General features: G+C 37.9%; 3 protein-coding genes across 5 annotated transcripts; 2 read left to right on the forward strand and 1 right to left on the reverse strand.

Annotated features, from left to right (window-relative positions):
• Positions 1-23,291: 23,291 nt before the first annotated feature.
• fam83fb (family with sequence similarity 83 member Fb) lies at positions 23,292-30,386 on the forward strand. 2 transcript variants are annotated; one of them, XM_072384627.1, is made up of 5 exons: positions 23,292-23,913; positions 27,208-27,375; positions 27,759-27,880; positions 28,993-29,672; positions 30,005-30,386. In XM_072384627.1, exons 1-5 carry the CDS (start codon positions 23,428-23,430, stop codon positions 30,049-30,051), a joined length of 1,503 nt encoding a protein of 500 aa, XP_072240728.1. In that variant the 5' UTR covers positions 23,292-23,427; the 3' UTR covers positions 30,052-30,386. The 2 variants fall into 2 exon arrangements, with proteins under 2 accessions (XP_072240728.1, XP_072240729.1); XM_072384628.1 differs by lacking the exon at positions 27,208-27,375.
• A 3,316-nt stretch (positions 30,387-33,702) lies between these two features.
• Positions 33,703-44,862, reverse strand: cyth4b (cytohesin 4b). The gene is made up of 13 exons (XM_072384629.1): positions 44,754-44,862; positions 41,065-41,147; positions 40,840-40,904; positions 39,339-39,405; positions 38,416-38,534; positions 38,042-38,122; positions 36,885-36,997; positions 36,520-36,668; positions 36,086-36,197; positions 35,715-35,791; positions 35,383-35,454; positions 35,111-35,265; positions 33,703-33,993 (listed from the first exon to the last, which is right to left on the reverse strand). Exons 1-13 carry the CDS (start codon positions 44,770-44,772, stop codon positions 33,912-33,914), a joined length of 1,194 nt encoding a protein of 397 aa, XP_072240730.1. The 5' UTR covers positions 44,773-44,862; the 3' UTR covers positions 33,703-33,911.
• Positions 44,863-46,035: 1,173 nt separating this feature from the next.
• On the forward strand, positions 46,036-57,353 carry rac2 (Rac family small GTPase 2). 2 transcript variants are annotated; one of them, XR_011915370.1, is made up of 7 exons: positions 46,036-46,157; positions 51,225-51,296; positions 52,748-52,865; positions 53,778-53,840; positions 54,793-54,956; positions 55,461-55,594; positions 56,328-57,353. XR_011915370.1 is itself a non-coding variant. In XM_072384631.1 (7 exons), the coding sequence occupies exons 1-6, from the start codon at positions 46,123-46,125 to the stop codon at positions 55,589-55,591; spliced, it is 579 nt and encodes a 192-aa protein (XP_072240732.1). In that variant the 5' UTR covers positions 46,037-46,122; the 3' UTR covers positions 55,592-55,594; positions 56,328-57,353. The 2 variants fall into 2 exon arrangements, 1 of the variants encoding a protein (XP_072240732.1); XM_072384631.1 differs by having other exon boundaries at positions 46,037-46,157; positions 54,793-54,952.
• The last annotated feature ends 12,485 nt before the right edge of the window (positions 57,354-69,838 follow it).

Genomic DNA, 69,838 nt, shown 5'->3' on the forward strand with positions numbered 1-69,838 from the left:
TGTTTCTAGGTAATAGCACAACACCAAACAGTAAAATGCAAGATCAAGTAATTAAGGTGTTCTCTGTTGTTTCCTGGCAACATTATATAGAGCTTAACAGTACTTGAGGAAGAACTGTAGGAACATTCACCATTAGTACTGTTTTCTTGATTCCATCCAACAATGAGAAGTTTACATTCTACCCGTCTCCTTCAGCAGTCATAACTTTCAGTGATCCAGAGACAACCTATTTAATGGGATTACAACCAGCATTCAGTCATGCTCAAACTATACAAGCCCTTTGAGTCACTAGATGCAAATGTTATGTATAATTACATCATGTTTATTACTCATACATTTCAACCCCACACTGGACATTGGGGATATCAGTTGCTGGGCAGTGGTGTGTTGTCATATAGTCAGCATCCATTGAGATTAAATACAATATTCACAACTGTGAGAAACCCAGCTGAGGAAGTCAGGAATTAAATGTCCTCTTTGAAGCCACTGCAATAATGATAAGATGAAAGTCCTTCTCCCACCACTCAATAAGGTCTCTGGGGGATTGCGCCAACAGTCAAGCACAGTCTCATAAAACACTTTATGACTAACATCTCAAGTCAAATCTCATGGTATTACAACATTTTTTTTTCTTTTGTGTCTAATTTTAAACCATGAGCTGATACTCTGCCCTGAATTGTAACCCTAACCATTTAGCTTGACAATCAACCCATAAAGTTAAGTATTAAATGTTTAGAAATTAGATGCAAAATGTGGTGGTGTGCCATTTGCAAGCAATGCCATGGAATGATGTTAGACAGTCATGTCGTCAAAAGCCTATAAACAATAAAACCACCCAAACAAAGGCAAAGTAAGATCACGAGTGCTCAGCCAGACTCAGTTTGGTATGCAAATGTTAAGAAATGAAGTACAATAATAGCATAATGTAGTCTTTTTTTTGACAGAAATATCATGATGCTATCATCCTTTTTTGATAATCAACGCATGCACAAGGGAATGATTGATGAGCCATGTACACCCCTCCTTCTGATCATTATTGGACATGAGATGAAATGTCATCCTCTGGAATTTTAAATGCAACCTTCTCTTGCATTTTCACTTTTCAATCGGCATTCTTCAGTAGCATTATCAATCTATCTTTTTATGAACATATCAAGCCTATCGTTTATTACTGTACAAGGTAATGAATGAGATCAACTTCATTTCATACCGTAAAGATAATACATTCATATATATATATACATAAATATATGACAATCACCATTCGCATAGCTACATTGCCACTTAGTTATACAGCAAGTAATTTTAAGTGAAACATGCTGCAACAAAACGGAATTTTGAAGGTAGGGTGATGATTAAAGCCAGTTGAAAGAGCGCCCCCTGTTGCTTTTTGTTCACCCTCCTTCTCCAAAGTCAGTCTAGAAAGGGGTGCTAACATTTTCCTAAAGAACCATTTCACAACTGCAGCACTTAAAAGCACGCACCTAAGTATATCCCTCTGGATTTGTGCATGTTTTTTTTTCTTCAGAGGAGTCCACATGTGCAGAAAGAAAACGGAGACATGTCCTCGGACCTGTTGACCCTAAGTGATATGTGGAAAATAGAACTCTATTATCCGCTGCGCGTCTCCGAGCATCCAATATAATTGAAAACCACCTATAATTTATTCAAACCAGTTGGTCCTTCTCTTCAATATCACACACCTGTTTAAAACACCACACAACAAATCATAAGTAGGTAGGTATTATTAGGTTTTACCATGTAGACAAAATTTTTTGCTTATTTATTTATTATTGTTTTTTTGAGGGGTTCTCGTGCACGAGCTTTCCCGATTTTTTTTTCGAAGCAAATCGAATATATTATTTGGTGACGTCTACTCATTAAGCGTTTTGAAGGCTAAACGGAACAAATGTATCACGCTGATGTTAAAAAGTGATATAATGCTCATATACAACAAAATAAAGCCTCTATGAGACACATAACTGATTCGTCTTTAGATTGATCTCAATATGATTGATCCAATATTCCTTATCAGCGGCATTTCAACATAGTTCACCAGTGCTCTCCCCATTAAATGCCAAATTCTGATAACACTAAATAAAAACAACAGGGACAATTAAGTGGCAATATGCTGCTCTCTCTTACCTTTTCAGACATCAAAGAAGAGCACGTCCACAGTTGTTAAGCAGAAGAAAAAGCCTTATAATCCGCAAATATAAGCTCTTCTTTTCAAATCCTTTTCTCCTGCTCCTGATAACTCCGGAGCCTGCTGCGTATCCGTTGGAGAGGTTTGATATCCCAAAGACTTCACTTCAAACCCAAGACAGATATCCATGCAGAAGCAATCCTGTGTTCAAAGCACTCCCGCTTATCACCCTCCTCGTCATTTTCATATAATTGTGCACAGATAATTGTACGACTACAGTTCATACGCAGAGAGAAAAGAGGCTGATGAACTGGACATCCGCGCGCATCAAAACCCTGGGAAGGTAAACCCGAGGCAGCGGAGCGCCTTGAGAAACCACGTGTCTTTCCTCTCTTTCCTCCTTTCCTCAATAATCTCAGGAATTGTAATCACCGAAACTTCAAGAGTAAAAAGTGACAGAGGGACCAGAAACCGAATACAAGCTGACAGCTGGAGCGTATGTCTCCATCAACTCAATTTGACGCGCTGCGTCCCGGTGACTGGAGAGGTTAGCTGGTCAGGGTGGCAGGTCAGCGTCACCAAATCGAAAAAAAGCCCTCAGAAAGGGTTTAAAATTCTGACGACATGAAGGGTTTGTGTATGGTATGCCTGTGTGCGCTCTCTCTTTCTCCACATCGAATAATACGATCCAAAGTGTTCTTCAGTCAGTGGGTGTCATCTAACGCAGCCAAAGTAGTTACTCCTGCAGACAGTTGGTTTGAACCTGCCGTTTCTATACCGGACTCTTCACTGCAAACTCCGGAAATTCGTCAGTTTAGGCGCACATGCGATTAAATAGATAAAAAAAAAAAAACGTGAATCCAATTGACTCTATTGAACTACGTGGAGGACAGCAGATTTCAACTGCCTGTTGGGATTATTTTGTTCGTTCCCGGGGAACATTTTAAAGCTGAGGGCTTTACCAGCAGTCGTTCAGTCCTCTCGCACAGCACATCGACGGGCTCCGTGGATGATTTCATCCCTGCGCACCACGGAATCTGAGTCCCCGACTGCTCTTCGGTGTTTCTTGAACGATCTCGCTCCAGGTCCAAATGATAGAGTTAAAACAAAGTCTATGTTTCAGAAGTCACGACTTATCATAGATTTAACCTACATTTAAGAAACTATAGTTTTAACATGGTTTGTTTTTGCGTCCATAGTCCATGGGCTCTAATGTATCTGCTGGAGGATACAGGTGGGAGGCAAAAGGGCCTTTGAGGTGTTGCAAATGAATATTTTACTGGGAGGGTGGCATGTGCGCGGGTGCGTGCCTGGGAGAGAGATGCAGATAGAGAGTGAGAGAGATGTGGAAGCCCAGAACTATTTCCTTGTGGGTGTGCCTGAAAAAATACATAAATAGCCTCTGGGTAAAAGGATTTTTTTTTTAGAAAGGAGTCTAAGGCTGTGGAATAAGAAAACAAGAGACTAATTTCACTCTGCACACTGGATGGTGAGGGGGTATGCAAATGATGATCGACATTTAGTCTCTTAGTTGGGTTTTAGGCCCCAAGGTGCTGCCACATCTGATTAAATATGCATTGATATATATTGTACACGTTTTTGGAACTCTATTGAAGAAAATAATTTTTTTTTTCCTCAGTTCGTGCTTGTTATGGTGATGGGAAGAATGTTATTAAGCATATCGGTCCAAAGTCTCCCGGGTTGATATCAGATTAATTTGAAAGCCCCATGATTCTCATAATTTTCAAATGCTTTACACTAATCAGTTTCACTTGGTACTCTATGAAAGGGACATTGTAATCCCATTAGGATAGAAAGGTCATCAATGGTGATCACGCAGAACAACTTTGTTTAAATGTGGAGCATCAATCCCTCTAAGTACATAAGTGTACGCAAACCATGCCAGAACGTTGCCACCTATGGCTTGTACAGACTGTGTCTGCCATGGTGGTTAGAAGGTTCATAGTTTTCCTTTAATTTGTCGATCCATTTTGTAGACCACACACGAGTGCTGAAATTTATGCAGTGCTGGCAAGCAGGGTTTCAAATTTATCCATTTACCGTATGGCAGTAGATAAATTTTACTCTGTTACAGCCTCATTCAATTAGCCCGCATGACAATATTTATCCTTGACAGATATTAGAGTCTTTGGGGCTTTGGCAGATTAAAATGGAAATCCACACAACATTGCTCACTTTATCCCATAGTTTGCATCACAGGCCTACTTCGGGATACTGGGACATAAAAAATAATTGTGTAAGTATGTCTTTAAAAGAGGTTTTGTATTATCGACTTATTAGTGGACAACATATGATCTAAAAATGCACACTATGATTATACTGCACTAAGTGTAAAAAAGATCATTTGAAAAGAGCCCTTTTAGATTTAGAGACCAAAATCACAATATACTGATACAAACTGTCCTGCTTAATGAAGCACCCTCATTTTAATGCTGAACATACATGAAGGCAATTGATCACTGAAAAGCACACAGAGTGGTTATCTTCTGACTAAAGAAGAATTTTTGCTTTTGGTTTGGATATTTGTCATCATTCACATAATGTTGACTAAAATTGACTTTTTTCTTGCTTTGTTAGCCGCCACATCTTCGCCAGGTCAGTTTTGCTCTCACGGACCCATCTTTTGTAATGTAGGAATGGCTGCAATTTAAATTTTTTGTCGGCTTCTTCTTTAGTAAGTAATCTCTTCTGCAAGTGGTTTCTCAAAAAACCTTTAAAAAAATAATAATTGGCTTGAACAATTAAGTATCAAACAAAATATAAATAGACATGAAATTTGTGTGGAAAAAAAGTAATTACACAGGCAGATTACAGAGGTTTTTCTCCTGAAAAGCAGATTTTGTTTAAAGCAACACATGTGCTATTACTGTGGCCGAGCAAGTCTTTCAATTGTCTGTCCTGGGCCCCTTTTTCTCCTATCAGGTTCACTCTTTGTCTTGCAGTCACAGGTAAATTGTATATTTGCTCAGATGTTCCAAGGTAAGTCCAATTTGTTCAACCTATTTATGAACAGCTGGAAGAGTTGCCTTCAGGTCCTCTACAGAAGTATCGGTGTTCCTGGAGACAGTCTTCTGTTGGGATGACTTTGTATGAGGAAAGAAAGAAAGAAACAATAAGATCCTTTCTTGACGTTGCAATAAACACAGAACCTTTCCAACAGCCTAACTTGCATACTTTGATTTTAAACATCAAAGGATGATGAATGATGAGCAAACACAAAGGGAGTCTGAAGCAAATCACTTAACTGGGACTAACTGAGATCTGTCTGTTGTTGGATTTACTGTTTGTGTTTTATAGAACGGATGGTGCAGTAGACAACTCATTTACAAATTTGTATGAATGTAATATTACTCAGATTTTGTTTATGTTAAAGAGAGAATGAGAAAAAAAACAAGTTCAAAAGGATCGTGTACCAAGTCCTTTACTTATAAACTAATAAGATTCTTGTGAGATTTGTACAATCATGATTCCAGGATAATCCACCTCAGGCTTTATACTATCTGTTTGTGACCACAGCATGAAAGTTAGAGCCAATCATCGTCATATACTGGTGCCCAAAATATTTGCCCTCAAAGATCATGTGATAAAGTGTGATAAAATTGTAACCTATAACACATATTTATACAACAATAAACATTTTTTCTCCCTCCTTTTTTTCAAGATTCCAGTGAATTATTTAAGCTTGCAATGCATCAACATTCAAATTCAGACAATAACAGGCTCAACAGGTTATATTTGTAGCTGCAATAAATCTTTAAATCTTTCATTTTACATCCAAGCGATGAACCCATAGACTAAACGTTAAAGCTGAATGTCACCCATTGATTTTGAAGCCTGCAGTTCACTGTTCAGCAGCTACTGCACTCAACCATCAATCAGAGTGTTCACACCCTGACATACTGTCATTTTAACCTTTAATCAGAATTAAATTGAGTTTGATAAACTTCACCCCAAAGTTGTTCTAACTGAGGAAATTCATTGCAGAGACCAAATGTTTCTTGTAGAACATTTTTAGGACATTTTGAGGCTTGTTTTAAGAGGAAGCTGCAGTTTCTTGCTTCACTTTTCCACTCCAGATGGTTGCAGTTTGGATGAGCATGCTGCATAGTATCAGTGCACTTAGTCACAGCTAGTATCTCACCCTTTCTTTATCGTACAAACTGCTGATCACCGAACCACACATGGAAGGTGACAGCGTGGTTTATCAAAACTGTATTCCACTCTTTCCCCTCTCCTCTGCAAACAAAACAAGGCAGGTCAAGTGGCCTCCAAAACAATCTCACCCAAGAGGAAAAAGCAGCTGTCGTGTACTTTAGTCACGTCCGTGCTGTCTGCTCAATGCCCAATTGCCTATTTTCACATCAGGTCCTTATACAAGTGATAGGCCCCATGGAATAGGACACTGTGGACCATTGATAATTAGGAAGCAGCACGACACAAGACAACATGATTGATCTTTATTAGAAGCATCCTGAACAAATGCTTGCCCGTGGCAAACCTACAGAGAAAAGGATGAAGGCATCATGAGGCAATATTTATTAATGTTTAAGTGACAGATCCATATAAACAGAGGAAACAAAAATCTTGGAAGGTTTGGAGAAATGAAATATAGAATCCCTGTGTCTTTGGGAAAAGCTTTTATAGGGATTTATGGCTAGTATGTGACCAAAAAAAGCTTGGTCTGAATCATTAGATGTTTTACAAAACTAACACACATGCATGTGGGTAAAAAGTAACATAACACCCGATGAGCTCAGCTGACCAGTTGCAGGACACATTTGGCAGCCACTGCACATTAAGTGATACCGAAGATAAACAGTGACAAAGTAAATAACTGTTTCATGTAAAAGTGACACCTTAAAGGATACAGTGCTGTACAGCTGCTCTGAAATGGTTGACGTTTGAGCTGTATCAAATGGAGAAAATTTGTTTTTCCATTCAGAGTAGCTGTTAACTCAGCTGCCCTGTCAGAAGAAAGAAATATCTCTTGATATCACCATTCAGTTGTTATTCAATTCACTCTTTTCGTTTTGGAGAGATTGTCGATTCTCCCTTACCAATCAGCTAAAGTCGGTGTATCTATTTCCAATTTTCAGTCAAAACCAAAGTTCCATAGAAAGAGGAGCAAACCTAATGTTTTTCACTGCACTGTAAAAAATCAGCTGTTTAAGAGTTGGTACCTCTATCCAACAACCTGTGTAGCTGCTCCGCTCTCTTCAGCACACAGCAAGACTTACATTATTTAAAGCTCTGAGAAAAACATCCATAGCCGTTTTTTTAGCCTGAACAAAATATCACCACAGTAAGATATACTAGTTTGTGTAGTTGTTGTTTAAAAGATGATGTTTAAAAGAAAGGTCATTCAAAATAAGATCTCATCTAATGCAGTTTGGGGTTTGAAAAGGTTTGCAATTTGCTATTAGTGTCAATAATATTTAAAAAATTAGATTAAAAAACATGTGCTGATTTATTTTTTGATACAGTGATCGAATTCTCATAATTTCTGAAAATTATAACTATTAAATTTTACTGAACTTTGCCTTGCACACTCAAAAATCATGCCAGTCATGAAGTGCTGATCACACACAAAGAAAAGCCTCCTGAGGAGATGTCCTCATCAAAATAAAGACGAACTGCAGTTTGTCCTCTTCGCCCTGAGACTACCCTGTCAGTCTGAGTCCTCAGCTTGAAAGCTGAGGCAGTATCTTCTGTTTTTTCAAACTGTGTTAAAATCACTGTTGAATGTCTATGGCGAAAGTTTTTTCTTTCCTTTTTCTTTTCAAATCTAGAATGGTGCTGAATTACGCTGAATGAAAGCTGGACCTTGTCAGTCTAATGGACCATTAAAAAGCCTCAGCAGGGGTATCTTTGCTAATTAGTCTGCTTTTGCCCCATTTCATCCCACTTGTGGTTCTGGTCATTTGCAGTAACCTTGAAAGGGAAATGTCCCCATAAAATGGGACTATTTATGTCACGTTGAATCAATTCACATCCAAACATGGCTGCATGTGTATGAATTTATTAAAAAAAAAAGAAAAATATAATGAAGTAAGCCACCAAAAGTTATTTCCAAACCTTTTGATCTTTCTAGCAATGAACACTTTGCCTCAGAGTCGTTACTGCAAACCGCAGAGATTCATTTTCCCTTTTTTTCACATTTGCTTGACAAGTTTTTAAATGGGATTTGCTTGATGTGTTGTTGTCAGTCAAAAAAAAAACATCTTTAGCAGGAGGTTTTGGCTAAAATCAGTGGCCACCAAAAGGATGATTAACTCGACACACCCCAACCCCCATTCTTTTTTTTAAAAAAGATAAATACATAAAGACCACCTTATCTATACTCTAAAGGTCAGTCATCACTCTCGAAAACTGCAGTCAAAACAGTGTAAAACAAGATACTTGGAGCAAAATGGGTTTTTGTAATGGGTAAGGTATGAAAGGTTTTTAATGGCTGGATTCTACTTGCAGCTGCCTGGTATTCTTATGCAAGGAAGTTTGAGTAGTTCAGTTTTATATCAACTGCGGAGGGCATTTTGCAAGTCTTCCACAGCCCTCAAATATGAAACAGGTCATTGCAATGCTCAGAATAGATCAAGTTCAGATTCTCTTTCATCTGTACTATGCGTATTGATTATCCAAGACTTTGAAATGCTTAGGGTAGGTACACCCTCCGCTATTTGTAATATATCTCTTTCTCATCATTCCCTCCTTTTTCAGAGATCACAGACCCACATTCCTTTAATCTCTCTTTCCCTCATAAATATGCAAAGTGAGAAAGAAATTATAGCTCTTGAACAAAATTAAGTGAGAAAGGCATCTTTAAAGACAGAAAAATGAGGATTTGGATTTTTTAAACGCCTCAGTGTTAGGCACTGTATGAAAGCATGATAATATCAATTTGTCCAAGTGAGAGAAGAAAGAAACAGGTTTCTACCAGACACCAGCATAGAGCAGCATATTGATAATATCAAACTCAAATAAGAGAAGAGATAATTGTATTGCCATTATGTCTACGTGATACATATACAACCAGCCAGCACAGATTCCTTGTAAGTGTCTGAGCCACTTGCAATAGAGAAAGACACCACACTAGTTCTGAAAGTATGAATATGATCAGCCGTTGCAGAATAATTGTCACCGCTGGCAAGTAGGCTACTGTAAATATTCCACAAACAAAAACACAGCAACATTTAAGAGACTGTACAAGTGGACATTCTCTAAGTAAATTTTTATTCACAACTGGTCTATAAAAGCCCATGGGATGTATTTGGGTTGGGTGGGGTATGATTGAAGTTAGTGGGATAGTGTGATGAATTAGTGCTTTACTGCTTCTTAGCTCAGTTATTGATGAATATATATGAATATATATATATATATATATATATATATGAAGGATGTGACATATTTTTTTTTTCTGTCAAGAATCTGTAGTGCTCTGTATATATATCGCTACATTTTATTACAGAGTGGGATTACCCTTAGCATATTACCTTGTTCTGTATCTATGGAGATGATTTGATCAACAAGATTCTCTGTGATGCTTAAATGGGCACTTCATAAAATATTGCCCACACATATTCATCTGCAAAAAGTGCAGCCAACTACAAACTCATCAACACCTCCGGAGTTGGCTTACCTGTAATCGCGCATAGTCAATGTTCATGTGCACCAACAGACACACAAACACACTCTCACTTTGAGTCCCACACGGTTAAATGGTGCTTTGCAGTAAGGCTGGCGGGCCAAGTGGTGAGGTCGCTCTGCACTCAGCAGCACTGCATTTTTCACGGACTGCCAGCCAATAGCTCAGCACTTCTGTCCTTATGTGAGGTTCTGTGTGGGTGCTTACATTTATCGTGAAACATCTGTCAACAGTCACATTATAGCCATGACAGCTAGACACCTGTTTGTTGGCACATGTATTATTCATCATGCCACATGCACAGTATATCATAAAAGAAAACACACACACAGATATGCAAGTAGCTGCTTTAGAATGCACGCATAATGCTCTTCTTTGTCTTTGAAAGAGCTGGATCCACTCCAGTGCCAGCTCCCTTGCTGTGAAGCCCCGATTAGTGGCCCCTGACTAGGCTGCAGTGGCAAAGAGAGCTGCCTCATCATCCAGCAGCTCCAGGGAGGATGGAGGCCTCTGAACTCTCCTAGAAAACTTTAATTCTGTGGCAAAGTGTCTATCTCTCTATCAGCAAGCAGAAAGATGCGTTTGTGAGGATACTTTAATGGCCAATTATAATGGGTGCACGGGGCTTTAGCCTGATTTGATGAGGCATCTTGACAGCTGGATTGGCACAAACAAGGCCATGGAGAGTTGGATTCACTTAGCTTGTCTTCTTGTGTTTTTGGTCCGCTGTAAAGCAAGAATTTGGACTTGTATCTGATCTGCACGAGCACAGATGGTATATCGGCAGGAAGATTTGGTTGTAAATAAACCACCTACAGTGTCAAAGTTCAACATTTAGCAAGTCCTTACTTTGCATAAAGAAAAACAGCTTTCTTTGTTAAGAGCACGGATGCTGGCCAACTGAAAATAAGACAATGAAGAAATCGAACAATGTCATTTCCATTCTGTGTCCTCACTGAATTTACTGTCTATAATCATCTTTATAGGTCTGTTATTCTTATTTTGAAGATAGCACCAGTTGCTTTTATGCATCCCTCTCCCTGCAGATAGTTACTTATTGCTGTAAGTAATCCATGAGCAGATGAGCTTTCTGTGGAGAGTTTCCTGATTACAGATGAGAGGATTCTGGGCAATGAAGTCAGCTGAATTCAACAGAAGTTGTTTTATCAGTGCTGCCATAAAACTAAAGTTACTATTTTCGTACAGAAAGCCCAGTTCTAAGTTTGAACATGTAGCCTTATTAAACAATATCCTTGTTACTGTTGTTACTATGAGCGGGGTTAATAATTTAATACATTTTTTTGATTGTTTTTTTTCCAAGTGTGCTTATTTTTATAAAGGAGCTGACAGAGAGCCTGAGATGATCTGGTCTCAGCTCAAATGATGACCACTCTTAACACTTACACAGAAACACATTGACATTAACTTTCCCCACTCACCCACTGAGTTGACATGGGTGATATGTTACTGTTGGCGGGTTCAACTTTTCTGCACACACATCCGCACAGTTTTCCTCTTTTACTGCCTTACCTCTCACCCCACTGTCTCTCTTGACATTTAAGAGTCTGTAGTCGTCTGCTCCTGTAATTTCTTGTCATCACCGCCAATCCAGCTATCAAAAGGAAGGTTAAAGATGTGAGCTGAAATAGGCAGCACAGGGTTGAGACGAGTGATGGTGACATTTTCTGCCATGTTCACAGCTGCAGTTGCAGTTTTAAACAAAGCTGATTATTTGACAGAGGAAGGCAATCATAATGGGACTGCACTTTGGAGCCATGACAACAGGGAGCATGTTGCCCTTGTGTGATGATGACTCAGTGAACCTGTCAACCCTTAATAATCTTTGTTTAACTAAGTTTAAGACTTCTGTCTTAGTGTTAAGTCATGATCATTTTCTGTATCTGTTTTATTATAATTATGCCAAATGCACAAATATTAAAGGTTCCCAGAGATGAACTTTGGTCAAATGTAAATCTGACATGGCATTTGTTTCCCGCTTAGGTAAATAGTAGATATAAGCTTGCTATTATAGCTATTATTATCAACATTTATTCATTTTCCATGCCCGCTTCATTCTATAAAGGGTTGCTGGAGCCAATCTCAGAGTCCTTTAAGGCTTTTAAAGTATACGTGTTCCATACCCATACTGAATATGTTGGGAAATATATAACAACCACCTTGAAGGAATGCCTGATTACAGTTAAAGTATCTTGTTGCATGGCTTTACTTTAATGATATCTGCAGCAACAAGATGGTTCAAGTTTGATACACATTGTAATTGTCAGTTCATTATTGTCTCATAATGAGCCTTGTCTCAAGTGCAATGGCGTGGTGGAGCAGGGCGAACAGTGGTGCTGTATGATAGCGAGATGGAGGCCCTGTGGGCTGGCCAATTCCTGTTGACGTACCATCTGGTGTCCCTGGCAAGTAAGGGCAGCAGGATGACCTGGACTGTAAAGACCAACATACTAAGCAAAGAGGACAATGTGTATAGGTGACTCTTCAGTGGGATGATAATAGCAGTTGTTTGCATCTGATTATGAAGATAGAATAAAAGAATGAGAGAAAAATAATGCCTAATACCACTGATTATCCAGTTATATGTAACTGGATAATCAGTGGTATTAAGCACTATGCATTAGTTTTTTTTAAATTATTTTTTCTTTTATCTATGTTTTTTTCAGACAGACTCCAATATTTCCATATCTAATAACTTTGACTCACACTCAGCTGAGCTAACAATATGAAACACAGTTGAGTAGACAGCGTAATACCCCATGATCCTTTCACTGCTGGTTCACTTACGGCTTCCATCAAGTATTAAGCCAAGGGTGTGAAATATTATTAAATGTGTGTGTATTTTTGTGTGAGAGTCAGAAAGAACAGGAGACAAAGACTAAGTGTGTTAGAAATTATCAAGGACCTGACATTATGTGTGTGTGAAATGGCCATGAGATACAGAGCAGTATGCCCGTGATGTGACATCATTAGCCTGCCAAACATGTCTTTCATGGACTGGCTTGCATCTGAGTTTATGTGTAAGTGTCTCTTTTCTATCTCAGTGCTGACTGAAAGTCCTTATGCCACCATATACCCCCCTAATCCCCCTTCCCTCCTTCAGCTCCAGCAGGTAACATACTTAATCAAACTGCAGGACTTCACTGACCCCTGCTGATCAGCGTCTGTAGTGTCATAAAGCTCTGCTGGCCCTCAGCTTTCACCATGTGTCCAAAATATTTGACACGAATTCTCCTGATATTGAACTTTAAATTATATCAAATATTTAATGATCTTTATGTAGCATCAGCTTCTCCTTACCAAGATGTTCTCCTCAATGATCAGCAGAGAGGTAATGAAGAAAATCAATGAGATATTTGAAGCTTTTTTTGTGTGTATTGATGTCTTGGATGTATTTAAGGTATGAACTTTTACAGCTCATTTTTAGCCTGTATTTTATATGCTGAGGTTACTCTGCTACACCCAAGCAAAAGAATAAAGCATTCTTTAAAATCCACTCTTACATACATAAAAGAGTGGATCGTTTAACATTTTACAAAGACCTTTCAACCTCATCTAGGTTCTACAGAGTCCTTTTCTATGTGTGTCTTAATTACTCATTCACACAAACACTCATATTTACCCATATTTGCACTCTATACGTGTTATACTTTTCTCTACAATCACGAGAGGCTTATAAGAAAGTATTCCAAGGTTTTGCCTGAAAAGTTAAGCTCAAACTGAAGAATCCAAACCTAGATAATGGAAGCCCAGTCTCATTTAAAAAAAAAAATCATTCATGTAACAGCCCATCTGTCCAAAATATTCCAAATTGGGTTGTGTCGCTTGACCTTTTCTTTTTTTTTTCGTAAGTGAAACATGGAAATGGAAGATTTTGGGGGCCTTGAAAATGTAGAAATGTTACAATTCCTCATCATTTGTCTTACATCATGTACAGTATATCACATAGTTATGTTAGTTATCTTTGAATTTTATTTGCCTTTTCACTTTGCAGCAGCCACAAGCCTCTTTTCCTTTGTAGTTTTCCTGTTCTGTTCACTCTTTGAAGATTTCTAAGCAATAATTGATGTTGCTGAACCATATCTGATTCGTTTTGCTTGTCCTGTCCCTCAGAAGAGTCTTAACACTTAGATAAATGCCATCATGGAAATGCCTCCAAGCTGTTGCAAGAGTTTTGTCAATTCTAACAGATACAAGGAATTAATTATCTCCCTATGACTCCAGAGCAAACAAATAAAAAGATCCAAATCAGTTTACAACGGTCTCCTGATTCAGAGTGGATATTGTTCCTTTCTACTGGTTAGTAAAACATATATATTCCAACCAATATGTGATACACAAATAAGCAAACCCATGACTCATGATTTTTTTCAAATTGTGTAAAAGCCCCATCTCTGTCTTTGTACTGATGATTTTACAGCTGTTGCATCTTAGGTATGAATAAAGTTGCTCTCCTCCATTTTCTTTTCCTCCATCTTTCTCTCCTCAGCTGCTTTGCTCCAGCCTTTTCTTTACATTTTGTTATCTATCTCCTTGTTTGTAAAAGCTGTTGTTTCCAATTTCCTTTGATCACACCTCCAAACCAATTTCCTGTGTCACTGTCTATGTGGAAAAACATGTGTAACTGTGTTTAACAGTGAGGACCCGTTTGTTAGTTAGCTCCTTTCGCTCCTGCTTTGGCAGTAAATGTTTCATGATTTGCTAACTGGCCGCAAGTAAGTCCTGATCTGTGCATTTCTTAATCGGTTGACAGCCAAGTTCTATAAACTAATCTGACTTTTCCCATTCTCTCTTTTGTCTTTTTAATTTTCTTGCTTTTTCTGTTCTGATCTCTCCATCTTCATTGGACTGTATAAATCAGCAGCTACGCTGACAAATATATAAACAACCCAAACAAATCCTCTGAGGTGAGAATCAGGTTGAGTGGTTGTCAGGTGTGAAGATCTTGCCAACACAGTTTGAGTTTTTCTTAACCCAAAATGAAGGAGGGAACATTACTTAATTTTTTTATATGTCTACAGATCAATGTAAAAGCCGTAAATATGACATGAATTATCCTGCTAATATGCATTATTGTTAAAGTTTGTTATACCCTATTTCCCTTTATGAAAAACAAATAATCCATTGCAGTAGATGGCATAGTTATTTATTTAATTTAAATTATACTATAATTATTTAAGTTAAAAATAGTCCCAAATGGCTGCAACACTAAATACTTTTTATTAAAACCAGTTACCAGTAGTGTGATGCACAGTGTTTTCAGTCATTCATGCATTTAAAGACCCACGTTTTGTCACTGTTTTTTTCACTTCTGAGTTCCGTTCAATTGCTAAAAAACACTTTACTTAAACATGTTTTCCACATCCTGGTGGGTTTAGGTAGTAAAATTAGTTGGTTAGGTGATAAAATACATTATTTTTGACATGCCACAGTCACCCTCATGGAAACTATTTTGCTCTTTGCCTTGCTCACATGTACCACAACACGTTACAGCAAAACTACACTTGTGACATCCTCGTTGGTCCCAAAACTACTTGATTGGAGTTGGAAAGCAATAATCGTAGTTAGGATTAAAACACATTCTTTTTACGATATGATTTTGACTCTGATCTTCATAGGCGCAATTTCAACAATCCACATGCAGTTTCTCTCATGACCACTAGAGGTAACATTTTCTACAAATGTAATTATAGGCTGTTTTAGAATAGAATAGAATATTGAGTATTGAGAAATCAGAAATATGAGAAATATATTCCCCTTTGGTAGCATGCATTTCTCAGCTGCAACCAGAAACTCTTCCCTTTAAGATGCCAAAGTACTGTATTTAAGTGAATATACTCAGTTACATGTCCTCATGATGTCATGTCAGTGGTTTGGCTTATTCCCCAAATACTTGTTTGCACCCACATTCTTAGTACAATGTGATGCAGATGAGCAGGAAATGAACACAGGATGCAGACTGCAGTAGCAACCGCTGATGTTTTTAATAAGCATTAACAAGTCAAGTATTCATTTTGTTGTTTTTGCTGTTGTTTTTTTCGGTTTTATTTATCATGTGAAAATCTGGATCATGTCTGGGCATAAGTGACATGTTTACAAGCTGATATAACTATAGAAAACATGTGATCACACAATAAAAGACAAACAGACAGACAAAGCAATTTAATGGTATGGTGTGAGATTCACAGATCACACTCTGCAAACAGCTGCCCTCAGTAACGCCTCTGTTCTGCTGAATTATTCAACTCTGAGGCCTGGCAGGCGGCCTGTGTGTTTGTGAGCGCGTGGACGTTTGTTCCTATGCAAGTCTGCGTCTGTGCAGTATCTATATTCCTTCGTCCCTCATATTCTCATTTATCTCCGCCCATTCTGATTCAGCCTCTGTCTGTGTGTCAACCAGATGAGATGAATATGCATCATATTAAAATCAGGGTCTTTCCAGCACTGTTTGCAATGACAAAACAGAAATGGGAACTGTTGCCATGGTGACGAGCATTTGATTTTAAGTTAACTGACATGCACATATTTGACTTCGAAAAAGTGGCACACTTTAATGCAAACTGAGATAAGGGTTTGAATTGTACAAACAAAAACTGCCTAAGATTTGAGTTATGGGAGGCAAATGTAGAACAGCAATGTAGCCAGGCACGGATCATCAGATCATCATGACAGCTTATTATTTCTGTGCAGCGAAAGATTAAATATCAGATTCATCAATGTTAGTTATGCCATTTTCAAATGCAAGTGAAAGCAGAGTTAAGAGAGGTTAACAGAAAGAAATGAGATTTTTACAGACATAATGTTTGTCTCTCTAATGAGAAACGACTTCATCTCTTCTATGAGCACTCACTTTAAGTTTCCAAGTATTTGAATGCTGCAATAATACCACTGCCAGAGTTATAGAGAATGCAGACATGAAAATGGTCACACACAGCCAACAGAGTTAATGGGTCCATTAATGCTGAATGGTGACTATGCAATTAGCCGTACCAGAGTTCTTTCAACCTGATTAATCATGGATGGGGTCTTCAGTAGACCCAAGTTATCCAATACAGTCAACAGTGTGCCATGTATTTAAACACACATGACAATACATTTCTTTTGAACAGTTACACTTGTACCTGACCCAGCATTATAGGGTACATAACAGAGGAATTATATGCATGTACAGCTGTAGGTCACCTTGACAACAGTTACTAAGAGGCAAGTGGTTCTCTTGGCATTATAGAAAAAATAATCTACAAGGGTACATGGAGTCTATTCACCAGTCCCCTCATTGTGGGGATACTGATTGTTTGGAACCTGCTTCTTTTTTTTTTTCAATCAAATTTGCTTTTCAGCTAAGCTGCAGGATGAAGCCCCCACTGAACACCACATGGGGATCTGAGCATTCATGGCAGGCCAACCATTGAGACTGACTGAGAATATCAGACGAAGAGACAGAAACAGAAGGACAGAGTGTTGATGGGGGCAGTATTTACTTGCTTTGCCCCCTGGATGCATTTCTAAATCCTCACTTCCAGCACTTTCTGACTCACTTTCTTTCTGTCTGGTCCATCATTTCTTATTTCTTTCACCATATTACTAATCTCCCTCTCCCAAAACCCACCAAAACCACTCTTATATTTCTCATTTCTTTTTTTTTGTTGTTGTCCAAAAAGGCATATTCAATATTTCACTTCATAATAATTTATTTGTTATTACATGTTCGATGAAACTAGGCTTCACATTTTTGGGCACAGGGTGAAAACAAGGAAGCAGTAATACTGAAATCTGAAAAAGATTTCCCCTGCCTGGAAATAGCAATCGAGTATTTTCATGCCCGTGAAGGACGCAAATAAATAAATCATAATGTGATTCAAGGCAACTGAAACATACATAATTATCATTATACATAGATTTTTTTGGAGCATCATTTACAGTTAAAAACCAGTTAATGCACTGTTAATAGATGTGAAAACAGACAGTAATATCTAATAACGTAAACTTTAAACAATTCCACACCTTATGAATAAAGGTATTTCATCACACTGATGCTATAACCACTTACACTAAATGCCTAGAATACATTTTCATTCTGGAATGGAGATTTATTTTGGACTTCCCACTGTAATAGCATGTTAACACCAGATATCAAGAACACATTTCATAAATTCAATTTTATCCATAATGTCCAGCACATTTCTGAAGTCAGAATATAGCCGGCTGTATTCCTCTGCTCACATGTGACTTGACATGTCGGCTGCGTGGCCATATGAATGACAATAGTGCCATCATGAGGTTGATATTTGAGGTTTTGTTAAACACTTCCAAGCATTCCAGGGTTTGAGTCAGGGTTTTACCACCATACGGTAAAAACCATAATCACATTCACACCAGCCTCAGATGTGCTAATGCTTTGTGAAAGTAGATTATTAACACTCAAAACAGTGAATATAGTAAAACTATGTCTAATCTAATCTAATCTAATCTATGCTGATTGTTACTGTCAGCAAAGGTAACATTTTTCATCTGCTCTTCACTTACTATTGAATCACACTGAATTTCACAGACCAGCTTCCGTCATTTTTTTCTCCTGCCAGTACAAATATGTGATTTGTATAATTATCCTCTGCTTCTCTGAATGTGTGTCACATTCTGCCATTATTATTCCTCTCAGACAGCTCTGTGGTGACCTTTCAAAAAGTGCAGTGATTTCAAACCACTTGAATTCAAATTTCATTTAACTTAATAATACTTAATTTGTCCCAAAGGGACATCATGTGGTTGGAGTGTGAATTAAAAATCATTTAATCATTCAAGTAAAATAGAAAAAAATGATTAAATGAAAAGGCAGGTAGGTTTTTATTTTTCCAATCTTATCCCGTCTCTGTAAATCTAATCCTTGTGTTGAATACATATCAATGAGTTAGTCTGATTGAAATACAAAATTGAGCTTCCCAAAACTGGGTCACCACACCTATGGTGGCTATATCGTGATTTACACCTATATGTGTATGTTCAGTCAGACTCAAATGGGCCAAAGGCGCTCCGCACATGCTTCAAAGTTCCATAATTTTACATCTTTTTGTAAACCCAGTAAAGCATACGTTGTATGAATACAGCCAAATTCTCAACAAAGTTGCCCATAATCACATATTTTTCTGTTTCTTTTGTCAGACGCATCAGGAATTGCATTGAAAACAAACCCATTAAGACATATGTTTCAGCCTGCAATGGCTTAAAGCATTTTCAGACTATTTCCAGATTGTCAAAGGTTATTGCTGTGAGCAGGGATAATGTCCTGGACCAGTCCTTAATGCAAAGGAAATAAAGAACCCTCCTACTGAAGGCTCACAGGTTTATGAAATCCCATCCATGCAAACAAGTTCAGCAAAAGTCCTCTACTGAAGACATTTTTATGAGGAATGTTTACCACATCATCATCTTTATCACGTTAATTCTGTTGACATGAGGTAACTTCCTGTTTTAGACTTCACCGGAGCTGGACTGACGTAAAAGATGATGTTTCAACAATCGGGGATTTTTTCCCCCTCATATAATGAAAAAATGAACACAGACTGAGTACTGATCTCACATTGACCTTGTTTTGCTAAGATAATCCCACAATTGATCAATTTCAGTCAAACTGTTGCATTATCAGATTTTCTCAACTTTTATTTAATTTTCTTTCTATCATATAGTCACGTTAACATACTCTTTTTAGTAAACAGTTCCATATTAACACATCTGTCTTGCACTCACAGTCCCTACAAAACAAGATTTTTCTATGCCAGCAGTATGTATATCCTGCTCTTGTGATATCTAATCATTTTGGTGCGTATGTGCATGTTTCTGTTTGGGTGTGTGTCTGTCTGTGTGCCGGACAGAAGTGACAGAAAGTGGGTTTCAGGAGCAGTTGGCTTTCTTGTGAGCTCACAGCTGGAGTTTCTTACCTCTCTTTTTACACTATTTGAAGTGAGCTCTACAAGGATACCAACACATATGTGGCGAATGACACTCTGCTTCTGTTTCTTCTATGAGGCAGATGACAGACTGTCATTTTAGATTATGGCTTTCTGCCTGCTTTTTTCGGAGCTGCCAAAACACTACAAGGTACTACAGGGTATAGAAAAAAAAAGTAAAATAAACTATACAGGGAAAAACCTGTCATAGCTCTTAGGTTTAATCTGTCAAGTACCTTTCTTCCAGAGACCATTCATATGTTAACTATTCCCTAGCACATATCATTTGTTTCTCAGTTTCCACATAGGTGACTGCTTAAAGGTGAGGAACACCGACAAATAATGTCATGAAATTATGCACACCATACAATTCCTTTGTCTCAGCATATCTCTTACTTTGTAGTTTCAACAACCAAATTCATTCATCAAGAAAAGAAAACAGAACAAAAAAGAAAAACTAAAATGTGGAGCGTTTGGGTCGCACAGTAGATTCACACTGTTTGAATATTGTCTCCTTCTGAAGGAGACTCACAAGTACATTCTTTATGTTCCAAAAGCAGAGAGGAGACTCAGATAATGGGCCATATCTACCTGTTCTTCTTTCCTTTTGGCTACTTGTCCCAGCACCACAGCAGGTACTCATCAGTTTTTTTTGTGTGTGTGTGTGTGGATGTTTTACAGTGATTACCGTGTACTTGCTGTGTCCTTTGTCCATATATAGACTACTATGGGCAGAGCCTATCCCAGCTGTCACTGGGCGAGAAGCAGGGTACACCCTGGAGGTCGCCGGTCCATCATAGAGCCACATAGAGAAAAATAACCTTCCACACTCACACACACACTCCTAGGGTCAATTTAGAGTGACCTGCATGTTTTTGAGTGGTGGGAGGAAGCTGGAATACCCGAGAGGAATCACGCATACACGGAGAGAACATGCAAACTCCACACAGAAAGGCCACAGCCTGGATTCGAACCAGGGACCCTTTTGCTGTGAGGCGATGGTGACAGCACCCTCAACTCTGTGTAAGATTTTTCACAAAGATCAAGTCTGTTTGAAATATCCTTATGCATCACCTTATCATTATTATATGATCTAAAGAGTATCTACAGTGTTGTGAGATTATTAGAAACGTGGGATAATTGTTGTAGGATGACTCAGGAAACAAGGGAACTACCTGCATGAGTTTTAAAAGTATTTCTAAAGTACTGACACACAGCAGTGGAATTCAAATGATACAAATTAAATAACACTGAAATAACTGTGGGTTCTCTGACACTTTAGTAACCGCTGAACAAAAGAGAAACTGAAACTTCTGCTGAGCCGTGTGAATTTGGGTTATCTTTCAAAGGTCAGTTATATGTAGTTCATGCACTGAGTACTCTATGTCTCTCTCATCCTGAATGTCAAGCACAACGGCTTATCCACATTGCAGTCTTGGGGCTCTGTACAATTTCCAGATGGAGGAGGCAGATGAGCTTGACTTAACTAGTGATATCATCATCAAGGTCCTAGAGTCTGACATTTAGCTCTTTGTGTCTTGCAATTGCTTTGAGCATTATATGCTTTGGGGTGAACTTGGAAGGTTGTCAGTATCTGGGAACTTGAAAATAATACTTCTCACTGGACTCTAAATTGTTTGGAAATGGCCTTATTATCCTTCCCAGGTTGAAAGGCAGCAACAATGGCTTAGATAATTTATGATGCAATTTCTCTAAAAAGCCCTAAAGGTTGCAGACCAACATACTACCAAACCTTCTGCTTTTATAGAGCTGCTCACACTTAATGACGATCAGTCAGTGACGTGTATTTCATTATAGAAGCAATAGGGTGTTGTTTTTCCACACTGCTTCAGCATTTTGTCTTAGTTTGTGTTTGATAAATGGTGACACAATTAATTGTTTTTAGTAATTGTTTTTAGCTAAGGATGTATTTACCTGATTTTTGAGACCTAGCTGTATTATATCACCAGATTTTTTTTTTTTATAATGTCCTAATACTTAAAACCTTAGAATTGAAAGAGGGTGGGTTTTTAAATGTCATGTGACCGTGCTTATAAATTTACTGTTAAAATTAAACCAGTGTCAGTCCATTGCTAATTCTAGCAATTACAATGCTCAAGTCGCACATCATGGTTCAACCTTAGAAAAAAAAAAGGATCAGCAGTTTGGAATAAAAATGAAGAAAAACTCGTTAGTTCAGATGCTGACATATAGACAGGAATTCCCATCTTCGAGCTCGTTATTGATGTCCTATAAATAGAGCAACTGGTGAACTGAAAGAAAGAAAGAGGATTCCAGGCAGTGACTGTAGTTCAACAGTTTACCTGATATTAACAGTAACATTTAACATCCAAATTGTTCGTCTTTAATTTTAAAAAATAAAATAAAATAAACAGAAAACATTGAAAAAATAATTTACAGAATTATCACTGAGAGTTGATAAAACTTTATTATACAGGATATTGATTCATACGCCGTAATAATTTGTCCTGTCCCGGGGCAGCTCATCAAATAACCCTAAGTACTCGTAAAAGCAAGTGGTCGGAGTATGTCCATCTTTGAACACACCTACTGTTGATGTCACACTAATTCAAGAAATACATGTAGTTTTACCTTGTTGTTGTTTCAGCAGCCACCTTTGACAACCTTACTGCTTATGTGTGAAGAATAATATTCCATAAATATTCTACAGCATACTATTCCCAACATGAGTAACAGAAGTAGAATATGCAAACAATTGTGCTAATGCCTGTTGTGGAATGTGTTTTTTTTTATAGTTAAGTGGCATCTGACATGTGACATAAAGACCCATTTAATTAGTCATCTTTTTAATAATCATTCAATAGTCAATGCCAATCCACCAAATGAATAATGGAGATTCACTCTTCAGTGTTGAGTCTTCTTTACAGTCTAGAGAATATATTCAAAATAGGTTAGAGGTTTTTTTAGTCTATGTCTAATTAAATCCAGAGTTTGTTCGTTGAGGCATATGCTGTGGTCTGACCTACATATAGAACACGTGTATGCTCAGTTTTTACCTGCGCTGGTCTGTTGTTTAAACATAAATATGAAGTAGCTTTTAAGAAAAAATAAAAAAATCTCACAACAGCTTTAAGCAATTCCACAGCACCAACCCTCTCCAGGATCCCTTTCTCCATTCAAGTTCCATCTGTAATTTGTCTATTCTTACTGGACTTCTTAACCTTTTTTATTACATGTTTGAAATAATAATTGTATCACACGTATCCTTTGAACTTGTGATAAAAATGACAAATATATTTTAAAAGAGCACTGTTGCCAACACAGATAAGGCTATTTCAATATCTGAAGTTTTCTGGATCTGCAGAGAACAGTGTGACAAGTGTGATCTAAATCCTATATATCTATTGTATTTCAAATCTGATGAAAAGTAAAACGTTTGCCCCCTTTCACACCGTGGTGTGAAATATATGAATGTTCGAGTACCATTTATTCCACCACCACGTGAAGGCATCGTGATTCCCCAGAGAAGCCACACCTTCAGTCGCACCCGGTCAGGTAAGAGAACCTTCCTAGATTTAGTTTACCTGTGACATCACGCAGAGAATGATTCATTAGGAACTGGTAGTCTTCGGGAAGCTTTTAAGCTCCAGAAAGGAGTAACGTCCTCTACAACCATGGCTGAGTCCCAGCTCATGTGCATGGAGGACGGGCAAATCGGTGCCAAAGTTCCAGAGTCCAAACCGGAGTTTTACTACAGTGAGGAGCAGCGCGCGGCCATAGAGCAACTTCTAAAGAATGGTGACGGTGCTTTCAAAACGCGGCTCAAAGAAGACGAAATGAAAGACTTTCTGTCTGCAAGAGAAGTAAAACAGCTGTTGAACACTTTCAGGCAGTATGACTCGGACAGTGACAGAAGCGGTAGCCAAACGTCTCCGTCCGGGTCGAAGGAGGGTGCAGGCAGAACCGATGCGGATTCGGGGGTCCATTCCACGTACTGGCCCCAGATGTCCGACACAGAGGTGCCGCCGCTGGATATCGGATGGCCCAGCGGGGGGTTATTCAAAGGGGTGACCCGGGTGGCCGTGCACACACACCCACCCAAAGACAACGGACCCCACATCAAGGAGGTTGTTCGGCGGCTCATCCAGGAGGCATCCAAGGTGAGGGGACCGAGGAATTCTGGGAGTTCTTTTCATTATCTAATCATCGCGGTATCCTATGGTTTATGCCATTATTTAGTTATCTGTGACCAAACTTAGTCAGAAGTTGTCATAGCAGCACGTTTATTTGAACATGGTTCTAACTTGGGTCAGTGTGTTAAAAATAGCCACATGTTTACACCAAACAACATCAAAGCTACACGTTTTATTTAGTATGTAATGACTGCACAGATGTCTGAGCAAAGTATTTATGATGAGAGTCAAATAATGCAGAGGAAAAAAGAACTAGAGATGAAGTGTGTGTGTGTGTGTGTGTGTGTGTGTGTGTGAGGGTTTGAAATCTGTGGACCTTATCACAGCTCATGTGTCATCCTACAGGAAGTTACAATGCATTTAACAAGTCATTTAAAACACTTTGACTGCATTTACATCAATGACACACATGGGCACACAATGTTAAACACAATGTTAAACTCATTCCTACGCCCTTGATGACACACTTTACTCTGGACAATCCAATAGCTGAGCTTGTCAGGGAAGTGAGTCCAGTTTTCCTCAGGCAGTCCAAGTCATTTTAACAGTTGAAGGATTTTTCCTCTCAAAACTGATACTTCAATGGAAAATGAGTCCTGATGATCAGATGAGTTGTGACTGTATAACTTTATTCGCCAGCTTAATTCCCCTTAGACTTTGGCGCTTGCCAAGTGGGTGTTTTCCAGAGTGTTACGGGCTTTCTTTGTAAGTGTTGGAAGATAAGGCCTGTCGTCAACATTCCTTTGCTAAGATGTTTGAAAGAAAATTGAAAGCACACTGCTGTTTGTAATGTGACTGTCCTAATGTGCTTTCACTGGAATCTGACGAACGGTTCTGGCTCCAGATATGGACACCAGTGTCAATATACTTCTTTGTGTAATTTATTGTGCCTCTGCTGTATTGTGTCCAGCTGCTTAGTTGTCCGGGTGAGTAATACTTTTCGACTAGTAAGTGAGGATCTGAAATGATGTCTGCTGGAGCAGGGCTGAGTCATCTGTTCCGCTTGGTCACTGCAGCCCAGTGAAATGCTCCTCTTGGCTCAGCTTATCTCAGTTTGCCTCTTTAAAACTGGGTCAGGGAGGACAACAGGAACATGTGTCAAACCCTCACTCAGTGTTTTTGAATTGGCTTCGTTGCACAATTTCTCTGAGCATTTAATTTTCTTATGAAACCCATTCTCTTTTGTCCTTTCTTTCCCCTCCCATGCGTTTTCTCTTTACTACTTCTTGCACTTTCTTTTTCCTCCTGTTTACAAGTCATTTTAGATTCTTAGTTCCTTGAAGTGGCTAAACAAGTTCATGACTGATTGCTGTGTCTCCTACGGCGATTTCCAGTGAGCACGGTCGGTTGTATACTTATTTGCCTGCAGGGCGCTCTGCTGCAGGTTCACTTCCTCCTCCGAAAATATTTAGGATAATCCAGGAATCAGAGCAGTCATTTTACATATCCATATACATCTTGATAACATCTAATATCTTCATAATATAAGTATATATATACATATATGTGTGTGTGTGTAAGTAAAGTTTTTATCTCTCTGGGTGTTAACCCAAACTGTCAGATGAGGGACACAAAGAAGTATATCATAAGTGGTTCAACCAAATGTTCATTAGCAGAGTGTGACTAAACTAACCTGCTTTGCTGTTACCTATTAAGAGGCCTTGCAGCTCTAAATATTAATTAAAAAAACATATTACGTTAGTAAGCTACATAACAGCCTTTACATAACCATGTAAAACTCCCTGTCTTCGACTCTTTGACATTATTTCTACTTTATTCTACCTGATGATGATGATGCTGATGATGCTGATGATGACCCTGCACTCATTGAGCTCTCCAAGTCTCCTATCTCTGCTGTTACCCTCTGAATCCAGCTCAGCACTTTTCCTCTGAGCTGAAACAGCAGGCCTTCTCTGGCTAACAGAGGACCACTTGTTGCACATTCAAAGAGACATTTTTTTCCACGACTTGGCTCTCGAAGAAACAGTGGAACAGTCGGAACAATACACATTTCCCAAACCTCCCCCTGAAGCTCGCACTGAACATGTCTCTGCATGTTTGAAGGAATGTGTTGTGGGCAGCCCACAGCAACATTTTTAACAAAAACAAAAACAAAAACATTTTTACAGAGGTGTTATTCAAACGTACGATTTGCCCAAAACTGAGCTCATCTGAAAAGGAGCTTTGTAGAAAATGTGCCGATCGCAAAGCAATACACCTTTTTTTGTGGCATTTTCTTATCTACTCTGGTGTCTTGAAGGTCATTTTTACTGAAAAAAAGCAATTTCTACATAAGATTAGGTCGATTCATGAACTTTAATGCAAATGCTGGCTCTGCGTGTCCACAGAGAAATGAGCAAAGACACAAAACTCGCACTCGAAAGGTCAATTTATTCATCTAACATAATCAACAGTGGAACTGTAGGGCGCCTTTGATGCCTGCTTGCCACACAGAAGCTCTCTCAGCACTTTCTGCCCAGTTTGCTTTTGTCTCGCCAGTAGCCGTGATCCTAATGGTAGGTTGGCGTCTATCGCCTCTCCAAGTCTTCCTGTTCACCCGGGATCGCTACCCGGTCGGTTTTTGATCACTCTCTTGTTGTACTGAGCCAAAGAACCCAGATCTACCATCTTCACATTGTAAAAGTTACGAGCCGTCCAGGCCTTTATGTCACGGAGACGCTGAAGCAGTGGTTTGACAGAGAAAAGGTTGTTCTTTTTCTGAGGTGTATATATTCAAAACAAGCCCATTAAATCCTTTCCTGAAAACACGGCTGGCTGTGTTTAGTGGTTTTCTACAGTGCCTTTAGCGAGTCTGTATCCATTTTAATGCATTGTGGGTAGAATTTGTGGGTTTCATTTTCAGAGATCGGTTTCACCTTTTAGTTTCTTTCATAACTGTCGAGGAGGTATTCTAAAGAACTTAGTTAATCTTCTTTTTTCTTTGGAAAGAGAGGGTGGTGGATGTGAACCGGAGCAGTGAGCTGCACTGACGTATCTTCTGTTGGAGTTCATTGTTTACTTGCTAATGTGTTGATAGTTTCTGTTTCTGTGAATTTCACCGTGATGACGTGCACATTCTGATTTTATTCCAAATTCCATGTCGAATTGGTTAATACATGAGGACCTGTCAGATGAGCACTATTTAAACTGACTTTTTCTGTCACCGCACTGACCTATTCCCCTGGATATGTTTGAAAAACATCCATTGTTGCCTTGAAAACACTTTAACACTTGAAAACAACTGTCCGTTGCCCCTTGCAGGTGATCGCGGTTGTGATGGACATGCTCACAGATATCCAGATCCTGCAGGACCTGATGGAAGCGGCGTGGCGTCGTTCTGTGCCCGTTTACATCTTGTTGGATGACCACGCTGTGCCACACTTCCTGGACATGTGCTCCAGGCTTCAGATTGGCTCACAGCATCTTCGGGTGAGAGTGGAGCTTCACACGGGGAGTCAAACAAGAGCAGTCTTGTTGACACGGTGCTTGTAGAAAAGACAGATGAGATCAGTGCTTTGGGGACATCATAAAGAGACATTTGTGTGAAGAGTAAGGGGACCAGAAAAGTAATTCTTATGAAAAATGAATGAAAAACGCCAAATGTGTAAAACATGGAAAAAAAATCGATCAATTAAAAAAAAAAAGCTTAAGAAATAAGATGAAAGAGGCCTATTTTATTTGAGGTTAACTGGTATCGACAGCATAGTTTTCTTTAGTTTTTCTGCTGTTTTCATGTTTAACTTTGGTACAAATGCACGTACGTGTCATTGTTTACTGTGCTGTTTCCTGACTGTGACCTTTTGTTGCTGCAGAACCTCAGAGCCAGAACACTTCAGGGAGTTGGCTTCGGTCTGTCTTTTGGCAGACTCCCTGGTTCACTCTGTAACAAATACATGCTGGTAGATGGAGACAAAGTCATGTTTGGCTCCTACAGGTGAGGCCTGGATCTGTGCACTTGTGTGCGGATATTCTCTGCACAACACCAAATATTGCTCTGAACATAACTGAACTTAAAAATAACAAATTATTGTTTGTCACATTTTGCACTAAATTGATTTATTTTTTTATGTGAACACAGTAATTTTGGAATTTAAGTATATTAATCAGCTTTAATGTAAATTTGAACGACTCATTCAGTCTCATAAACGATGTAACACAACGCAGACTTTATTGTACCGGCTTCCTGGTACAAACTCCAGATAATGCCCAAACACATGCTGAAACTGCTACAATAATGTTACTACTTCTTCTACATATTTTGTTTGGTGCTATTTTACGTAAAATATAGCAAAAAGCTGTGAAAGAGTAAATGCACACGTTCTCATGTCTCTAATCGTAGTGGCGGTCACACAGCGCACTGAAGCAGATCACAGTGCACTGCAGAACAAGAAGGCAAATCTGAACACGGCTAGCTTCAATGCTAATGTGGTTGGAAGAGACGGCTAGCTTCAATGCTAATGTGGTCGGAAGAGACGGCTAGCTTCAATGCTAATGTGGTTGGAAGAGAATTGCAGCAAACCCGACATTCTAGTTTTACGAATGCTAATGTTTTTATAATCGACAGCTTTGGTTGCCGTTTGGCTTCAAGCGCACTTGTTTTAATGGAGTGCATTTGGCAGCTGTTGAGATTTTTTTTTCATATGTTTACTAGCAATAATACAAAAAAAAAACAATCATCAAATCTATAATATAGCCTTAAATCCATAAGAAGGATTTACGTAGCCACCGTGTTATATTAAAGACATGCTCTAAAGCATACTCTTTGTTTTTATCTTTTACTCTCAGAAGTAACTGTATTGTACAAAACTAGTATCTTGCTGTCTTAAAGACGACATAAAACCGGAGTTTAACGCCATAAACTGAGATGTTCACCAAAGTAACACCCGGTGGAAAATACATGTCTGTAGATTTGCTTTCATCCAGGTCATGGTAATCCTAATGGTTTTTTTTAATTGTTTATATTGTTTTTGTAAAGGTAACGAACAGGCAAGGTTTTCCACAACATAATGAAGTTCATAACTGCTTTTAATCTGGTCTCTGTCTCAGTTTCTCCTGGTGTACATCTCGTATGGACCGAAACATGATCACTGTGATGACAGGACAGGTGGTCGACTTCTTTGACCGAGATTTCCGTGAGCTGTATGCCATCTCTGAGAAACTGGACTTGTACAAGGAGTTTCATGTTAGTCCGCCTGCTGGTAACACGACCGCCAAAGTTCATTCCAAAGTAGAGCCTAAACGGCCGCCATTACCAGCGACCACTTCCCGCTTCCAAGTCAGCTTAGGCGACTCGCGGAATCCCGACATCCAGGTGCCTGCTCACAAATACTACAACCCCAAATACTTACTGGCCTATGGAAATGTTCCACCTCCAACAGGATCTCTGAAGGAGCCTGGACATAAGACGGGTTCAGTTCTGGCTGAGGTTCCTGAAGAGATGGACCAGGGCAGGCCTCAATCGGCCAGCAGTGAGAAGAGTCTACAGCCGTCAGAAGCCCTGAGTGAAAGCTTGAAGAAGACAAAAAGAGGCGGGCACAAAGAAAGGGGGCATTCTACATGGAAGAAATTTCTAATGCGGAAATCTTCCAGTAAGCATCCTTTACCCACAGAAACTTCTCAAACGGATGAGATGGAGAACACTTCGGTGGTGAATGTATTATCTTCATCCAAAGAGGACCAGAGGACATCGTCTCAGCAAACTGTCAACACTTCACATGACAATGAGAGTAAGTCGTGAAAAGGGTGCATTTACAGTCTTTTTAATCCAGAATCCAAAATGTACAATATTTCGTGGTTTCTGTAACATGACAGTTACCAGGATTTTTTTCCTCTTATCTGGTAAAACAATATCACTGACTTTGTCTAGGACTTGGATATAATAATACTGCTACTACTGATAATAATATTATTATTATAGCATAGATAAAGCTCCATTTAATCCAATAAGGCTCTTGCTTTATAGAAATTAAATCTAAATAAATCAGTCACCAGTAGTGTCGGTTTATTTGTCAGTATTTCATGACACTCGTGTAACAACCTGTTGTCTTTTAATTCACAGATGTTAAGGGTCGACGTGGTCGAAAAAAAGGATGCGCAGCGTCATGAGCGGAACCAGCTCGTCTCTCGCCACAGAATCTGCTTCTGTCCTTAAAATGGTGCTCAAATGACTTCCTTAACACTGACGTGACATTATATCCAGCACCTTAAAGAAAGACCAGATGAATTTACGGTTTCTCGGGGTAACATGGTAAAAACATGGGTAAAAGATCAAATCAAAGTATTGTGAGATAAATGTTGACCTCGTAGGAACCTGAGAGGTGTACTATGAAGCCATTAGTGGCTTAGCGAGCTTTTCAGTCATGAAGGTGGCCTTTCAAGCTTGCTAAATCACCATGGCGACTTAGGCTAAACTCATAACTCGCCTACATAGTTTCAAGATTTAAGGCGCGTTATAAAAGGAGAGAAAAAACGACTCAGCCATACCTTAAAAGTCGGTCAGTGTACCGCATTCAGATGTTGATTAAGTCTTGTTATTTAATTGAATATTTTATTAATTGCCAAATTTCTGACCTCTTGACCCACCAAAGAAGCTTTGCAGTTACAATAATGCAACACAGGAGGCTTTGCGTCATGTTACCTGGAAACCAGGCATTCAGCAGGTGAATCAGAATGGGTATAATATGCTTTTTTTTTTTTATCTTGCCCTTGTGCTGCAAAAATCTGATTAAAGCACTGTGAAATGAATTAGCCCTGACCATCACATTAGAGAATATGTTATCAACAGGTTTTTTTTTTTTTTTTTCTATTAAGGGAGTAATTTCAACATCATTGTGAGACAGTGTCCGAGTGAAATGCCCTTCTCTTTCTTCTTAAGTTAAAAGTTTAGAACTTCATGTGCGCTTGTCATGATACAGATGTTAGGTATATCTTAACGTAGTAATTTTCTAATTAATTATTTTCTTAATTACAGCAGCGGTGCTTTTTCCTGGAATACGTTTACATTTCTGCACCTCTCCTGTCATACAGCATTGTCGTCTTATGACTGTAGTGTGAGGTGGTTCGTGCATTTTGTGTGGAAGGAAGGAAAAAAAGAAGAAAGCCCGGCTGCGCTGAACTTGCTTCAAAGTACACCTCTCCGAACATCACACATGTCTTGTTTTATCTGAACTTTGTCGGGGCTTGTTTTTGTTTTTTTTCCATGATGAACAACATGGATTCTCCGCTGAGGGAATGTGGGATACATGCAGGCGCATCAGCCATAACTGCGTGTTTAGCGTTGCCTCAGGAATCTACCTGCATTTGTGAGGAGATGCAGAAAATATGTGTGTATGTTTTTAATCCTTGGACACAACTTGAAGCCACATGCAGCTGACGTTGGAGCTAACAGAACAAAAATGCATTTCTTGGTATTTATAATGGAGAGTATTCAATGAGTTGAACTAATTTCACTGATACTTAAGTGATTCCCACATTTTCTCATTGTGGTGGTGTTAAAGCTTGCTGAAATTTTTGAATATAAAGTTTAAATGTGTCAGGTTTTCCTTGTACAGTACACACACCTCAAATAAAAAGATTAGAATTTTTAATTGACACTTTTACACACATTTCTCTCTTGCCTTTTTTGCAGCAGTGGTGTCTCCACTAAAACAACCTATTTGCTGAAGTAGGCTGGATTTGATCCCTACGCTTAATAAGTCTAAGGGTACGTCCAGCACCCCATTTTATTTCATTGTTTGGAGTTGATAATCGCTGTGAATACGTATAACAGGGTGTAAGGGTTTAGTTGAGCCAGTGGACTCTATGACTATGTTGGACATCCTGGATGTCTTTTACTCTTTGCTTTCTCTCTCGAATAAAACAAAGAATCTTCTAGTTACAGTTTGATTGCAGCTCCTCCTAATGGTAACATGTAGCGCTCAAGCATTTGATCTCGACATCTGATGAGTGCACTGCACAAACTGACCACTACACGCTGCTAGTCATTTGATAATGGTTTTATTTCTCAGAGAGGAACCACTGCTCTGATGGGAACTGAGTGGTGAGTTGGGGAAGGGCTGTGGTGGGGGTGGGGACAGTGTGTGGCGCAACACTGAAACAGGAAGTCAGATCGGCAGCAAGTAGGTGTTCTCACAGTAACACGGAGGCTATTTTTTTACTGCGGCACAGCAGGCTTAAAAATATTTTACTTCCTTTAACACTCGTTTATCCCGCAACACTACAAATAGGCGCTTTTCAGGGGAATTTACTGTGAATTGATATGTTGATGTGTATGCAGTGAACACGCAGGTGTAGTAACACCAACACATTAAAGTTGCTGGGTTTCTTTTTCCATTATAGAATGCTGTGAAGATTTATTGTGGTGCCTAAGGTCATTTCATTGGGAGATAAATTATACCAGCACTCTATTGCAGATACAGTCCTGTAACTTAAACACAGAAGAAAGGGAAGAGAAAAAGACTGCAAGTTGGCTTAAACAAGCTAGTTTTTAAAGCACTGGAAAAAAAAGGATTTGTCAGTATCTTTGATTGTTGGTAGGAAAATGTATAGAGCCTTCCCTAACTCTTAAATTTGTGCACGGTGTTCATGAGCACTGATTGTCTCTATGAAATCACAAGCTACTAGATGCCCTCTAACAGAATGCTCTCGTGTTCATAACAGACAAATGACACTGTTTGGATTTAGTAAATTAAAATGATTGTCTGAATTTACATGTGTGTCAACATTAGATTATATCGGCAAGATGTGTGACACACAGGAAAACCAGTTACAGAGCCAACATGTCCCTAAAGTATTAATCTAACAAGGTTTTAAACCAACATAAAACCATTAATGTGGTTTAGGTGCTTCACCGAAGAAGCATCTGCAGGTGAAAGGAACATATGAACATAAACAGACAGTAAATATGAGGAAGTGAGGTGTGGCCGGATGAACCCAGAGTGCATTCGACTGAAAACACAGCTGTCAACTGATCCTTTAAAGACTCAAACCCACTTTGATTTTGTCAAAACACATCTGAATACATGTTTTATTAAATAGTTATCAGAACAGAACAAAAAAAAAACAACTCTTTTCTGTACAATGAAACAGTCCAGTAGATATGATCAACAGTAATTAAAATTATATCACTAAAAGGTTGAAATATTACAGTATACACAGTTACTATGTAACAAAGCAGATAAAATATATTACACATATTGCACTTTCTAGTTAAGCAATATAAAAAATGCAGGATCATGCTTGTTATGATAGAATCCATAACACTATAAAGTACTAACAAAAAAAAATAAATCACAGAAAAACTATTTGCTTTATTCAAATTCTTTCTGTATAAATCAAAGCACTTAAGAGTCAAATATATTCACTTGATACTCAGTTTAACAAAGATTTTATGATAAAACCTAACAAGACAGGAGTAAGACAGCTACTTTACTTTTGTCTGAGCAGTATCAGAACTGATGGAAAGCTGAAATAGGCCCTGTTTACAGCATTTGTGGAACCGCTGAGACATCACAAGCTGGACTAGTCTTTCAGAGCTGAGACACTGAATCATACAGGCAATGAGCCAAATTAGAAAGGAAAAAAAAAGCGACTTCTCTTTGCAGAAGACATGAGAGGGGCAGTAAATACACAGCAACTTCTACTCGTACAACAGTTCTATGAACAGAAATGACAAACCACAAAATGTTGCTGTCAAGGTGTGTGAAAGCCCTGAGTGATCATCAGTGGGGTGTCATGCAAATACTGAGTCAACTTGTCTTTTGTTTTTCTATTTTTGACGTTTTCTCAAAGTCAGTAAAAAGAGAAGTGGAAAGAGATCTCCCTCTTTTAGCCTTAAGATCCGCTGTCAGTGCGTTTCTGTTCCGACTCGTGCCCTCATCCCGTTGTGTTGCAACAGTTTAAAGAGTGACAAACGGAATCTCACAGTGCAGTAAGGTAGATGTCCATTGGTTGGCGCGGTGCTCCTCTCAGTCCTGAGGAGTTTGGTTGATCACCTTCTTCTTCCGGACTGACACCAAGTCATAGAATGGATCCTTGGTGATACTTGCTCTGTTTTTTTAAGTAAAGACAGTTATCATTAGGCAGATAAGGCAGTATTCAAATGAGTGTGTGTATATATACATGAACATGTACTTATATTTCTCACTGGGCAGAAAATAGAGATCCATGATGGTATCAGCATGTCATCAGCATGAGCCAATAATAGCTTAAAATTAAATGTTAGCACTGGCCAAAAATCAACAAAGACATCCAGATATGGTGACATAAATGACTGATTTCAGGATTGTTGAGGATCAACCAAGCTCGTTAAAATGAAATAAAGTTTATGGTTTTGCTTGAAGTCCCTAAATAGAGATGAATATGCCATGTTTTGAATGTAAAAGTTTTACTTTTCTTTTTTCCCCAGCTCCCATGTACATTCGGGCCATCTCTATAATGACGGAAATAACAATATGCCGATACCTTTATAGAAGAGGCTTGATAAATGTGTATCTGTTTCAGCAGCTGCAATAATTTAAAATGTCTTTTAATGTTGTGTTGTGGGGACCTGCTTCTCTTTTAGGAATGTAAAGCATCAAATTCTAGCTTGACTAGATGGTTTACGGTTGAACTAAATTCAGTTTTCAGTAAAAGTTTGGAGTTTGACAAGTAGTTGTTGGGATTAGGGTAAAAGTCCAACATAGTGTCATCTGAAGGAATGAAAACAGGACAGTATTTTCAGTAAAACGAACATCTTCTTTGCTAGCTCCACTTCTGCCTTGTTGCTAAACACTGTCAGAAGGAAAGAAGAAGTTGCAGCTGCACATCTCGACCCCAAACGCGGTTTGAACAGCCCTACTTACCTACGACTGACCAGATAAAGCGATAGCAATGAAAGTAGTTAAATTTGGATCAAATCTAATGATGGGGTGTTTGTATGTGGTGACCTGAGCAATGAGTGGAACTACAACACAGGTGGTGCAGCAGAGCTCTTCCAACATACAAGTGGTGAGATGTGAAAATGTTTGCATGTTTGAGTCATCTCAACAGGGCTCCCAAACAATGATGTCTGATGGAAAGTCGAAGAGCCACACAAAGTATTCTGAAGTGTCTGTTTATGTGTGAACGCGTCAGCAATGGCACACATACAGCAAACTTTTGTGTGATAAAGTGTGTGTCATCTGACCTTATGGCCTCGATCCAGGAGTCTCTCTCTTCAGCACTGGAGGCACAGATGGTGTAGGATTGGTGTTTCCCCTCCACTACTCTGCCGTCTGTTTCTGTTTTACATGCTTTGATCTTCTGTCCTCGACTATTTGGGTTGTACAGCTCCAGACAGTACTATATGAGAGAAGACAATGAGCATGAGATAATCATTAAATTCTAGGAACTTCACGTTCAGTCGAATCTAATTTGCATTAGGAGAATGCTTGTGTTGAACAGCAAACACGATCTTACTGGTTTGCGAGGGTATGGCACTTCTCTCACACAAAGATTTTCTAAAGGGATGATGCCTCTGGGCTCTTTATCCTGCAAAGAGGATAAAAAGAGGTGGACTGTTTCATACCATGTCTACTGCTTACAGTAAGAACTCAGAACAAAAACGTCACTGGCTTCAAACATACATTTTCAAGAAAAACAAGGAGAAGAGAGATTGAAAAAAAAGAAACCACTGTCATGGGGCTTTAGGTTCCCAATGTGGAAGCATGACCATCCACCATGACCCGTCATATAAATAGGAGTTAGGACTATAGAGAGCATCTATGTCAGGAGCACTGTGGACAACTTACAGTGGTGAACTCAAAGTAGTAGAGGCAGTTGTCAGTCAGGATGAACCATCTCCTCTTCCACGTCTTAACCCGACCTCCTGAAATATAGACAGTGAAAATATCGATGGTAAGCTGTGCTGTCACTTGTCATTAAATACATTCAGGGCTGCTGCAGTGATCATTTTGAGCAAAGCTTAACCTACGACAGGCATATCGACTGCATGCACAAGAGTCCACTCCAGCATTGAGTTATTTTTCTAAAACCTCCTCTTTACTTTCCTGTGGTTAATTTTATCCAGAATTAAAGTTGCAAAGAAAACTAGACATCTGGTTTAACATGAAATGCTTGGTGTTTTATTCTATATTCTCAGAGACGTGGAAAGACATTTTACCAAGTTTGAGGAGCCAGCCTTCTCTGTCAGGGTTGAAAAAGGTGTGAGTCAGATCGTTCCCATCATCCTCTGGGATTTTGAAAGGCTCGTTGCGTATGCTTTCATACAATTTCTGAAAGGAAAGGAGATTGTTTTAAACAAAATGATTCTGTCATAACCTGGTTTCTGAGTCGAGGACGATGCAGAGTTTTATTGGGCTCGAAAACAGTTAAGTGATAAGTTAAAGTTTTAGTGATGGAATGCAAAACTAAGCATAGTGCACTCCCAATAAAAGTGATGAACCCCCCTGCACACATCAAGTACAAGATTCCAAGTCCTTTATACAACATAAAAATCAGTTTATATCAAGAAGCTACAGGGCAGTGGGATTTTAATTTCCAGTTACTGCTTCTGGGTGTCTAATTTGGATACTTTGATTCGCCAGTAGTTCTCACCGAGAGCAGATCATTGGGTAGGTCCTCTCCATTGTTGATGCCTCTGTTCATGGAGATAAAACGCTCCAGGGTGGTTTTGTCCTTTACGTTGGGGTTGTGGAGGCTGGTGTTCAACATGATGATGGCAAAAGACAGGATGTAGCATGTGTCTAGGGTTATGAGGGAGATGCATCCCAAAAAAAGAGAGAGAGAAAAAAGAAAGAAAGAATTAGATTATAGATCATTGTAATTTCATATGAATACTGACTGGGTGAAGAAGAGAAAGAACAAGGAGAAACAAAAGTCAAATAGGTGGCAAAAAAAGCACACTGGTGATGACACAATTGTAACCCATACAGGAAAAAGATCGATTTAGTCAAGCTAACCAGTGGACTGGAAGACATGAGTGTTGCAATCACAGTAACGTGTGGCGAAGGCCTCCATCATTCGGTCGATCTTCTGAGCTTCACCTGGCAGACGGAAACTCCACAGAAACTGTCTGCCACATACACACACACACACACACACACCACAACAACTTTAGAAACTGCTGTATGTAATATTTTACGTGTACAATAAACTTGTGGTCAGCGTTTAAACCATAGAGAAACCATGCGTCTCCCTACACCTAAAACTCAACCCTGTTGTTCCTGCTATTCTCTAAATTAGAAAAAAAAAGTCATTGCAGCCAATGTTTTATGTCACACTTGACAGCTTGTTCTTTGTTTTAGGACGCATGTGATGAAGTGATAAAGTACTCTATATTGATAGTGTTTTCTATATTGCAAAATGCAGAATAGCAGCAGCTCTATGTATCTGTACTTGTGAATTCCAGTTGTTAAGATACCAACATAACACATAAAGCTAATTAGATATCAGTCTGCTAAGAGGATAATTAAAAATATTTATAATACTAATAAATAAGTTAAGCGTGTTAGTTTATCTCAAGATTGAAAAATTCATAATCCTACATCTCCCTTAATGTGTCCTTTTCACTCTTTCCGCCTACAACGTATTTCAGTGTATATATCTACAACTTCCAGTTTATGTTACATACTGTCTGACGGAAATGTAAAATAACTCAGATTTCACTTTCACATATCTGGGTCATATAGACTTGTCAAAGTCGCAGTCAACATAACAAAAAAAACAACACATGAGGGACGGAGTAGTATTCCCTCGATGACAAGAAAAGTCATTTTCATACTTTAACTTAACAGTGGACCTTTTATCCAGCACCACTGATATTTAGTATGCTTAGTTTTTCATTGTTAAGCTTTTCTTATTATTGGTATTTATGCTATCATGAAAATATGATCAAAAGTGGTTTTCACACTTGATTACAAAGGTCCACACTTTGTCTGCAGTTTTCCTTTCACACAAGCTTTAGTAAGCTCACGTTTGCTTGTTTTTAACCGTACAGGCACTATTTACAGTCACCATCTTTTTATTTATCACTACACTTTGCACAGTGTTGATTTAGTTGTTGTTCAGACAAGTAAATATAGTCAATAAGGCATGGGTGATGATAAAGGAGGCTGACCTGAGAGCCTGCACCAGGTTGAGGTCAGAGAACTCATGCAGCTCCACGAAGGCTCTCAGGGTCTGCAGATGGAGCTCCTCCCTATGTGACAGAAAAAGGTATTATGGTATTATTCACCTTTTCCAGATGAAACCAGCCTTCACAGCCTTCCTCTTCTAATTCCTGATCGTCAGTTTCTGTCACTCAACCTTAAAAGTCACACACATATTGACTCATCTTTCTCTTTTTTATCAATCTTTCCTCTCCTCCTTTTCTTATCATTCTCCTCCTCATCATCGCCCTTACCCTTGCTTATTCTTTGTCTTTTTCATTTCCCCGACTGGTATCCTCATGATCTTCTCCCTCCCCAGTGTCCACTCCCTCCTTTTTCTCACCTTTCTCCGAGGAATTCTCCAATGGCTGTCTTGTTGAGTCCTTCCTCCTTGTAGAGAAACTCAGCAATAGGCTGAGCACTTCCATCCAGCAGCCTGTTCTCCACCAAAAAATTGATACCCTGTGTGCAAATAGATTGATTACAGGATTTTTCTTTCAAAATTTCTCTTACAGCTGTAAGGAAATTTGGATGTGAGTTATTTAGGTTATGCCCTCTGTTATGGCCTCTGTGTTCATTTTCACAATGACCTCATTTGTATTTGGTAAAACACAGCTTCTGTAATCCCAATTCCTTAAAACTGATTTCTCTTCCTGTTTATGCTTTATCCGAGGCTTTTGAGAGGAAAGTCTAGGATTTAAATATATGCTTGCCTGTATATAAAAAATGATGTCTGCTCCAGTATTTCTTCATCATCCCTTCTAACATGATCTCATGTGCTTACTTTTCCACAATCAGGATATAAACACACTTGTATTGGTTTAAATAGAGTTGAAGTCAAAGAGTTTAAATGTACTCAACTGCCGCTTTCATCTGACGCTTAAACAAAACAGAGACAAAACATCTAAATAAAACTAACGCTATGGTGATGCTGTCCCGTGTATTTGTTGGTGCAGACATTTGTATCTTTCTGCAGTAACAAGGCTGACCTGTCAGCAAAACCACAGAAACTTTGCTGTGGGCCTGCGTCAGTGACATTGACGCTTCACACACTCAAAGCACCACCAGTTTAAGAGGAAGTGACAAACACAGTGATAAACAAGCTGAGCCGCTGCCTGTTGGTGTTCGGTTAAAAAAAAAAAAAAAAACTGAGCCACTGACACGTAAGAGGTCTTACATTCAGAACACAAAGAACACGTTCACTTTATATAGAATGTAATTGTGTCTCAGCACATTAGTAAGACACACACACACTTCTGAGCTCACCTTTTTGGGGTCCATGTTAAATTTCTTCTTCCCATTTGAGAATTGTTTGCTCTTCTCAACAGTCTTGCTGCAAATCAAGAGAGAAAAAAATAGTTTTTCAGAGGATTTGAGAAGTATTTTTGTTTATACTGTCAGGGTGATGTTCAGATGCTCTTGTAAATAATCTTGAAATCATAATTTAAAAAATGCAAGCTACTGAAAAGGTCTTTACTTAGAAAAAAACATTAAGCCTGAGCCAAAAAAAGTGAAAACTCTGGTTACCACACATTTCTGATAGAAGAAAGTGGGGTGCTAGGAGTTTGATTGTATTTATCATGTTGTATCTGTCTGCAGAGTGTAAGACTGAAGGAATCAAACAGTAAATGGCTCATTTATGCTCAAAGTTAGACACGCAGACGCATTCAGAAGGAGCCTCCTGTCCAGCCTCTGTGTTCATTTAGTTTTGCTTACAGATCGCTTACAGATCTGAGATATATATATATGTGTGTGTGTGTTGTATTTATCATATGACAGCACACAAAGAAGTCACCCCTGCCTTAAACTCCTAGTTTTTTACACCAACTTTTTCTGGCATCTTTTGTTTACATCATCATGAAAAAATCTGCACAACACTTGCCCACTGGTCAGTGGTCAGTTGACATGGCCACAACCATTAAGAGGGTGCACAGCCAATCTAATCATCTGACCAATCAGAAGAGATTGGGTCTTTCCTGAAGGAGCTTTAAAGAGACACTGGTGAAAATTAAGCTTTTTGGACAGGAGGTGATGAGAGGAAATGTTATCAAGAACCTGTTATGAGCAACATAAAACTGTTTTTAAGGATTTGTGTCAGCACATTTATATGCAGAGCTGGGCAGAACTAGGGTTACAGTTTGACTTGGCCTTTCAGTTGGACCACAGTTCTTGTCCAAGTGTGCATACGCAGGGAGGGCAATTGACTTATTGATCGAAGAATGTCCAACGTTTGACTGTGTGAGGAAATGATCAAGACATTCTGCTGCATCTAACTTTCTCTATGGGTGATTACTGTATATTTAATTATATTTAATTGATTTTCCAAAGAGATGCAAAAACTTAGAACTTTAGAGTATGGGCAGAGCACCTAGGCCCATCCGAGTCTAGTTGAGGTGTATACATGTAGGAGTGATTTGACCCTTCTAAACATTTTATTGGGTTGTTTGCCCAGTTTCCGGAAGCCTAATTTTGTACAATTGCAGTCACACTAACTTGTTTACTCTTCAAACTTTCAAGTGCATAATTCTTTCTGGGAGGCAAATAAAAGGTAACCGTCAATGACGGTGACTATTGATTTCACAATGCAAAGATGCAATCATTAATCAGAGACGTGAAAAAAACTGTTGGAAAGCCACCATGACACATTCATGATATTTTACATTAAAGCAGCTGCCTCTGACGGGTGAACTGAGGACATTATCTGTATGAAAAAGACACACTGGTTTCTAAAAACAGGTACAGGGTTTTCCCCAGAAAAAAAACTCACTTTTCCTCTGCAGACTCAAAGCTGAGTATTTCTGCCATGACATTATCTATCTCCATCTTCAACTTCTAGACAGGGTAGACAGAAAGAGAAGTTTAATGTTTTATGCCTTCATATTAAGGACACAACAAGTAATTTATACAGGGAATCTCGGGACATTTATGTGAACAGAAGCCTAACATCTGATGTATGTTGCGCTGCTTGACTACATATGTGTAAAAATATTACCTGGATGTCATCCAGAAGGTCTTTCTTATACATTTTGACACTCTCAATCTCCATCTTCTCATCTGCAGTAAAATCTGAAGAAACTGTACAAAAATTGGAGTAAAAATGTCAGAATCCAGTTCCATCCACAGCTTTTATCACATCAACACATCCACCTGTGATAATAATGATAATGTTAGTATATATAGGATGTCCCGATCACTTATACACCTATTTTGATTGATGTAGAGAATAATGACTTATGTGAACGTTTACATGTCTTTCTTTTTAGACAGACTTTAGATGACCACAGCACAGGGAACAGAAATTTCCCAGTAAAATAATGCAAAGGCAAGTGTTGGGGTTTTCTTGTGAATAATGTCTCCTTATCTAAGAATATATGAACACATATTCAAACACAGACATCCACACCTTTTGTTAATTCTGTCATACCCCCGCATCTTCCTACACCCACATCAGCTTGTGGTTATGGCATCCAAGTTGTGTCTGTGTACTGGAGTTCCCTTAAAATCTAAACTATTGTAATGAAGACTAGTTTTATTATCAGTGTTCATAATCAGGGAGTTAAACGATAATTAGGATTTTTATAGCCACTAAAAAAAATGAGCTCTTAATCTCAAATCAATTAATCAAACATGACTCAAAGATTATTAATGCATTTTGAGGCTGTATTCAGATGGTCAGCATTCTTGTAAATTAAAATATAATCCAGTAAAATAAAAAAGAACACTTGTGTTGACAGCCTGAACAAGCTTGGATAGACTGGCACGAGAGCTGCTTCAGTGTCCTCACAGCATGTAGAAAGTGATCCTTCCAGTTGGGTCGTCTCAGTTGTGAAATTTGCATCTACCTCTCTCATAACCCTATGCGCCTGCTCTTTTAGTCCTTTTACCACAGCAGTATCGACCTGGAGTGGATGGGTGGATATTCACTCATCACTCACATTATTTTTATGAAGACATATCAGCCAAATTCCTACTTTGCAATGAACATTTATAATATGAGTCGTCTGACTGAAACTCCGTCTCCGACAAGTCTTTATGATTTACATTTACATGAGACGATACTGATCAGAGTCAGTGTTTCCCTTCATGGTCAAAGTATCAAGCTTGAAAAAGTCATGTTTATCATAATTAATATAATTAAGAAAGTAATGGAAACGGCATAACATGTACTCACTTTTAGTATTATATACCTAAACTAAGAGGTAGAGATGGTTCAGCCAGGTTTATTTCCACGAAGGTTTGATAGAGATATATTAGAGGAACTTTTAGTTACTGAAAAATGTGCTTTAAGATTATGAAGCACATGCTGCTGAATTATATAGCTTCTTAAAACACTGGATCTGTCGAACTTTTTTTCCCAAAAATGTCTAGTCAAGACTCCTCATATATAATTATGGAGCACAATAATGAGTTGGACCACTGATCGACTTCTCTCCCAACTATAGTTTAGATTTGAAGTTTCAACACTTAAAATGATCACTACTTGTCATACATTTTCGTCACTGTTATTTCCTATTATTACTGTGTCTTGAGAAATAGCTACGTTGGTCAACATATGTTGCAAAATGTTGCATTTTCACAATAAAGGCAAGGAAATTGTACAATTACAATCTTTCGCTTCCTTTCTTTTAACACAAATACATCTTAAGTTTCAATTAATTTGAAGCATGTTGACGTCTTCCATATCTTTGTGATGACAAAAACTTGTCACATCTTGTTGGCGTTAAACTTCACCAAAAACCCCCATAAGAAGAAATATCAGAGAGGATGCAGGAAGAGAGCACAAAATATAGGTGGTTCAAAACTCATCTTGTGCAATATCTATAACAGTCATTGTACTTTCTGACTTTTCCAAGTCATAATTCATCACTTTTCTGCTGTGCTTTCACATGTGAATGGTTCGGGTTGAACCTTAAGTGTACATGTTTATGGTTATAACCAATCTGCACGGTTAGACAACAAAAATGTGCATGATTACGGCTTCCATCATGTCACGTGAACCCATGAACTGGACAAACATATGTATTACACATTTTGTCTTGAGGCTGGGATGCCTGAGATCATCCTAGTGATCCAGAACACAGGGAGGGAATCAGCTCACCAGGCAATACTTTCCAGAAGCTTGTCAAATTATTATTTTGATAAATTACTTTTGTCATCATTCTTAAAGTAAATAATATTATCATTTAAAAGTGCAAAAGTTTTGGTTTCATGCGTTCAAAAGCAGTTTTTAAATTTTATAAAATACGTTACCCAGAGTATATTTTTCTCAAAATGTATGTAATGTCCATATGCAAGTGTGGTCAATGTTTGTCATCCAGGCTTAACTTTATTGCAACAATACTTGTTAATACGACGATACTCTGCAGTTAACTTTCAACTCCCTGATGCTGCAGCATCTCACCAGCACACAGACCTTTTGCTTTTAAAATCAGCCACAAAACACAATAACACTCCTTTGGTTGGTTCCCTCAATGTTCTTGGTAAACAGTTCAATTTCTCGCAACTTTCTTCATACTTTCATCTTACTGGGTTAATTAAAATATGTTATATGACAGATGCAAAGGCTGGTTCTCAGAATAAGAAGAAGAAGAAAAAAATATGTGAGCTGTCAATGATCTGACCACAGGACTTCCACTTCCCCACCCTTCCTTCGCTCATCTTGTGCAACAAAGCTGACAGGCATAAGTCGTGACACACCTTATTTAAAAAGTCGTGTTAAGGCTTTAATTTGGGAAAAAAATGGACTGTTCAGACTTCTAACCAAAAATAACAACTTCTGTTTTTACATGATCACCAGTGAGGCAGTCCTGTGAGAGAGGATGAGTGTTTCTTCTCCATTTGAGCTAAGAAACACACTGTGTGCACCATGCAGTGCATCACTACAGGGTGCTGATAGTTATAAGTGGTAAGCACCAAGAACTGTGCACTCCTGACCTAATTACTTACACTAGGTGTTTTCATAGTGCGCTTACAGATCATATCAGAGTAGAGGGAATTCATCACAGAAATGTAAAAGTCAACATTGAGAGAAACTGGATGCTGTTGTATCAGACACCTGGGACACTGGATAAAAATCGAACTGCTTATCACAGAGTAGAGGTCCTGAATATATATCAAAGACCATATGGATAGTCAAATATATACATCGTATTTAGGAATAAATGAAAATATCTTTTAAATTTTGGACGTGAAATATATATAAGTATAAAATGAATGAATACCCCAGTGGTGTAGTGTAGGTAATACACAGTTAAAGAGTACACCTACTCATCTCATCATGTAGTATATTCATTTCTAAATCAACTCCGCTTCACGTCAAATTCATTAGTGTGCTGTCAGTCCATTTATTTTCATGGATTTGGTTGGTCAGGTTTAGGAATGTGGATTAGCCCTTTCACGCTGATGCTTACTCAGATGTCAAGCAGCAACATACAGATAACAATTAATCACACACATATGTATATATACATATATATGAAGAGAGAGAGACCGACCGCTGCTCTTCCCTCATCTCCAAATATGTAATAACATTTTAAGAATACTCATATAGTTATACATGCACACAAGAGGAATTTTAAGTTCTTTGTGAATGATTAAAATGAACAATCAAAGATAAGAAACTTCTATATATATACATCAAGAAAATGCAAGAGAGAGAGAGAGAGTAAAAGCAGGTCTTACCCATTTGGCAATCAGTCATTTATTTCCCAAAAAGAGTCAAAAGAAAGGTAATGGCAGCACTACTGCACTTAAACACAGTCAGGTGTTAGGCTGCTTCAGCACTCAGAAAAGTAACAGCTGAATGAAGTTTGCTCTCTAAACTCCACCTCTTCCTCATCCATCACAAGCTTGCATGAGCGCAAAACCAGAGAGAGAGACTGCCCTTCAAAACAAGATGTGAGGGAGGTGTGCAATATGTAGAATGGTGATCCTAAATGTTGTCTTTGGATGCTTGAGGTCAAGCCGTCTCTGTTTATGAATAAATAACTTAAAAATTATAAAGGTTGAGTGGCTTTACAGCAAAGGTTAAACTTGTGGCTGTTTGGAAATGTAGTCGTTCAGTGAAACTTTACTTTGCAGAATTTGTCATAAAGTCAGTTTTGAAAGTCTGGAATCTCCTCTTCAGAACCTTTTGTAGTTTTGTGCTATGCAAGATTTGAAATTTGAAAACATTTTCAGTGGGTGGTTAACTGTGTTTAGCATCCAGCATCCTGTTACTGAGTACTACTACGAGGCTACTCATACATTTATTTGAATTCACTTTTATATAGCCCCAGCTAATGGAATATTTTTGTGTTTCATCTTAATATGCATCATTATCTTTATAAAATCAGAAACATTTTCCTACTTAAAAAATAGTTAAACAAACAGCTCCTCTGGTGTTTAAGCTCAGAGGTTTAAACCTGTCTGGAAAAAGTGATGCTAAAAGTCCATCTTGTGGTTAAAAATGAACATCACAAGTGCTATTGGTGCGTGATTATGTATAAGGAAGTCTTTCTGTATTGCTGTGACTGGCTCGTGTAGTCCACATTTATCATTGTACAGATTAAAATAAACATGAACAAAATTTAAGGTCTGCAAAGATAAGTGCATGTTGACTGGCACTATCCATATTGTAGGGAAAGATAAACTAGTCATTTTTACATCCTTTAGAGCAATAAATGCAAATGAGTATATAGGTGTTGTATATTACTGTGGCTTTTAAATCTTAGTTAAATTTCAACTTGAGCTAGATTTCAAACACAGGAGTGCAAGCAAACAAAGGTGGAAGTTTTCAATCAAACTGTTCATTACTGCACAACCTTCCTCTTTGACACCATTTAACAGTTCTAATCCATTTCAACAGAAACAACAAAAACAAAAAAGGAAAGAGTGAACAAATGAAGGAGGGAAGACTAAGAAAGAAAAAGAAGTACCAAAGGGAGGGGAGGGAGGGAGGGAGGTGTGCAACAGTTTCCTGTAGCTGCACACTCATCGGAGTCTCTCGACCTTCCTCTCTGAGTCTGTTTCTGTCAGAGAGAAGAGCAAAGACGAGGCTGAGCGGAACAGGATGCAGGCTATCAAATGTGTGGTCGTAGGAGATGGGTAGGCTATTATTTTTTCTTTACCTGTCATAACTTAAGCCATCTTGAGGTACTGAATCAGGCACAGTTGATGCATGATTAGGATGTTTGGCTCTGAGTCTTTCATTTAGAACAGTTGGACGGTAAAGTCAGACTGAATAAGAGTTTGATCGACTTCCGCTACCATGTGGGTGTGTGGCAAGGTGTTCTTTCAGAAAAGTGTCAGAAAACAGTGTTACATGTGAATCTTTAGGCGTGCGTTTGACTGTGCTGATTTGCAGCGAGGGTGCTGAATGAGCTGTGCAGGTCACAACATGTCAGGAAATGCTGTAAGGAAGATAACTGAGAGTGCAGCCCCCATTTTTGAGTATGATCCAAGAAATGCCAAAAACAGCTGTTTGTGAAGCACAGAAAAAGAGAAATACATCATAAAAAGAGAAAAACAAAAGCTCTATTTTGTCAAATGTTGGTGCTCCACAGTGGGGCTTTAAACTGATAAATGTTTTGACTTTATTTGGTCTAAATGTCGACACTGTTAGAGGTTTAGATCATATTTCATCTACAAGATTAAAAAAAACTCTTATATGTATCTTACTCTTGAAGGAGGAGATAAATGACTGATTGATTGATTGAAGTTATAAACTGGAAGAGCGTTAGTTGACAGTGATCAGTAAACAGTAATACCATGAAAGGTAACACACGGGTGGTGCAGCTGCATTCTCTTGTGTTGAGCTTCCTGTTAAGGCCTCCGTTGCATGTCGATGATTTAGAAATGTAAAATGAAGAAGTAGGGTAAATGAGGTCTGCTAACACACACACCTGTGAAAAATTGTGAAACTAAGTGTAGACACTTCACATGGCATCATGCAGCAACATACATAAAACAGTTGCTCATATAAGAGAGTTTGTGACATCAACAGTTCCATGGAGGCTGAACTATGTTTTGGAGTCGTTTTAAAAGAAACTGAGCAGCTACACTGTGTTGGATAATCACGTGTTCATTGGTCTACAGTGTGACTCAGAGAGATGCGCCGAAAAAAAAAGAACTATAAAGCTACTCTTTGCAGACAAAGAGGAGGAAGTTGGTCTTAGGTTGTAGGGAAGTTTGCTGTGTGAGTCTCTATGTAGCATTTATACTACACAAGATCTCTCTTAATTTACAGTTTAACAGCACTAGGCAGTCAAATGAAACATTAAACTCAGAACGTTAATTTAAAACAGAAATTTACCAGGTACCATATATTCATCTTGCTTTTGAGGAAGTGTCAAAAGAACACACATCATGTAGTGAAAATCTCCAAATCTCACAAAATTTGTTACAAAAGACTGAACTTTAGAATGACCTGCACTTGTATTGTCATTCATTTTCAAGGGAAAAGGAAATCTTAAAAACTCAATGGTGGTGCTGTGTCTAATAACTATATTTGTGCAATAATTTTACTTCTGTAGTATGTATAATAAATTCGAAAGTCCAATAGTGTATTGATCATTTGTTAAAAACATATAGCTATAATTACTCTTGGCTACGTTTCTATTTACGTTCAATAATGTAGTGCAACATAAGTCAACATGATTACCTGGGACTAGCATGCTAGCAAACTAGTGTTTTAGCACTTAGCTTCTTGTTAACTAAACAGGTAGATGTGATTTACTGTAACATACGCAAACATAAAACATGATCAGGAACAAACTACTAGTCCAATTTCTTATCTGAGACATAAATGTCTCAGCTGCACAATTATATGTCTCTCATATCCTCAGTCATGGCCACTGTTGATGGCAACTTTTTACATCATTGTAGTTTTCGCCATTTTGAAATTTGTGGTTTGTGCTTTCTGGACTAAACCAAATGAAAGTTTTAAGGGTTTCTCAGATAAGGGGGAAGTAATGACCACAGTATGAGAAAGGGTAGAAAAATAAAAAAAGTAGACGAAGAAGAAAAAAGAAATTTGAAAGGCATTAAATGAGAATGAGAGAATAAACCTTAGGAATAAAAAGATAGAAACAAAGACAAAGAAAGAATGAAATTCCTTGAAGAGTTTATCAAACTAGAAGCAGATAATGTAGTATGTGACTGCATGAGACAGAAAAGTTGATGGAAAAACAGAGTAAGAAAAGAGAGAAGAGAGAGATCTTTATTTCTTGATGGCTCAATCTGACTGGTTCCTGTTTTCGGCTTTAACTTATGCTTCTGAAACAGATCAGTTCCTTTCTGACTCACACAACCACAAAACTTACACACACGCATGCAACCCAATACTTATGAGAGAATTCACTGGCATAAGACAGCAGTTATGCCAAGTTTTATGTTTTAACTCAATCACACTGTCACGGTAAAATCAAATCTTCATTTTCTAGCTGCACTTTACAGAAGTGATGACCTGCCAAATTAGAAAAAGTTTTATTTCTAAAACTGAAACTGGTCCTCGCAAAGATAGAAATGGGCATACTCACATTTTTTTCTCACAAGTTTTTATCTGGGTCACTAATGCCACTATTGAGTCATCTTGTTCCTGCATTGGCCTTAAGAATGCTAATTCATGTGATGATAACCATTATTTTATGGCGCCATGTGCTTCTTTTTTATTTTAAATTTTATGATTAATTTTCCAGTACAATCACAAATTTTCTGGTCAATCTTAAAATGGCCCCTTTTGTCAAAAGTTTACACTTTACAGCGTCAGTCCAGCTAAAATGAGAAAAATATTTTCAGTTATCTGGTCTCCAACTATGTGTTGAGAAAACATTATGCCTTTTCACATGTTTTAAATTGTACATTCATTCATCCATATTCCTTTAAACATTAAAATGTTTACAAAAGTAATTTACAGTATACATAATTGTTCAATTTACTGTGTTACACCCACAAAATAAGTATCCGTAGACATCCAACTGCCTGTAGCAGATATTTTGAATCTTGGCAAATCACTTGACTGCATGGTTAAAAACCAGAGAGGTTTAGTGGGATTTATTTCTTTATAACTGTATCAGTATCCCAGCCTATTTCTGTGAGAGACGCAAAAGCACCAGCTGTCTGGTGCAAAACAAAAATAACTCAAAACTGACATTCATGCTATTAACATACGAGTGTTAACTCTCATGGCATATCGTGTAAATTAACCACAAACTTGAACCAGTATAAGGTCATGTCATTTTAACACAGGAAATGTGTGTTCACAACATTTTCCGTGCAGAATGGATCCACCCTCTTTGCACTGAATTTTGAAGTGTCATGCAACATTTTCAGACCATACTTTTTTTTTTCTTCTGTGTACAGGCTACATATTGTCTGCACTACAACACCATGCAGCCAAAATGAGACCTGGGTTTACTGTCAACCTCTCAAAAAGATCACTAAAGCACCAAAGTGTCCATCTTCTAAAGCCTTTTATTTAATTTGAGGAGAGGCTCAGCATAACAGAGTGACATAAAAAGGCTGACTGGCCTTTCAATGCCCATGGTAAAGCATTAATTACAGCTGTGATTTTAATGGACAGTAAGTTTTGTTATTCACATTTGAGCAGGCCGACATGGTTTTACATCTCCACAGAAACAATTATTATAGAAACAAAAATTATCTCTAAGTTCGCTATTGGTTTTAAACATTCCATGAATCTCTACTGTGCCTCACAGATTTAGCTTGTTTTTCGTAGGGACAGCAATTGAGAACTATTAGAGACAGCAAATAGACAAGAACAAGGACTGCAATCTCCCTTCCATCATCCACATGCTATCATAGAAAGATTTAAATATCCTTATGATATTCATACAAGCTCAATCCACTTTGATGCTCAATTTAGGTTTTATTTGTCCTTACAACCAAACATTTATGACATTTAAGCAAATATGCTTCAGAAGAACTACGTAATTTGATCCGATGTAATTGACAGATTCAGATTGGAGGATGGGAACATGTCACATGTATAGAGAATAAATAACACAACGCATTTAAGTATTTTCTCTTATATGCCCCCGGATGCTGTATATTCTTGGATGGCACGACGGCTTAGTAAAAAGCCTGTTACAAAAAGAGGCTCACAGATCCTTAAAGGCTGGCAGCGGGAAAATGGTGATTATGAGTGATAACATGAGGGGTTTCTTGCACCCTGAGCATGATATTTCTTGGCTGTTTACAGCCATTATGTGAGCAAAAAGTTGAGTTTATGACAGATGTAGGGGCTGATTACAGTATTGCTACTTTTCACAAGAGGAGCCTGGGCCTAAATAGCATCCTTGCAGGAAAAAACCTCAGATTATTTGGAGCTTTATGAACTGAAGTTGCAGATAAATAACTTGTTTGACGAAAGCTACAAAGATGAAAAACACCTCACAGCTTGTAGCCATTCAGATTCATCCATAAGTAGCCTGCTCATTATATCAGGGCTTCTGAGGCCCGGGCACCAGTTCTGACAATGTGTTGTTGTTGAAACGCTGACAGAAAATTTCTGGAGAAAAGAAGGACTGGGCTAGTTGATACTTGTCAGTGCATGCAGCCATGCAGTTCCATTGCTTTGGATGTTGAGACAAGCTGTTCGCTTTACTTCTGTAATGAGTCCAATATTTCTGTCTTTATTCATAGCCTAAAGCTATACCAATACTGTTCACAATAAAATGTTCCATTCTACAGACTAAAGGTGAGGGAACTTTGAGTGTGTGTGTCTTTCCATAGACATACAAACATAATTCACAGATTGGACAGTGTTCATACAAGTGATTTATTTTGTTTGTGTATTGTTGAATGTACTTGGTATTTTTCCACAAAGAAACTGGCTAAGATGCCTAAATTTGAAACACATTGTGGGTGACTGTTTAACAGCTCCAAGAGTGCATCTCAGAAAAGAATCAAGCTGCATGACTGATATCTGTCAGTCTAAATGTTGCATCATTTCCTGTTAGGACAAGATAGGACGGTATGCTGATTTTCACTAAAGCTGTCAGTTAGTGTTCACACTGCTGCTATACTGTACACTGTATAAATTATACTGTGTTTTGGCATTTAGGTAAACTGTTATATGAAATGGGATGGCTACGACATTGTCATTGTCTTTTTCCCTGATGTGTCTCAATGTGTGCTTTCACTGTGTTTCAGAGCTGTGGGTAAAACATGTCTTCTCATCAGCTACACAACCAATGCTTTCCCCGGGGAGTACATTCCTACTGTGTGAGTACAACACACGCACACACACACACACACACACACACACTCTCTTTACCTCTCGCTACATAAAATAACTAATAAAAACATACAATTGAAATCACTCTTGTCTATCACGACTCACCCTTTGTAATAGACACAAATGGAGAAATACAAATGATTCGATTTTCAGAATATCTGTCACAATAGCACACACACTGCAGTAGCTGTCAGATAGAAAGAACGGGGACAGGTTCAGACTGGTGGCAACATACTAGTGACGAAAACACATTTCTTATTAAAAGCAGGCCTCTTCAAAGTTCACCTGCTGGAGGAGGAGATGAAAGACAATCACACGTTTCTTTCTATGCTCAATGTTACTGAGTTGTTTCATAGATATGGAATGTAAGTGAGTACATTTTCTATATTTAGCTACTACTATTGCAAATTCTTTTACAGATTTTACAACTCTTAATAGAAAAAAAATACTGCGTTCACTTATAAGTTAAAACACCTATCAGTATATACAGTAGAGGCAAAGCTGACATTATCATACAACTGGCAGAAAATGAATCAGGAACTATGTTGATAATTAGATGATCTATAAAGTATAAGTATTTCATGGCTTCCTCAATGTCAAAATCTCTGCCTTTGCTCACAGTCATGTAAATAATCTTCATTGGTAACAGTGTTGAGGTTTCTTTCTTCAGTGGTACAAATAAAATTACCGGTAATCAAGAAAATAATCATCAAATTGATCCATTACAGGAATCATACTTATATGCTGCTCTGCGTTCAAAAAATGGAAAATGTCTCCATCTCAAGCAGCTGCAACAGTAAAATGTTGCTTACACACGACACATGTTGTGCATTAGATTTTGTGACCATTTTTATAAAAAAAATTTAAACTGTCATTTGTGAATAACCTAAATTAAATTGTTTTTCATCTCCTCTCCCTTTTTGGCAGCAGCAACTGTACATATTGTAGGTCAAAACAAAGAATGTGACTTTCATGCTAAAAAGATTAAACTGTAGTGTTTTAGCGTGACCACAAAGAGGCAGTGCTGTTTTACAACTATGATTTAAGATATACATGATGTGGCCTGTGTTGTAGGTATAAGAAAAACAACAGTGCCTGAGAGGCTGACCAGGTCTCTTTGAAGGTCAATTTTAATGTGTTGCTTATTAAAATTTCTTTTTTTAGATTCTGCTTTTTTTTTCTTTGAAATGTGTTATGATGAAAACAAAGGTTATCCCAAACTCATTTGTGTATGCCTGACTGCAGTTTTATGTCTATGTTTTCTTTATAAAGCCTCTTCTTTCAGATTTTAGATGACTAATGGGGCCTTGGTGGTGTCCCATGATCACGTCTGCAGCACTTATAAATCAAATGAGCTCATGGTTTAATTGGTCAGTTAGATTAAAGAGTAGCTTACTGGTTCCATTGACTCATCGCTGATCTCCTCTGTTCCCAACAGATTTGACAACTACTCGGCTAATGTAATGGTGGACAGCAAGCCAGTAAATCTGGGCCTCTGGGATACAGCAGGACAAGAAGATTATGACAGGCTCCGCCCACTGTCCTACCCACAGACGGTATATAATGATTCCAATGTGGACACATGCACATGCATACATTTCATTTGAAAATCAAATTAATTTGGCCCCCAGCTGTGAAACTGATGGAGTTTAAATTACAACTGCCAACAAAACTACAGACTGACTGAGCCACATTTTCATTAATTTTAAAGACAGAGACAGAAGATGTTCCAAAGGAAGATGTAGACAGGGAAAGACTTGATAGAAATCCCTCAAAAGCTCTTAACCTTCAAACTTTTCAGTGATTAAAGAGTAACTGGGAAAATAAATAAATTAACAAAAACTATAGTGTGTATAATGGAATGCTGAGATGGCTACTTAGTTCCTCTTTGAGGTTAGAAAGAAAAGGCCAAAGACGTTTCTGATTCAATATCCGATAAATCATATGAACGAACTGATGATCTGCAGAACTTAAATGACCTCAAAATGCTAAACATCCATATATTTTTGTCTTTTTTTCCAACTTATCCTAAAGCATATAGGACATATCTAGATGAAACATTACAGTAACTAGTACTGAAATGCAGCTATTGAAAAAAATAAATATTAGCCTAAACTCCAGCTGCTTTTTTTTTCTATTTAACCTTTTTCACTTCGGATATGAGGAAGTATTTCTCATGAAAATGTTTTAGATATCTTAAAAACCATTTGTAAAGGGGAAAATTTAAATCACTTGATAACATGACAAAAAGAGGAACTGTCTGCATTGTTATCTTCTGTCCTTGATTTGAGTATTTATTGTTTCACTAAACAAACTAACACCATAAAAAAGGATGATGCTATTTACCATAAAATAATTTAGGAAGCGACAGACACAAAGATTTAGAGTTATAAAAGCACTTACTGTGAATTGCGTCAACTTGCCATATACATTGTCACATTTTCTCTTGTCTTACTGTTTATCCTCAGGATGTTTTCCTGATCTGTTTCTCCCTGGTGAGCCCAGCATCCTACGAGAACGTCAGAGCTAAGGTGAGTACCATCATTTGCAGTCTTTCATATAAGCACTCATTTGTCAAAAGAAAGCACATTAACATGACACTTGGAAACACTAATTATTGTGTTAACTGGATCAAAGTTCTCAAAGATGAATTATCATACCTGATAATAGAGATTAAATGCGTACATACGCTCTACTTGACTCAAACTGGCATCTTTCAGCAGTAAGAGGACAAAAGTTAGATGTGGTTACAAAAGGTGACCCTCAGGAAGACCTGTATTTAAACCTCTTACTCTTCTTCAGCTCTTTAAATTGCCTCTAAAGACAGCAATGAAATGTGTTAGAGGAAACTACATCAGATCCTGATTAATTTTTTCTGGTGCAATATTTTTTTTCATTTTGGTCTTCTTTGAATGTGTCAAGGGTCAACTACTATTGAAAACTATTGATAAAGACAAGGTTCCTGTGAATGACTGTAAAATATAGATTAACCAGCCTGTAGTCAAGTGATAATATCCACTGTATGTTGCAGATACTCTGGAAGAAAAGGTGCAGGGGTTAAAGTATAGCAGTTTAGTAGAAATGCACACATCTGCTGCCAGTCAGATGTGCGCATATTACTCCACAAAGCAGGTTGGATACAACAATTACTGGCCTGTGGTTGCCAGAGGAATCTCTCAGGAAACAAGATTAATAAAAGATAAGAGACAAAAGAAGATGGAATTTAACATTGAGAAGGAGCTTTAAGGGGGGAAAGAGAGAAGCAATCACAGTATTGAAGGGAAAGTTGAGAAGAAAAGCTAACCCACAGAGAGAGATGAGATGCAACTAAGACAGGTCTGAATATAAATTAGTTATGATATCATTTTCAAGACATGTAATTTATTTTTTATATCTACTACATAATAGATAAAGAAACCTGACATTCATGTTTTATAATTCTGTTTCTTCTCTTTTCTCCCTTTGCATCCTGTCAATCTATAGTGGTACCCGGAGGTTCGTCACCACTGTCCTTCCACACCAATCATTCTGGTGGGCACCAAGTTGGATCTGAGGGACGAGAAAGAAACCATCGAGAAGCTGAAAGACAAAAAGCTGGCACCAATCACCTACCCACAGGGCCTAGCTCTGGCTAAAGAAATAGGTCAGTACAACCCCTTTCACACATACACAGCTTTCCATTATTCTTGTGTCGGTGTCGAGTGATTTACAGTTTTGGTGCTTTTCTGTAACATTTTGAGATGGAAATCTGATTAAGTAGTAACATTAACAGTAATATTAATGACTTTGAACACAGCATAAGTTTGCACTGCCACTGTCACATCAACAGACAAGTGAACACAGCAGTGTTGGATTAATCTGATATCTTCAAAAGACTCCAACAGGTTGTAATATTCTATTAATGATTAACTGCTGTTTTTTATTCCAAACCATTCTCTGTTAAGAAATGAAAAGAAACCCTAAATCATTGTAAACTGCTGGGCTCACTGTGAACACTGACTTTATTGGAGCACACCTGAGCTGTATACATTCCTCCCTCTCGGAAATACTCCACATTTAATTGCATTTTAAGTTTTTTTTTGGAAAATCTCTCCTTCAGTCATTGTTATGTATTTTTAGGTTTATTGATATGTATGTGTGTGTGTGTATAGATGCAGTAAAATACCTGGAGTGCTCAGCTTTGACCCAGCGTGGCCTGAAGACTGTGTTTGATGAAGCCATCCGGGCCGTCCTCTGCCCCCAGCCTGCCAAGGTCAAGAAGAAGCCCTGCTCGCTGTTGTAAACGGTAAGATGGAAGTGAACACAAGGAGATAAGAGGAAGAGATTGGCGAGATGTGGGGAACAAATGATGGAGATCAGGAGGGAGAGGAAGGGATTTTCTAATCTTCATTATTTTTTACAGTGTCACGTCATGAATAAGGACAGTAAAAGAGAGAAAGAGAAAGTCAGTCACTACCATAACTAGACATGCTGCATGACAAGATAGAAAAAGAAACAGAGAAATTAGATTTGAAAATGGTGTGTCGGGTGATTTCACTAATGTCACCTTTGATTGGTGAAATAAAATCTTTTATCACATTACGACTTTAGTAGTTATTCTCAAGGGTTCTGGGCAGTTTTTCAATTTCAAGATTAGTAATGCAATAGCCTTCAGAAAAAACTTGATAGACAATGCTCTGATCTGTGCTCAACAAGAGGTACATTAGCAACTGAAAAAGACAGACTCCAATAAAAAATAGATCTAATTCTGGTCGCCAGCCTTTTTAAAATTACCATAATAATTGCATACGTTATTGTGTCCCCCTTGTTCTAATATGACAATGTCCTACGGGAAATTGAAGATGAAACAGGGAAATAGTTTCTTAGAGAACTGCATGATGAATTGTGAGTCAAGCTGATGGAGAGAAGAAAAAATGCATTTGTTCTTAACGCTGAAGCACAAGTTAGTTTTCTCTGGTGTCTTTTTATGCATTGCTGTTTTAACCTGTTTGTGTGGTCTTCATTTCAAAATCTTGCAGGACCAAAGGAGAAGAGCAAAAGACATTCAGACGGTTGACCCTGGGTTAAAAGAAGATTTAAAAGTTCTGTTATGTCTCTAATAGAAAACTGCAACTAGATGTCCACTGGTTGGAAAAAAAAAACATTCCTTGGCAGTTATGATAAAACATTAGTAATAGTACTCTCTGTGCATTATAGATACAGCACCAGACTGAATTTATCTGTAAAATGTGTCAAATTATCATCATAACTGCCCCAATTTGAAGTGCATGAGCCAGTGAGACATGCTAGCTTTATCATGCGAGCCTTTTTAAAGATGAACAACATACATAAAGAGGCTTTTGAGATATATAACATTTGTAACTGCATTCACAGTGTTTCAGTAAGATAGGATGTGGTGACTAGTTGAGGGTGATGAACACAGAAATAGCATAAAGATCATGAGCGGTAGTTCAAAGAACTAAAATGTGTTTGAATAAAATGTATTAACAGCTATGTTTATTTGTTATGATATCAAAATAAAGTACTTCACTAATGAAGTGAAGGATTAAAAAATATATATATATTTTTTGGCATCTAACATGTGAATCATTTCTGTGGTTTTTCAGTTTCCCTGTAAGCAGTAAAAGTTAGGCAGCATTACTTATATGTACGCAGCAGCAGTGAGCAGTGTGTGGACGCTCTGCCCTAAGTCATGCTGATGTATCCGACTTCATGTCAACCACCTGTTATAGTCATCATCTGTCTCACTTTGGTGTCCTGCAGGGCAAATCACTGTGGCTATGATATCAATCTGACTAATTTGTGGCAATTGCCAGTGGCTACCTGATTAATGGGGTAAATGGAATTCTAGTCATCTCCTCACCAGGTGGGACATCTGTGTGTCTAAGAATAAAAAATCGTGTATAGCCTAAAGTCAGGATTAACGTGTAAATTTTAAATCGGCTGTCTTCTCTTGTTCTGAAGATGATCAACTGTGGAAAATGTTGTGGGATCCTATCTGTCCATTTTAATGATGTAACCGAAAACAATTATTAAAATACATTGTCGTGCGTGTCATTAAAATGAAAAACAAAAACTTAATCAACACAAACTCTGTCTGTTTCACAAACAGTAGATTCAGAAAGAGGGAGGTCATGTGGGTGTAAACAGTGAGTTTCAATCGAACTTGGATGGATAGTTATTGAAGAAGTCATACATTCCAGACTTGATGGGTACAGACAAGCTCAGCCTCCTTAATAAACATCTCACATCGAACCAGTCTGTTGCTGAGACTGTCCTGCTTCATGTGGGAAGCAGGGAACATTTCTGGAACACAGAGATGGAGTATGGAGATAAAGAGAATATTTCAGAGGAAGCCTCTCGTTCAGGAGCTCGAGTGAAAAGCTTTCAATCGATCTTAAACTTCCAGTTCACTTGTTGAAAAATTCTTGGGCAAAATACTGAGCCTGTGCTCCCAAATGTGTTTTTCACACAGATTATTTTGGATTCAAGCATCTAAAGTATAAAACTCAGGCAGTAGACAGAAACCAGCAGTTAAATGCCGAGTTTTCAGACCTCATCCTAATGAGAATTGTAATTAAAAAAAATCTCACTACGTAAAACTTACTGATAAAGGTGCAACCGATCCAAAAGGCATTGGACTTTCTGGATAGGTCTGTGCCACTGATAATTTCATATTGTTTTATGAAGCGCCACCAGTGCAGGTCAAGAATATGTTCATGTGCGTTAATGTGGTTGCAAAGAAAAGCTTTCTGATCAGCCTCTAGTTCTACTATCTGCTGGATCTAAAAGTAGTCAAAAATAAACCTTTGAACCTTTTTTTTAAATTTTTTTTATTAGAAATGTCTACTTTCAGGAGTTCCTTGGAACACAATGACAAACTTTAAGAGCCAAACAACAAATATCAAGTTGATGATAGCTCAAGATCAGGGAACACATTAGTTGAGTGGATGTCCTGGAATGCTTTTCACACCTGTGGATATTGGTAGTGTGAAAGAAAAGGAATAACTTATGGACAAATGAATTTTCGGCTAAGGTTACATGTTACAACCATGGAGGGGGTGTAACATACCAACAACCAAGGAATGAAAACAACATGATATAAAATGATTGAAAGTAAGTTTATTTGATTGAAGTGGAAATGGATATCAGCTGCTTTTACTTGTGGGGGAGGAAGGGACAGATGGTTGTGCTAAACAAATTAAATAAACATAACAAAACCAAGCCTAACTTTCTACTAAATCTAGAAGGTCAAATCAAACAACCAGAACCTAACTAACTTATCTAAAAAGTGTTTATCAAAACAGATACAGAGGGTGGCACCAACCACTACAACTAGCGTGCTAGACAGAGGATAACCAATGGGCAAGGGTACCAGTGTATAGGGTAACCCAGATTACCTCATCTGCATACCTGCCATAGCAGCACCCAGTTTCACAGTCAATAAGACAGAGCAGAGCAGAGCAGAGAGTGAGCTCTGTGAGCTTCTTTTAAAGGAGGGCTCCAAGGTGCAAGTCATCCAGGTAATCAGAGGAAATGGCAATCAAGAGCTGAGCCACTCCCGAATGAGCTCTCAGACAAGTGACACCTGAGGAGAAGTGCTTGCATGTAACGTTACATATAAGGTAAGCAGACAAGGGAAACTGAGTTATTTCCAAAGAGTGAAACATAAAAGAATCAGTCAGTCTGTGATCACACTGAAAGCTAATTATCATAGAGTAAGTGCAGGGATAGCTTTTTGTTCATCTTCTTTGTCCCTGCAAGAAATCAATTTCTCTTTCTTTCTACTCAACAACCTCTTCTTAGACTAAACCATTTTTTTTCAAATAGTAACCACAAAAAGGACATTTGGTGCTTAGCAGCGAGGCTTTTTCAAACCAGATTACGCTTGACTTGATGACTGCAGGCAACTTGAAGCTGACAGCTCAGATAAGGAGCCATTTACTGTTCACTTGAAAAGGTGTTGAAGTGTTCTATTAAGGCAGGATTTCTGTCATATGTGCCGTCCGTTTGAAAGATAAAGACCAAAAGCAACAGCACCACGAGGTTCAGAGCATGGTTGTCAACAACTAAATTCATGGCAGACTTGATCATAGTGAAAATAATTATCGTAAATTCCGGACTATAAGTCGCTACTTTTTCCCCAGGCTTTGAGCACCGCGGTTTATAATACGGTGCAGCTAATGTTTTTTTTTTTTTTTTTCATGCTGCCAAAAACATTTTGCCTGACATTCGACTAATAAAATTAACAAATAGTTAACAGTAGTCCAAAGAAATTGTATGATAAATCAAACACAAAATTATTAAAAAATTAAATCGCTTGTACTCAACCTCAACATGGAAAACAAACTAAGAAGGAAAGCGACAACGAAGAGGATCCGTGTATATATGACGGCCAACCGACTTTCCTTTTATTATTGGAAAAAACTAAATCAGTAACCAACGCGTTTCCGATGACCAACAATAAAAGCAGAAACGACTCGTTTTTTTTTTTTTTTTTCAAAATTAAAAACTGAAAACAAAAAACGACCTGTTATTTGTTGTTATTCAGCGTAACTCGTTTTTCTCCTCAAAAGAGAACAAAACTTTCCCCATCCATACCTCAATTGAGCAACTTTCCGTTAAAGTGCTGTGTGGGGACAGGATAGCTTCCGGGTCACAACCAAAAAAGTTATTTACCATGAATAAATATTGAAAGTCAAAATTTTCCCGTCTTTTTCCGATTACAAGTTTTCATCTTGAAACCTCCTTTCGGTCTCTTCGATGCCGTGCTCACAGTCAGTGAAGGTCTGAGGCTGTTCAATTTGCAGGAGGAAGATGAAGAAGGCATCAATTACTTTTTACCAGCGTGTTACAGACACTGTTGGGGGATAAAAGCATTTGCATTATGTATTTGTTAATATTACCATACGCATTTAATTAATAATTTTAAAATCCTCACGTGTAACATCTTTCTGTGAAAATATCTCATATTACAATGTGGACACCCGCGGCTGATCCGGTGCGGTCTTTTTAAAATTAGAGGGTGCGGCTTATATTCAGGTGTGCTCTGTAGTCCGGCATTTACAGTGGTCGTAAGTCTTTGTAGCCTTAATGTCAGCATTGTGAGCACACGAGTAACCATTTCTTTCTCAAATGGATCCGGTTTATTTCGACTTGTCACAGCAGGTTAAGCACAGGTATTTGTAATTTGTGTATGTGTTCTCCCGGCTTTCTCCATTCATCCAAAAATGTTAGGTTAATTGGTGACTCTAAATTGTCCTTAGGAGTGAGTGATCATGGTTGTGTGTTTCGTTTGTCTCTGTGTGGCCCTCTGATGGACCCTGCCTCTCGCTCAATGACAGCTGGGTTAGGCTCTTAAGTGGTTTGTGGATATCAAAAGTTTTTTAATCATTTCTAAGCCCGACAGGTCGGCAATTTAGGATGTTGTTCATAATCTTAAAGATGTTTCATTTCAAATCTACACTTAATATAAGAAAAATACTTTTCTAAAATGCTCCCACTTGTCTTCATGCTTAAATGTTAAATGTTTACAACTTCAGCATTAGTAATAATAAATATGACTGTTATGGTAATCTTTCATTTTCTTTGAACTCTAGTAGATAAGCTATCTAGCTATGTTCACCACATGAAATGACCTACAGTCCATTATTTCTGTAAGTGGCAGAATATATGTTTTTAAATCCTTCCAATGTTATTTAGAAGCAAAGATGTTAAACCTGCTTGAGAAGTTCTGCGCTGTAAAATGACTTGTGTGGTTGGGCTATAAGTGCAATTTTACTACCGCTAATTGGTGTATCGTAATAATGTTTGAATGAATGAGAAATAGTTAAGAAGTTGTCATGACCCTGAGTTGTTATGTGTATTTGATTATTTAATTTATGGTGATGATTTCATTTTGTGGTGCTATGTTCTAACCCTGCCTGAAGGTGGTGCTATCAAAGTACTGTGGGTGTCTTTCAGGAAACTGTGTTGCTGCCCTTCTTTTTTGCTCCCCCTCATTCCTGGATTCCAATCAGTCTGTGCAAAGCTCAGCTGGGTCGTGCGGCGCTGCTATTGCTGTCCTGTTACAACAAATAATGAGTTTGATCTATATCGTGAATACATGATGGAAGCAAAATTTAAGAGAGCCCTGCTGGTCGCTGCAGGAAGAGAAACCTCTTTTGTTGATACTCTGTTTTTTACCCCGTTAAGATTAGGAGGCAGACAAGTTACTTTCAAGAACTCTGTGTTGTCTGCATATCTGTTGTGGCCCTTGGGAGTAACAAAAGGGGAGAGACACATTTTAATGTTATGCTCAGGCTTAACCCTTGGCTGAGCGCAACAAGCTTTCTTGTGTGAAGTTGTTTTTGCATCGTTTTGAATTAAAAACCAGATGCAGTTATTTGTAAAATGATTTTCAAACAACTGCACCAATTACTTTAGAGATCTATGAGTTAAGTGTGTGGAAGTTTGGAGGAAAAAAAACAAACTTTAAGACATCAAAAGATGGGTATAAATCTTCCGAAAAATGCAACATTTAGAAACCAGACAAACTCAAATGTTGACTGGTTACAAAACAACAAAGAAAAGCATCTCTTGTCTGGAAATATTCAAATATCGCTTATAAATAGAGCCTGTCAGAAATATGTAATACTGAAGCCAGGCTATTGGGGTCTACATGCACATCTCTTACCTTTTGGAAACCTAACCTGTCCAAAGTGTCTGTGCGAGCTTTACTCATCCTAACCAAAAACTGTACTGCTGGATCATTACTGTTGATATCAGGTTGAACAAACAATCATCCAAACAATAAAAATACACTTCATGTTTGTGGGTGGGTGGAATGTTAATGTTCATCATCCAGTATCCATTATATATTTTCATATGTCCAACCTTCCCCCCCATAGAGATTAAGCTTAACTCAGTCAGTAGAAGTGTTGGAAAACACTAAAAGGACACTGCAGGTTGTGTGACACGTGCTGTGTTGTTAACTCTTCCAAAGAGCTTACTGGAGGAAAAAGTTTGCAACGTGGTGGGTTGGACTGGTGTATGATTTGAGAGATGTCATCTCTGTATTTGTTACATGCCTGTTTTTGGTCAGTGTGGGTTTGGGAAACAATCTGAATAATTCACTCTACTTTTACTTGGTTTTCTTGTATTTTGTGTACAAACTTACTTAATGACCATAATGTATGTTTTGCTGCTGCATTGAGAAAGACACATTCAGACTAAAAATGTCTCTTTTAGTCAGAGGAGCAGTTGTTAATGTTGTTGCCATGGCAATGCATGTTCATGAATTTTGAGGATGTGGTTCTCTGACAGAGCACTTAATAGAGATGTACTTGTTTGGTGTTACAAAATAGATACACGTATCTATTTTTCTCCAGAATGAGATACTCCCCTTTTATCAAATGACACACCAAGGTAAAATGCTGAAAAACTCTCCAGTAACCATCTTACCATAACCTCTAAGGTGAAACGTTTTTTTTGTGAACAAAACCGAAGGCCAACGCTATACAACATCATACACACAGTATGAGATGTGAAGATTATTTTTACTAGATTAGGAGATGTAACTAGATAAAAATTAAAAAAGACAAGATACCATAACAGGTACAACTTTATTTTACATAACTTGAAGGTGATCGCAGATAGCATGCATTCACTGAAGAGGAAAGGAAAATTAATAAAAAAGAGTATTTGTCTGACTTCAAGAAGTGTCCTAATTCCCCTTTTGTTTTTCAGCTCTAACCAAGTTTTTCTTGAGATGCCCCCTTGTCAAATATTTTGATTGTGATTATTCCCTTTTATACAAACTTCTTAGACTTGCTATACAGATTATCATTTAGAAATAGGGTAAATCTTGAATTTGGGTAATATTTCAATCAAATGACAACTGTTATTCTCTTGAAAAAAAAAAAGATAAACAACATTCAATTAAAATTATGCATCATGTTGTACTGTACCCCTTTATCCAGTGTACTTTTACAGATAGCTGGCTGATTAAAAATTCCTGCCAAACCAACTCTGTGAACTTTAAATGGTATTTTCAATCCATTTGTTATATTCTGGAGGGCAGAGGTCAATGAACCCAGCTGGTTTGTCACACGCTATAAACTTATTCCCTGTGAAAACCATTACGCCATAAATCCTGCCATCAAAGATCACTCCTCCACCCGAATTCGCCCTGTGAAAGACAAACGTGGTTGTTGAAAACTGATATTCTAAAATGCGACTGATTCTTTAATAAGTCAAAGGGAGAAACCATGCCAACTCACATGGCACACATCTGCGTCCGAAGAATAGCCACAAAACAATTTTTGATATCCATAATATTCATGCGTGTGAATATTTTTGACAAGTGCACAGTCAACAACACTGAGGTTTGCACAATGGAGAGTTGATGATGATGTACCGCGCACTAGAAAGAAGAAGAGAAAGTGTTCTAACACACACAAAAAGAAGACCAAAACCAAACCCCTCAAATTTAATCACAAACATAGTCAGACCTGAATGAAAATAACTATTGAAAGTAACTATTAAATGATAGTAAATCAGGACATTGATGTATTATTGTTTCCATATCATTAAATTACAAAAATAATGATAAAAGATCTATGACCTCAGTGAGATAAAGAATTTTGGCAATGCCATCAAACCTAACTTGTAAATTCACTTATCCTCGTTAGTTAGTTATCCTTGTAAGTGAATAATTGTGTTAACTGAATAAAAACAAACAAAAACGTACTTCTGAAATTATAGGGCTCCGTTGTGGTCGCGCCATGACCAGCAACCTGCACTTTGTCACCCCTGAAAAAAATTCAAACTCAAGGATAACAGATGGCCTCAAATGAAATGGTACTCTCAATGTTAAATCAAGTTCCACTTTATGCTGAAGAAGGTTGTTTTCTGTGTTGTGTGTAGGCGCTCGATTGGATGTAGTTTTGAAGGTTAGTGAGGTTTTAGCTACTTCATTGTGTGCCAAGAGAAAAAAAAGCCCGTAATGTAGTTCCCTTTCTTCATTTTAGGAAAGAGAACTAACAAAAGAGTGATCCTGCCTTTATCCTCAATGTTCAGTTTAGAGGTGAAATGGTGAGAAAAAAAGATCAACAATTGTGGAAATACATCAAACACGAGTGAATTATTACTCACAGTTTAGGCTTATTTGTACATTTTAGGAAGACCAACAGGTTGCACCTTAGGTGGAAGTTTTACTGAGGAAGGTAGCTTCAGGAGCATCAAGTCATGGGACCTCTTTCTGAAAATGGGTCCCTCTTTGTAAATTTGAGGCGATGCTGATATCCTCACCATCTTCTCCGAATTAGAATGCACTCCTACAAAGGCAAACATATCCCTGTAAGTAGACAGAAAGGTTTGTTTGAACATCGTTTCAGTTACTTTTCTTATTATGTAGCAAAATTAAAGTAAAAAGTTTTAGTTAAAACTAAAAAAAAGAAGAAAGCTTTTGGTATTATTAGTATGGAAATAACAAAATAGATTGTAAAAGAATAAATTGCTTATCAGTTTCACATGATGAAGACGCTCATTCCGTCCACACTCTGTACCCCCTATGATTCTCTTGTGCAGATCCACCACTGTGCTCACAGTGACACCTAAGAAATTATCAATACATTAATTCTCATCTGGCTAATAGGAATCTACACAGTCATTAATTTAGCAAACAACTAAATTTGATTGATAGGTCAGATGGTGTACAAGAATATCTAAGCATTCTTTCTGACTCGACAACATGCGGGCAAAGAATGATAATAAAGATACAAAACAACAAAAAAGAAACTGAGACATTAACAGAACATATCATAACCAAGTTAGAAAAGAATTAGATTAAAAAAAAAAAAATGAGCATAGTCCATCACTCACCAACCCACAGCAAACTAAGGAGGAGCCTTAAAGGAGCCATTGCTGTCATTGAGCCTCAGGCAGCGACTGTCCTGGGACGCCTTTTAAATTCTGACTCCACTCCTTTTTATTGGCCTTGGAACACCAATCATATGATGAAAACTTATCAACAAAACCATACTGGTTGTGAAACTGCTTGTAACTCGTATGTATGCATTGTTTTGTTTCTAATCAACAATGCCGGCCTTCTTCCATATTGTGACAGTATAGAATAAAGAAATATAATATGTTAAAAAAAATGTGTAAAAAATGTTTTCTTTTTTTAAACTGTTGAAGTGACTCCTTTCAACAGTTAATGCAGAGTTATTTTCTTGTCTGAAACTAATATATTTGACACATTAATAACTCATTTGTTGATGGGAGGATTAGTGTTTCCTTTATTTCACTTTACACTCATTCTGATAAAGGATTAAATACGCTCAAAGACTTCTCAGGTGAAACAACATTCTGTAGACTGCTGCAACCACATGCATGTACATTCACAGACATGCACACAAATACATGTGCATGTCTACTTCATGTCCGTGTAAACACAAAATGAATAATGTATGTGACTAAAACTGACCTGAAGTTTTTTTTTTCCTTCTTTTTCTTACTCATGACATTTCCTAGTTTGAACAGAGATACTGACATTAGTATTCATGTCATAAGACGTTAAGTTTATTGAGTGAAACAAATATGTTAAATTCTACCAGGGTGAAAACAGAAAACACAGGACTCTTACTGTGGACCAAAAAATCTGAAATGGTTTGCAATTCATTTTTAGTTTTGTTCCTGTGCTTGTTTTCTTTTATCCACCATATGAAGTAGCAGGCAGCCATAACCTACAGCTCCTTCTGGTGATACCATAATCTTGGTGAAACCAGAGCCACCTCAAAAAGAGGTCTCCATCTTATGATAGGCTTTTGTACCAAAATGTCAGATGAGTACACAGGAGATTAAAAAGTAATGTTTGCTGTCATGCTAGCCCACATTACCATAGCTTTTCTACCAGAGAAGAATTGTTCTGATGCCTTGCTTTGTTACAGCTGTTCATTTTAACTGTTGAGCACCTGAGAGTATGGTCTGCCAGTTACACTAATCAATTGTGTCACGTCTCATTCTTCTGAAATGTCATTATTTTGAAAAGTGTGATGATCTGTCGTATGTAAAGAAATTATTCATTGCTTTTAAACTGAATGTGTCATTGAAAAGGTCCTGTGCTACATCATCGATATAAATGAAATTGGCATTTTTGTAAAATCGCATGCTTGAAGGAAAAAATAACAATAGGCACCTCCAGTTTCACGGGAATTTTCGATTGCTTAAACTTAACTTGGGCCATAAAAATGGCCCATTTTGTCAAGAGTTTACACACATGTAGCACAACCAAACACCGCTGTAAGAGAACACTTTTGCAATAAATAAAACACTTAATTTACAACTATACAGTGTTACATAAACACTAGAAAGGAAAAAGAATAGACAGTCTGTCACAATATACAGGTATTAATTTGTCTCATGGGACTCTTTGCTTACTCTTCGTTGTTGTTGGCTTTTCATTCTGATGTGCAGATTCAACAGTAAGATATCAGGTGACACACAGGAGGTAGTCCAAGGAAAAAGCCATCAGTCATGTTCACAGCAGAAGTGAGAAGAGGAAGAAGTCTTTGGAAATAAAGAAAATGCACAGTAGTTCTTTAAGTAATTTGCATAAAAACACAGCCACAGGTCTTTTTCATGGTCAATATGTACAGAGAATGAAGGATGTGTAGTATTATGTGAGTCTTTTTCAAGGTCTTGTATACATAATGGCTTTACACAATAAAACACAGTATTAAGAAGAACATTTTTCTCTTTATAATATGGTTGTTTCGTAACTTAATGATATTGTTCATGTGTTTCCAGATAATTAGGCTGTTCTGTGCCTGTGCCTGCAATATTTTGCAAGTGAAGTCCTGGGACCTTGTGATCCCCTGGACCTGTGAGGCCGTGTTCATGTTTGCCCATTGAGTGATCCATCCATGGCAATAATATGGCAGTTCCAGTGTGAAAGAAGTCAAAACAGTTAGACTGACAGCGTCCTAAACCATGGATGACCACATCACATTGTAAAGACTTATCACCAAAATCACATTGGTTAGTTACCTGCAACCAACTCATATTAACTCTATATTTAATTACTCAACAATTAAGGCCTGTTTCTTCCATTTAGTGACAATAAGGAATGATTAAAAACTAATTTCCACTTATTCTTTATTTTTTTTTGTAATTGACAAATGAAGTATCTCTCTTTCTAAGTACGTGTTACATTCTGAGCAGCAGTTAGAATCCAGTGGTCGGCATATCTTCACAGATAATTTCAACATTTCCCATTGTCTGTTGAAACAGATCTGAGTTCCTCAGTTAAAACATACACTCATTTTGTTCACACTGTTAATTAGATGATACCCGAAAGAGAAAGCACTCCACCAGGTGACTGAGGGTTATCTGTTAATGATTGATTCAGATGATTTACCATTTTGGGGTAATTGAAGTATGATACAATTAAATTAAATTGAATAATAAAAACTAGTTAATCAGAAGTTTTTTTTCAAAGCGAATATGGATTCTGATGGACACTGATGCAGCAGAAATGCTCTTGTGAGGTTAAGAATAACCTCAGGTGCTCTTTTTTTTTTTACCTGATCATGTGACTGACCTGTTGCCAATTAACCTAATCACTTGCAACATGTTCCTCAAGCTGTTACATTTCTGTTACCCTTTCCTTTTCCAATCTTTTGTTGCCTTGTCCCAGTAGTTTTGAGATGCGCCTCTGCCATCAGATTTATTATGATCTAATATTTTTCATAGAGTAAAATGTCTTACTTTCAACATTTGATGTGTTTTCTATGTCCTATTCTGATAAAATCTATCATATGTTTGTGACAATTTTAAATCACTTAATTTTATTTACATTTACGCAATGTCCGAACCTATTTTGAAATGGGGTTGTACTTCTTTATACAGCAGATAAAAATACACTGCCTTAAATAAAAGCTACTGGTTGATTTTGGGTGTAGATTACATAATCATAAATTAAGTTAAGACCCCTATCAAGAGAAACTCAAAGGAGGAAATGCTTTACATCGGAACAAATGACATTAAAGACTGTTGTAGGCACTTAGGGTTTACAACAGTCTTTAATATAGCATCTTAGCTACATCTCCATCTATTGACCTCAATGTCACAAAAGAGATATTGTATGCTCTCAGAATCCACAAGCTTTTTTTTTCTCTACTCGAGTATAGTGTCCTTCAGGGTTTTGGCACCAGTTTGACATGGCACCTCCTTCCATCGTATGCTGATGAAATGCAGCTGTAGCGGCATGTGAAAGCCTCTGATTTATTTCACCCGTGACTGCATTTGTGATGTCAAAAGCTTGATTACACCAAACTCCCTGCAGTGTAATTCAAATAAAAGCATTGTGAGGGATCCTCAGCGTTCGGCAAAACACATCCTGCTATCTGCTGGCTCTTTGTTAGAACATCACTGACTTGCAATAAGAATCTTTGCTTCTCGTCTATAGTGATAGATTTGAACAAGGCAAGTGCCTGCTGTTGGTGATCATCTTAAAAATGTTACAAAATACAAGCCTTTTTAACTTTAAAATATGCAGAAACTCCCCAAAATCCATTTATAGGCTCCAAACTGTAAACAAGCCAGCTGCAAGGCTCCCAATTAGACCCAAGAGAGATTACAACAACAAGTCAGGTTTTGACCTCAAACACTGGCTCCCAGTAGGTTTCTGATTTTAAAGCAAGATCTTGCAAGTGACCTTTAAGTTTCTTTGCAGCCCTATTTTGTGCTAAATATATCCAAGTTCTTAGACTGTACGAAGTCTGAAATTCTCAGGCAAAGGACTCTTGTTTTCCCAAGCTGCCTGAGGATGTCCGGTCAGCAGAGTCAATGACTTGTTTTAAATATCCTCTTTTACTTTGCTATTATCATCATTGGCGTATTTGTGGGCGTACTGTTATTTAGTATATTAATTTCATATTGTTGTTCAGGGAAGAGATTTTCATCAACTATCGTCCGTTCAGTATTTAGACTATTCATCAAAGGGTGTTAATACTTAAACAAGTATGGACTGTATTCACCAAACTGTGTTCGGAGCACTTGGCCAAACAACATAACTAGAGAGGTATAAGATCAGAGTTATATTGCTTTGCTTTTCCTGAAGGTTCTTAGTTAGGTCACACTTTCAGTTCTGACTTTATCTCTTTGGACTTTGTTTACTCTCCTGTAGTGACTGACTAGTTGTTTAGAGATGGATGATGGACAAAGAGCATGTGGCATTAACATGTGTATTGATTCCACAGTTGGGAGGCTAATGTCTACTGGGAATGCAAGTCCGCTCATTTGCCATAGTTCTGTGTTAAGGTTAAAATGTGGTGAAAATCTTGGAAGTCATCATCCAAAATTGTTTTGTGCTTAGAATTTGCATGATGTGAAACTTTCACACATGCTCAAATATTGTAAAATACATAGCCGAGTTTGAATATTAAAAAGATCATTACGGTTAAGGTTGAAAAAGAAAAAACATATAGTTAAACTTGAATATTAACATATACCTGGTTACAAGTTGGCATCCTATTACCTGAATGCT

Source organism: Leuresthes tenuis, unplaced genomic scaffold (assembly GCF_036924035.1).
Source record: "Leuresthes tenuis unplaced genomic scaffold, fLeuTen1.0.hap1 SCAF_4, whole genome shotgun sequence".
Taxonomy (NCBI): Eukaryota; Metazoa; Chordata; class Actinopteri; order Atheriniformes; family Atherinopsidae; genus Leuresthes; species Leuresthes tenuis.

Bases quoted from the DNA above. Each gene is read 5' to 3' on its own strand.
- fam83fb (XM_072384627.1), top strand. From the start codon at position 23,428: ATGGCTGAGTCCCAGCTCATGTGCATGGAGGACGGGCAAATCGGTGCC. The intron at 23,914-27,207 runs GTGAGGGGACCG...TGCCCCTTGCAG, and splicing joins TCATCCAGGAGGCATCCAAG to GTGATCGCGGTTGTGATGGA. The intron at 27,376-27,758 runs GTGAGAGTGGAG...TTGTTGCTGCAG, and splicing joins TTGGCTCACAGCATCTTCGG to AACCTCAGAGCCAGAACACT.
- cyth4b (XM_072384629.1), bottom strand. The intron at 39,406-40,839 runs GTGAGTTTTTTT...CTTGATTTGCAG, and splicing joins TTTGAGTCTGCAGAGGAAAA to CAAGACTGTTGAGAAGAGCA. The intron at 38,535-39,338 runs GTGAGCTCAGAA...ATTTGCACACAG, and splicing joins TTAACATGGACCCCAAAAAG to GGTATCAATTTTTTGGTGGA.
- rac2 (XM_072384631.1), top strand. From the start codon at position 46,123: ATGCAGGCTATCAAATGTGTGGTCGTAGGAGATGG. The intron at 51,297-52,747 runs GTGAGTACAACA...TGTTCCCAACAG, and splicing joins GGGGAGTACATTCCTACTGT to ATTTGACAACTACTCGGCTA. The intron at 53,841-54,792 runs GTGAGTACCATC...GTCAATCTATAG, and splicing joins ACGAGAACGTCAGAGCTAAG to TGGTACCCGGAGGTTCGTCA.